This window comes from Ochotona princeps, chromosome 15 (assembly GCF_030435755.1).
Source record: "Ochotona princeps isolate mOchPri1 chromosome 15, mOchPri1.hap1, whole genome shotgun sequence".
NCBI lineage: Eukaryota > Metazoa > Chordata > Mammalia > Lagomorpha > Ochotonidae > Ochotona > Ochotona princeps.
In genome coordinates, this window is record NC_080846.1 from 49200505 (window position 1) to 49272593 (window position 72089).

The 72089-nt window shown below is 38.9% G+C and overlaps 3 protein-coding genes across 3 annotated transcripts; all 3 read right to left on the bottom strand.

Moving 5' to 3' along the window:
- Positions 1-3323: 3323 nt before the first annotated feature.
- Positions 3324-41249, bottom strand: LOC131481999 (olfactory receptor 9S13-like). Its single transcript, XM_058673139.1, has 3 exons — positions 41040-41249; positions 35152-36107; positions 3324-3447 (listed from the first exon to the last, which is right to left on the bottom strand). The coding sequence occupies exons 1-3, from the start codon at positions 41247-41249 to the stop codon at positions 3324-3326; spliced, it is 1290 nt and encodes a 429-aa protein (XP_058529122.1).
- A 5640-nt stretch (positions 41250-46889) lies between these two features.
- On the bottom strand, positions 46890-48637 carry LOC101517812 (olfactory receptor 9S13-like; the record flags this gene model as incomplete). Its single annotated transcript, XM_058673567.1, has 2 exons — positions 47717-48637; positions 46890-46898 (listed from the first exon to the last, which is right to left on the bottom strand). Coding segments are annotated over exons 1-2 (930 nt in total), but the record flags the coding sequence as incomplete, so codon positions are not given.
- A 13797-nt stretch (positions 48638-62434) lies between these two features.
- On the bottom strand, positions 62435-63415 carry LOC101518058 (olfactory receptor 10C1-like). Its single transcript, XM_012926299.2, has one exon. The coding sequence runs from the start codon at positions 63413-63415 to the stop codon at positions 62435-62437; it is 981 nt and encodes a 326-aa protein (XP_012781753.1).
- Positions 63416-72089: the final 8674 nt, after the last annotated feature.

The window sequence follows — 72089 nt, forward strand, 5'->3', positions numbered from 1 at the left end:
TAGTTAGGAGTAACTAATCTTTGTGTCCCGCCCAGTGAGTTATAAGTGCATCCCCACTGGCCGTTTCCTGTCTGTTTCTAAGCTTTCCTTGTTGTTCTCTGGATTTCAGACATACTTAATCTCAAAAGTATTGTAATGATGAATTCTCCCGCTGATCACCAGTGACACTTTACTTCACAGAATTCATTTGCCTGGCATACTGTTGAACAATATTTTGTAGTTTCATTGCACTTTTTAAACTACATTTTATAATGTTTATGATTCTGATTTCTCTCCCTTCTGCACACCATCATCATCATCATTCACCGACAAAAAGCCCATTTGGGTTTAATTATTTAATTAAAAAATATTATTTCATGGGCCCGGCGGCGTGGCCTAGCGGCTAAAGTCCTCACCTTGAAAGCCCCGGGATCCCATATGGGCGCCGGTTCTAATCCCGGCAGCTCCACTTCCCATCCAGCTCTCTGTTTGTGGCCTGAGAAAGCAGTCGAGGACGGCCCAAGGCATTGGGACCTGCACCCGCGTGGGAGACCTGGAGGAGGTTCCAGGTTCCCGGCATCGGATTGGCGTGCACCGGCCATTGCGGCTCACTTGGGGAGTGAAACATCAGATGGAAGATCTTCCTCTCTGTCTCTCCTCCTCTCTGTATAAAATCTTTAAAAAATATTATTTCATAAGCAGAGGCAGAGAGAGAGAAATCTTCTATTGTTTCGCTTCCCCTACTGTCTGGAATAGGCAGTGCTTGACTGATCTGCAGTCAGGAGGCCAACCAGGCGTTCAAACAAGGGATGCAGGATTTCAGTCATTTAACCAATGAGCCAAATGTTAGCCTCCAGTTTATATTTTAAGGAAATGTGTTTTATAACTTTATAACTGATCTCATTGGCATCTTAAATGGTTACTCTGTTTTGATCTTGGTAATTTTATATGTTATATACAGACTGTCTAATAGAAAAGAATTTTGTCACCTTCTGTATATACACTCACATGGAAAATTGTGTTTTGTCAACCCAAACATTGTGTTCCAGGCCCTGCTAGTTGCTGGATCTTAATTAAAAAACTAAAAGTATGGCCTGGCACAATAGCCTAACAGCTAAAAGTCCTCACCTTGAACACACGACCAGATCCCATATGGGCGCCGGTTCTAAACCCTGCAGCCCCGCTTCCCATCCAACTCCCTGCTTGTGGCCTGGGAAAGTAGTTAAAAACAACCCAAAGCCCTGGGACCCTGCACCTACATGGGAGTCCTGGAAGAAGCTCCTGGCTCTGGATTGGCTCAGCTCTGGTTGTTGCGGTTACTTGGGGAGTGAATCAGTGGATGGAAGATCTTCCTCTCTCTCTCTCCTCCTCTCTGAATATCTGAGTTTGCAATAAAAACAAATGAATCTTTAAAAAACTCTGAAAAGTACAAATATCTTGAACACATAATTCCTCAATTTAGACATTTATAATTTTGTTCTGTAACTGCTGAAGCACATTTCACAAAGCAAGTAAATAATAAAATAGAATGTGGTCTAGGTCCCAGCGCCATGGCCTAGTAGCTAAAGTCCTCGCCCTGAACACTCCAGGATCCCATATGGGCGCCGGTTCTAATCCCGTCAGCTCCACTTCCCATCCAGGTCCCTGCCTGTGGCCTGGGAAAGCAGTCAAGGACAGCCCAAAGCCTTGGGTTCCTGCATCTGTGTGGCCGACCCGGAGGAGGTTCCAGGCTCCTGGCTTCAGATCAGCACAGCACTGGCTGTTGCAGTTACTTTGGGTGTGAGTCATCGGACGGAAGCTCTTCCTGTCTGTCTCTCCTCCTCTATGTGTATCTGCCTTTCCAATAAAAATAAAAATAAATCTTAAAAAAATGTGTTGTAAGATTTACCCATCTGGGGCCAGGGCCATGGCACATCAGTCTAAGCCTCAGAGCTGGCATCCCACATGGGTACCGGTTCAAAACCCAGCTGCTCCACGTCCAATCTAGCTCCCTGCTTATTGGATGGGAAAGCAAGCAGTATAGGATGCTCAAGTTCTGGGGCCCCTGCATCCAAGTGGAAGACCTGGAAGAAGCTTTGTTCCTGTCTTTGGGTATGCAAGCTCCAGCTGCGGCCATTTGGAGAGTGAACTAGATTATAAAAGATCTTCCTCTCTCCTCTCTCTTTCTCTGTAACTCTAACTTTCAAATAAATAACAACATCAACAACAACAGTGTATCCATCTATCCCTCTGAATGCATTTATTTGATTAACTTGAGATACACATCTGTCCTGGTCTCATGATTGACTTAGATAAACAACTTTAGTCTTTAGGAAATGTTCTATTTATGATAAACAAATCCTTGGAAAAAATAATTAAAATTCAGAGGAGGTGTACCAAATGTATTCATAGACAGAATACTCTGAGTTTCCTGAAAGTAAGTGGCTGGTAAGATGGGTAATTCTTCTTCTTCTTCTTTTTTTAAGACTTCTTTATTTATTTATTTTTTTTAAGATTTATTCATTTTATTACAGCCAGATATACACAAAGGAGGAGAGACAGAGAGGAAGATCTTCCGTCCAATGATTCACTCCCCAAGTGAGCCGCAACGGGCCGATGCGTGCCGATCCGATGCCGGGAACCTGGAACCTCCTCCGGGTCTCCCACGTGGGTGCAGTGTCCCAATGCATTGGGCCGTCCTCAACTGCTTTCCCAGGCCACAGGCAGGGAGCTGGATGGGAAGTGGAGCTGCCGGGATTAGAACCGGCGCCCATATGGGATCCCGGGGCTTTCAAGGCGAGGACTTTAGCCGCTAGACCACGCCGCTGGGCCCAAGACTTCTTTATTTTATTGGAAAGGCGGGTGTACAGAGAGGAGGAGAGACAGAGAGGAAGATCTTCCATCCGATGATTCACTCCCCAAGTAACCACAAAGACCGGTGCTGTGCTGATTTGAAACCAGGAGCCAGGAACCTCCTCCAGGTCTCCCATGTAGGTGCAGGATCCCAAGGCTTTGGGCCGTCCTCAACTGCTTTCCCAGGCCACAAGCAGGGAGCTGAATGGGAAGTGATGCTGCTGGGATTAACCTACATAATATGTTGAGTGATTGCAACAATATACAATTCTGGAAAAGACAAAACTATGGGAATATAAACAAAGAAACAAACAAACAAATAAAAAAATGGATCCTAGAGATTAAGGAAGAGGTTGGGTGAATGTTTAGGGCAGGCAGACCACTCTGTATGACTCTACAGTGGTGGAAATGTGTAATTATACATTTGTAAAAACCCATAGAATGAATGTGATCAAGAGGTAACCATAAGATAAATGATGTGCTTTGGAAGATGACATCCATCAGTTGTAACATCAGCTGTAAACTGCTGATGGTGTGGGCAGCTCTGAAGGTGTAGGGGTAGGAGGTACATGGAAACCTATGCACTTCTGCCTGATACTGCTGCTAACCTGAAAGCAGGCATCTGAAAACACACAACTGGAGGATAAAAAAAGAAAGGGAATCAAAAGGAATGGAGAATGCTTATAGGAGCTTTGGGATTGCACAAAAAGAAAATGTCTGAGTTATTGGGCTTCAAGCTACTGGAGTTCCCTGAGTAAAAGAATGACTTGAGAACATTAAAAGAAAGAACAAATAGAGATAACAGCAAATAATTTCTCAAACCTTGAGAATTATACAATTCTTCAGATACAGGAAAGTCAAAGTTTACCTGTATATTTCAAGCCAATCCACCTCTAGTGAAGCTCTCCAAGTTAAAGAGAAGGTTCTCAAAGCTGCAGGAAACAAGAAATAAACAAAATGTAACTGAGTCACAATTTGCCTGGCCACAGATGTCTCAGCAGAAACTATATGTGCTAAGAGGGAGCAGGCAAGCATTTTTTTTTTTTAAGATTTTATTATTATTGGAAAGCCGGATATACAGAGAGGAGGAGAGAGACAGAGAGGAAGATCTTCCATCCGATGCCTCACTCCCCAAGTGAGCCGCAACGGGCCGGTACTGCGCCAATCCGATGCCGGGACCATGAACCTCTTCCGGGTCTCCCATGCGGGTGCAGGGTCCCAAAGCCTTGGGCCGTCCTCGACTGCCTTCCCAGGCCACAAGCAGGGAGCTGGATGGGAAGTGGAGCTGCTGAGATTAGAACCGGTGCCCATATGGGATCCCGGGGCCTCCAAGGCAAGGACTTCAGCTGCTAGGCCACGCCGCCGGGCCCAAGGCAAGCATTTTTATAACACTGGGGCCAGCACAGTGGGCTAATCCTTCGTCCTGCAGTACCAACAACTTATATGGGCACCAGTTCGTGTCCCAGTTGCCCCCACTTCCCATACAGCTTCCTGATTATGGTCTGGGAAAGCAGTAGAAGACAGCTCAAAGCCTTCGGATCTTGTACCTGTGTGAAAGACCCGGAAGAAGCTCCTGGCTTTGTATTGCTTCAGCCTTTGTGGCCATTTGGGGAGTGAACTAGCAAATGGAAAACCTCTCTCTAATTCTCATCTCTTCTCTCCTTCATTTGCCTTTCAAATGAAATAAATAAATACAAATATTAAAAGTGTTTTTAAAGATTTGCATTTTAAAAAAAGTACTGAAAGAAAAAAAAAATGCAGCTAGGAACACTACACCCAGAAAAGCCATCATTCAGTGATAAGGAAAAAAGTAAATCTATTTTTAAAAAGAAATGAGTGTAAGAAAGTCCAGAGGAAAATCAGATAATTAATTTATTATTTGATTAACATAATAAAGTTAATTAGAGAAAGTTTTGCATAATTCTATCTGCTTTAAAAATACTATTAGCTGGTTTTATAAACTTAGCAACATTTGTGCAATTCTCTACTCATCAGTTTTCTTCTTTCCTAAGTGAGAATTGCAGTTGCTCCTTGATATCCATAGGGAATTGGTTTTAGGACTCTCCTCAGATACCAACACCCATGAATGTTCAAGTTCCTTCCATAAAATAATGTAGTATTTGTATATAACCTATTGTATCATTTCATATACTTTAAATTATATGTGGAATTTGCATAAGACCTAATACAATTGAAACAATGTATAAATATCTGTTTTCTGGAATAATTGCATGAAAAAAAATCTGCTTATTCAAAACATTTTTTCCCAGTATTTTCACTCCATTGTTTGTTGAGTTCACAGATGTGGATAGAGGACAACAGTGCAGATTACCTTAAAAACTGTGTAAGAATGAACTCATGCCATCCATACAGAGTGGTAAGAATAGTAGGTGACAAACAACAAATGTTCAAAACCTATTTACAAGCAACAGAGAGCTGTCATCCCCACTCTCACCTTTATTGTCATCATCAATGTAATTACTTCCTGCCCTTCCTTTCTCTCTCTTGCTCACAAATTCTCTCCCTCGTACTCCCCTTCTTTCTTTATTTTTACAGATAACTTATTTTTTTTAAAGATTTATTCATTTTTATTGGAAAGCCGGATATACAGAGAGGAGAGACAGAGAGGAAGATCTTCCATCCGATGTTTCACTCCCCAAGTGAGCCGCAACGGGCCGGTGCTGCGCCGATCCGAAGCTGGGAACCTGGAACCTCTTCCAGGTCTCCCACGCAGGTGCAGGGTCCCAAATCTTTGGGCCGTCCTCTACTGCTTTCCCAGGCCACAAGCAGGGAGCTGGATGGGAAGTGGAGCTGCCGAGATTAGAACCAGCGCCTATATGGGATCCCGGGGCGTTCAAGGAGAGGACTTTAGCCGCTAGGCCACGCCGCTGGGCCCTAGAGATAATGTATTTTAAGCTTAGAGTAAAAAACATTTTACAGTAAAAATGTTTAATGCTTCACCAAATAAGGGTTACAAGAAAAAACCAAAAAGCCCTAGTTTAGAGGGAATATAAGCACCAGCTATAAACAGCAATTGAGTGGAAAAATGGCTTACATTGATATTTCTCCTAATATTAAAAGGAAGCATTTCAAATGGGTGCACATTATGAAATGATATGAGCAGATTTCCGTGAAATGCTCACTGGAAATGAGAGTGAATTCAGTGAACACTGTTTTTGTTGCCTGAATCCCATAATATGTGGCTTTGTGTTCAATCAAGTTTCCTATTAGTGTGTCTAGGAGGCAACAAGCAAAGTCCAAGTTGGTGGCGTCCTGCCAACCATGTGGGAAGACATCAATTGAGTTTTGGGCTCCTGGGTTGGCTTGACTCTCTCAAGCTGTAGCAGGCATTTCAGAAATGAACTGGTGAAAGGAAGATGTCTATCTCTTTTATATGAAGCAAATAAATCTTAAAACATGAGAAAATGGACTGTAAAATTGTAATCACGGGAATTGTATTTAGATTCATTAATGTTAGAAGAGGCAAGGGATGACTTCTGTCAAGGCCTCAAATGGGACTCTTTTTGCCTGAGGTTGATTCATAGCATATTTCAGTTTGAAAACTTTCTCTGGGGCTAGCAGTGTGGTGTGCTAGGCTAAGCCTCCACCTTTGGTTTTTTGTTTGTTTGTTTTTTTTTTTTTTTTTTGTAAGCCTCCACCTTTGGTGGTAGCATTCCATATGGCACTAGTTCCAGTCCCAGCTGCTCCACCTCCAATCCAGCTCCCTGCTAATAGCTTGCGAAAGCACCAAAGGGTGGTCCTTGGGCCCCTATACCCACCTGAGAGACTTGAAGGAAGTTCCTGACTCCTGGCTTTGGATCGTCTCAGCTCCAGTCATTGCAGCCATTTGGGAAATGAGTCAGTAGATAGAAAATCTCTCTCTCCCTCCCCCCTCTATTTTTCCTCCTTTCTGTAACTCTTTCAAATAAAAAATAAAAACCGTTTTTAAAATTCTCTGACTCATTTTATCTCATGGTTATTCCAATGATTTCAATGCTCATCAACAGTTTTCTTTGCAAATTTACATATTGAAGGTCTGTCTAATATTTCTATTAGTGTCTCTATTAAAAATGTGCTGATAAACCTCAGTCAATATCGAGCTAAGAAGTATTTGCTTTGATCATACTTACTTGAACAAAAGTATTGTTGAAATAGAAAAGAATGAACTAAAACTACATTAGCTAAAATAGGGAATACCAGAGGAATGCAATGTTGACTGATAAATTTCAATTTCTATTATTATCCTGTTTGTTTTGATCTTCCTGCAAGACAGAAACTGACCACAGTGTTGACATCATCATTTTGGTGTGCAGACATTATTTATCAGCCAGTAATATATTTTATATCAATTGGTGTACATGGTATCTAAAGTAGAAAGTATAATCTAAGAAGATAAGATAGTAAATTCAAAAATTAGAATAAATATGAACATAAAGATGAGTGAGAAATTGACAGAAATGAAAATAATAAGGTTAATAAATATGACATTTGTGTGAATAATTAAAATCACTCTTAATCTATGTGTCTGAAATGAGAATTCTTGGATATGTGATTAATTATTTCAGGAGAAGGATAATAACGGGTGGGGTACTTATGAGATACAGCAAAGGCAGGATTAAGAGGGACATTCATAGCAATTATTGCCTATAACATAAAATCACAAATTCATCAAATAATTAATCTATGAATATATCTCAAGGGCCTGGAAAAACAACAACAAACCAACCCAAAATTTAATAGGAAGAAAAAAATGGTTAAAATTAGATAGCAAATAAAATTAAAACAAAAAATGATACATAAGATCAGTGTTTGAAGAGTTGAGGTTTTTTTAAAAATAGGAAATTGGTACGCCATTAGCCCAACTAACAACAACAAAAAAGGGGCTTAGAAGGCTCAAATAAATAAATCAAAAATGAAAGTGGAAATATAACACATACCTCAGATATATAAAGAATCATCAGTAATTACTACAAATAGTTGTGTGACAAAAAATTGAAAAATCTAGAAGAAATGGATAGATTTGTGGGCACATAAAATATACCTAAAATGAGGCATGATGACATAAAAAAATTAAATAGACCAATAACTAGGATGAAGACTGACTCGATAATAAACAGCCTCCCAACAAAGAAGATCTTGAGACCACATGGTTTCACTGCTGAGTTCTACCAAACTTTTCAAGGACAAATTCCAATTTTTCTCAAATTATTTGAAATGGAGAAAATCCTTCAAATTCCTTCTGTGAAGTCAGCAACACTTTATATTCCAAAACCAGAAAAAGATACAACCAAGAAAGAGAACTACAGATCAATATCCATAGTGAATATAGATGCAAAATACTTAACCAAAGGCAAGCTCATTGAATCCAATAATAATATCAGAAATATCGCTGGATCAAATGTAATTTAACCATGGTAAGGAGGAATGTCTCAACATATGGCAATCAAAAAACATGATACATTATATGAACAAACTGAAGAATCTGATTACTCAAATAGATGCAGAAAAAGCATTTGATAAAATACAATATTCTTTTATGATTAAAAAAAACTTAAGCAAATTGGGAATAGAAGAATCATTTCTTCACACAATCAAGTTAACATATGTAAAATTGATTCCTGCTTTGGTGATGGTGACGGCTGGCTCATGTGAGCCTGGCGGGGTGGGGGGTGCTTGCAGGGGGCCAGGGGGATAGTGCTGCCAAGGGCCTGCAGGGCCCTGAGGCTTCACATTGAGGCAGACAGAGTGAGCAGACAGGATTTCTCCAGGTGCTTGGTCCTGGTCAGGGTGTGGGGAAGTGAATGGAGAGTCCCAGATTAGCATGCTGGCCTAGTGGGCTGGTGAACTGGACTTGGGGAACATTGAATGGGTCTGAATCTTAGGTGTGTGGAGGGATATGGTTCCAGGCCAGCACACATGCTATGAGATGGAAGGCTGGGCTGGGGAACCCATGCACTCCCAGGCACAGGGAGTGTGGATTGGCCAAGGAAAGGAGGAGGGGATATAGGAGAGGGAGAACCACTGAGGGAGTATGTGGCAGGTGAGGCATGACTTCTGAGAGACTCTGAACAGTAAGGCCAACTGTACTCACAGGTAAGCAAGGCGGCTGAGACTGGGCAGTTTGGAGGGAGAGGCCAGAGGACCTTTATGGATCTCATGGTGCTTTATGGCCATAGGTCCTCAGACTGATGCACTAGCTCACATAAAGACCTGAGCTGGGCTAGTTAGCATGGACCACAGCTGACCACCACTCACTGGTGCACACTAAAGCTAGGGCTGAGACCCTACCTGGCAGGGCTAGACCACAGTATCTGCCAACAAGTGTTGGAATAGAGGACAGGTCACATTATGATAGGCCATGACAGTAACCAGCATGTGAAAGAACCAGGTATGGGGACAGATTCTATGGGAGATATGTGAGCTCAACCCTGTTGAACTTCAATTTCTCCTGGTTAGTTTAAGAGCTTGGGTGGTGATGGGTTGAGCTAGGCATGAACATGGAACCCTCCGACACTCATGGATACTGAGGGTGGGTACAGGCCAGGCAGGTCCAGGCTGCAGCACCCACAGGTGTACCCAAGAATAGGGTGTAGGGTGGACCAGGACACAATATCCACTAGCTCATACAAAGGCTGGGATGGAGGGGTCAGAGTAATGACTTTCTTAGGCAAATGGACCAAGCCAGCCATGGTAGCTGAAGCTTAGACTGGCAGGTCTCTCTTCATTTCTTTCTCTTTGCCTCTTCTTCTCTATGATATTTTTGAAACCCATACATACATTTCCATGGTTTTAAAAGCAATTCTTTGCACTAAGACAAAATTATCTTTTAATACAATTTTCATGAACTTTTAAATGTAACTTAACATATTACTTTGTAAAAATGACCATTCTTGGGCTTGGAGTGATAGCCCGACTGGCTAATCCTCCACCTCCAAGCATTGGGACACCATGGGTTCTGGTTGGTATTCCGGCTGCTCTGTTTCTCCTTCAGCTCCCTGCTTGTGGCCTGGGAAAGCAGTCGAGGATCACCCAAAGCCTTTGGACCCTGCATTCACATGGGAGACCCGGAAGAGATTCCTGGCTCTTGGCTCCAGATTGGCTCAGTACTGGCGGTTGTGATCACTTGGGGAGTGAATGATTGGATGGAAGATCTTCTTCTCTGCCTCTCCTCCTCTCTGTATATCTGACATTCAAATAAAAATAAATAAATCTTTAAAAAAATGTTTGATTTATTTGAAAGTCAGGGATAAAGAGAGAGAGAGAGAGAGAGAGAGAGAGAGAGAGAGAGGGAGGAAAAAACTGAGAGAAAGAGGTCTTCCATGGTATGGCCTCAATGGCTGGGATTGGAGCAGATCAGAGCCAGCAGTCAGAAGTTTATTCTGGGTTTCTCATGTATTTTTAACTTGCCTGCTTCTCTGAGAGTTGCTCACTACTCAGCTTCCCAAAGGCATGACCTCTTGATATGAGCATTTCCAAAAACAAAACCAAGTTTAGGTCCCAGAAATCCCCAGTAGTCAGCATTTCTGGACATTGCCAAAACTATAAAAGCTTACACTTAAGTTTTATTTTTTATGTTAGAACACTAAAAAAATTTTTGCAGTGTGGGTGTTCATATGGATGCTTGTAACACCAGTTTCCTGCTGCCAGGGCCACAAGACAGGAAGGGAGTGTTGCAGGTCACATAATTTTGTTGGGGATATACACATATGTTTAAATCCGCCTGCTAGAAATAGTAAACTAGCTTTTTGGCTAGATTCTTACTGACATGCAGAACTTATGTCCTATTCTGGCATTCCAATCTCATCATAGCATCAAATGACTAAATGTTACAGGTAGCATAACCTTCATTTGGGTGGATCTGTGAAAAAAAAACCCAGGGTCATGGCACACCTACTTCTAAGGGCTAAATAAGCGGGGAGATATTTCATGTTGAATGAATGAATACTATGAATACTATGGAAGAATAGGAAGAATGAATACTATGGGATTTCAAAAACTTCACAGAAAGTGAAATTTAGAAATAGGCTTACTTTGGTGTTGAAAAATTGGAAATTCCTGCATTTTTTAAGTCATATATATTTCCCATGAATTTTTTTTAAAGATTTATTCATTTTATTACAGCCAGATATACACAGAGGAGGAGAGACAGAGAGGAAGATCTTCCATCCGATGTTTCACTCCCCAAGTGAGCCGCAACGGGCCGATGCACGCTGATCCAAAGCCGGGAACCTGGAACCTCTTCCGGGTCTCCCACGCGGGTGCAGTGTCCCAATGCATTGGGCCGTCCTCGACTGCTTTCCCAGGCCACAAGCAGGGAGCTGGATGGGAAGTGGAGCTGCCGGGATTAGAACCAGCGCCCATATGGGATCCCGGGGCGTGTTCAAGGCGAGGACTTTAGCCGCTAGGCCACGCCGCTGGGCACTTTCCCATGAATTTTTAAGACGTTTGTATTGTGAAAATGTCAGTGCTACCAAAATTAATCTCCAGGTTCAAAATGCTTTGAAAACCCATAGTTTTGAGGCTATCAATAAACTTACTCTAGGACTTCTCTGGGGCTCCACTGAATCATCCAGAAAATACTGGAGGACAGCGAACTTGGAACACTTATAACAACCCTGTTTCAAAACTTACTAGAAAGGTACGTTAGTCATGGTAGTGTTATACTGGAGAAAGAACAGACAGGTCGGTAAAACAGAATACAGTACAGAAATAGACCAGCGGAAACATGATTGGCCTACACTTGACAAAAAAACAAAGACAAAATAATGGTGCAAATATTGTGGTTACCATAAACGGTATTGAGGCATCTGGAAAGGGAAAGCTGTGGGAAAAAAAGGATAGATAGACAGATCTTACATTCTTACAAAAATTAACTAAAAATGAATCATGGACTGAAATCCATGCTCTGATTGTTGAGACATACTGTAAAGGCATGTGGTTTAGAGAATACGTTAATGGAAAATGATAGTCATTCATATAATTAATACACTGATGTGTTTGTTCATAAAGCAACACTAATAGAACCTGTTATCTTTGGGGTTATTCCTTTCAAAATATAAATGAAGATCCACTACATACTAAAACACGAAACCAAAGCTGTTTCAGAAGAGAACATTCACCATGAAAGCACGCCATGGGAAACAGCTACGCTAGAACAATCACCAATTCAAAGCAGTGGAGAAAGGAAAGAGGAAGCAAAGATGTTGGGTATATTTAAAATCATGAAAGTGTTTGTTGTTTTTTTATTAATAAGATTTTCCATTGAAGATTTTGAATGAAATTAGTATTTTTACACTCATTGACTTAAATAAAAAGTCAGATTCCACTGACGTGTTGAGTAAATGATTTATAAGGAGCGGGTCTTTGGTGCTGTAGTGGAGACATGGCCTGGAATGGCTAGGTTCTGTTCAGAGTGTCGGGGTGCCAGGCCTGGCCTCTTCTTCCAGTTCCCGTTTCCTGCTAATGCACATCCCGGCAAGCAGCAGAAACAGCTCAAGCATTTGTGCCACTGTCACTCCTGTGGAGACGTGCAGGCGAGGGGCCAGCCCTCACTGTTGTGGGTATTGGGACGTGATCCAAGATTCTCACTCTACCTCTCTCTCTGTCCCTCTCTCCCTCTTTCTTTGTCAAGGAAATAAGAAAAAACTTAAACATTCCATAACAATACAGAACAAAGACCAGTTTCTGAATTTTGACTGTGATATTGCATATTTATTTATTTTTTAAAGATTTATTTTATTTTTATTGGAAAATCAGATATACAGAGAGGAGGAGAGACAGAGAGGGAAGATCTTTCGTTCGATGATTCACTCCTCAAATGGCTGAAATAGCTAGAGCTGAGCCGATCTGAAGCCAGGAGTCAGGAGCTTCTTCTGGGTCTCCCATGTGCCTGCAGGATCCCAAGGCTTTGGTTCATCCTCGGCTGCTTTCCCAGGCAACAAGCAGGGAGCTGGATGGGGAGGTAGGACTGCTGGGACACGAACCGGCGCCCACATGGTATCCTGGCATGTGCAGCACGGGGACTTTCACCTAGGCTACTGCACCGGTCCTGCTATTATGTATTTATAATATTTTTCTATTTCATCTTGATTTCAACACCAAAGCCATTGATACCCCACAGTACCTAGTCAAAATGTTAAATCCAGTTTCAAATTTATACCTCATTTGAAAGTTAAAGATATCTCTACTTGGAGAAGTTGAAGTGCAGCCTATCAGTAAAATTCACCCAAAAATAAGCCAAAAATTTCCATTCCACATCTTAGCATGAATCACTCTACCATCTGTTCTTTGAAAGACAGAAATCTTGGAATCTTCCTTATCATATTCCTCCCTTTGTCACAAGATTTAACCTTTCATAGAGTGATGACAATTTCACCCCAGAAACCTTGAAAATCCACTTATTTCTATTTTTGGCTGACATCGTCCAAATTACGATCACTTTAGATTCTTTAATTAACCTTCCCATCACTACTAGGATGTATTTCACTGAATCCACTGTAGAGACAGGCTTTTAGTTAATTAATTAATTTGAGAAGCAGAGATGGGAGGAGAGAGTGACAGATGTATATGGCAATATAGAAAGACATTTATTATCTCTTGCTGGTTCGTTCCCCAAATGTTCCACAATGACTAATGCTGTGCCATGGTCAGAGCCAGCACTCAAGATAACAACTCAAGTTTCCTATTTGGGTAGCAGGAATCCAGTTAGACCATACCTCGTATGGTCTACATTGACAGAAAATTGGCACGAAGAAATAAAGCCAGGAATCAAATTCCATTATGGAATATGAACATTTTATCTGCCAGACATTATTATGCTGAGTGTTTTACAAAGTTGATTCCCTTTATATTTCACAATACTATAATGAGAACATTATTGCCTCTATTAGAAAAAATATTATAGTCCTATATTTATGGAGCTTAATTCATAATAGCTAAGATACTGAATCAACACAGATGCCCATCAACTGATGAATGGATTAAAGAAAATGTGGAATATTTTCAATGGATATATACATTGTGGAATACTACACAGCTGTATAAAAGAATGAACTGTTTGTTGCAGCAAGATGGGTGCAACTGGGAACCATTATGCTTAGTGATATAAGCCAAAAAGATAAACATTATGTTTTTCCTGATTTGTGGTAACTAACATACATACTACAAAAAGTAATATATATAAGCAAAATTGAAATTTTGATTTTGATTATTGCATATAGCTCTTGTCTGTACTCCCAAGGAACAGTGGTTCTTCTGTTAACTACTAATTGAATTCTTCATTTAGTGCAGATTTTGTAATTAAAAATAAACTGAAAGTTTGTTATTGTAGAAATTGAAAGAAAAAATCAAAAAGAAAGGAGGGAGGGTAAAGTGGGAAGTATCATTATGCTCTTAAATTTGTATATATGAGATTTGTTCACTTTTTATAAATTGATTAATAAATTTATATGTATCTAGAAAAGAAGGATAACAAAGTGGAAGTAGAGCGAAGTTAGCAAACTTATCAGTGATTATACTTTGTAAAAGACAGATCCATCCAGCTCTCAGCCTGTAGCCTGGGAAAGCAGTCGAGGATCACCCAAAGCCTTTGGACCCTGCACCTGCATGGGAGACCCAGAAGAAGCTCCTGGCTCCTGGCGGTGGATCGGCACAGTACCAGCTGTTGTGCTCACTTGGGGAGTGAATCATCGGACGGAAGATCTTCCTCTCTGTCTCTCCTCCTCTCTGTAAATCTGACTTTCCATGAAGAAAAATAAAAAGATAGATTCATATTCAAACTAAGCTCTTTTCTCAACTAGTCATTACCTTCATCACTTCGCGGTAGCTGAATGGGACAACCTTTTACTTTCTTCTTAGTGTATTCATGGATTAACATCATTTATAAAACAAGCTCATGTTTTATTTTTAGCTGATTGTTTATAGGAAATAATCTTCGTTGTATCAAGATAAATATAGCAATTAGGCCTCCAGGCACTCCAGGAGGGAATTTGCTCAGGCAAATATAGCAAAAACCAATCTCTTTATTCTTACACATGGGGAAGGCTTCGCAGATGAGTGACTTGAAGTTTGATTTAGTTAAGGTTCATTCAGATTAACCCTGAAGGGAGATGCTGTGGCACAGTAGGAAAGTTGCTGCCTACAGTATGGCAGTGGTTTCTGTCCCATCATTCCACTTCTGATCAAGTTCCCAGCTAATGTGCCTGAGAAAGCAAATGCTTGGGCCCTTGTACCCATACAGGAAACTTGGAAGAAGTTCCTGGCTCCTAGCATTAGCCTCTGGCTTAGCCACAGCTTCTGAGACCATTTGGGGAGTGAACCAACAGCTGGAAAATATCTCTCCCTCTCGCTCTTTCTGTAACTTTAGGTTTCAAATAAATAAAGTCTTTTTTTTAAAAAAAAAAAAACCTAACATGATTTTGCTGAAGTTCGCAGGAAGAAAGTGTCATCTTTGCCATTAGACTTAATTTGGTAAAATATAATTTATGAACTGGTAAGGAGGAAAGAGAGATTTTAGTTATTGCCAAGAGAAAAACACTGTCTAGTCAGTATTAGTAGTGACTTGTTATGATGTTATGACATAGCAACCTGTGATTTCAGCTTAGTAAATTACTGGAATTTTCTGTTGCATGAGACACCAAGTCTGTAGTCCTTTTTCTTTTTCTATCATTTATATACAGTATTTTGAAGTTTCTCATCAATAACTAAAAAGTGACTGTATAATAAATCAAGAACTCTACCGAGTTATTCTGAAATCCTAGAATGTAGAAGTTACTTTTTTCTACATCTTTCTATACTTTTAGAAAAGATTAGTTATTACAGATTTTTTCTTCTAGTTTCACATGTCTTTATATGATTATGCCATTCAGTTATTTTCCCCACAAATTTCATGAATTAATTCTGATAATTGCACTATCTTAGCAAATATTTCATATATAAAATTATCTTTTCAGACTAATCCAATAAAGATTCATTTCATAAAGAATATGTTTATATTATATGACAAATAATTGGCAGTCATACATTTGGTAGCATTCTTAAGTATTTAAACATTCTTGTATGAAATTTCCTGTTTTCCTCAGAGGAAACAACGCAACAAATCACATGATGCAAAAATAATCTTTGTGGGGCCAGTGGGATGACGTAGCACACTAATCCTCCATCTGTGGTGTTGGCATCTCAAGTGGCTACTGGTTTGAGCTTCAACTATTCCACAACTGATCCAGTTCCCTGCTTACAAACTGGGAAAGCAAAGGAAGACGACCCAAGGCTACAAGCCCTTGCACCCACTTGGGAGACCAGGGAGAAGCACTTGGCTCCTGGCTTCAGAAAGACCTCCGTTTTGGCTGTTGCAGCCATTTGGGAAGTGAACCAGCAGGTAGAAGACCTTTCTCTCTCGTTTTCTTCTTCTCCCTTGTAAAAATCTACCTTTCAAATAAAAATAAGCAAATCTTTGTGACAAAATTTCTTGAAGAAAAACTTCCAAAATTCAAGACCAAACTCAATGATTAGTGTCTGAGCATTCTTGCAGAAGGAGATATACAAAATTTCATCTTGTAATTTTTGAATTTAAATTATGCTTAAATAAAATTTACTAAATAGTAAAAAAATAAATAGTATAAAACTATAAATAGTATAGTTTTAGTTTCTACACATGGTTACTATTGCTGAAAAGCTGGTGGACAGTATGTTAGCAGTTATTGGCTAATTTAACAGTATTGATTATTCTGATAATTATGCTAATAATCCAGAATAGGATTTTGTACAGCTGTACATTTTCACCAAATTATACTTGTCTTCAATTTAAAAAATATAATTCATTTAAATTGTTAATTTCCAAATAAATGTTACATAAGACAGGAATAACTATATATATTATATTTGCAACTTACCAGTTAGAAATTTCAATGTGGTTTATTTTACTTCTGAGGGGGTAGAGCATTTACAGGGTCATTAAAAGTTTCCTTCCAGCGACATCTGGTGGACAAAAGTTCAAGTGGCTGGGATCTGTGCAGTGGTGTAACAAATTAATCCTCAGCCTGTAGTGCCAATATCCCATAAGGGCACAGTTCAAATCCCAGTTGCTCCACTTGTGATCCAGACCTCTGCTAATGGCACTGGAAAGAAGTGGAGGGTGGCTCAAGGCATTGGAACCTGCATCCAAATGGAAAACCTGGAAGAAGCTCCTGGCTCCAGCTTTGGACCATCCCAGCTCTAGCCATTGTGACCATTTTGGAAGTGAGCCCAGCGGGAAGACCTCTCTGTTGCTTCTGCTCTCCCTCTGTAGCTCTTTCAAGTAAAATAAGTGGATCTTGAAATTTTTTTTCATGTGACAACATTCGAATATATGTCATGCTTGAACCTTTTTACAATTAAAAAAAATGACAACTTGTGACATTTGTGTTTTCAAGATAATGAGACAAAAGTAATTTTATTAAAACAATTGTGTTGATTTAAATGATTGAGTTTTCAGAGGCATTGGATGATGTGCTGCTTTGCTCCTTGACTTTGTGTTATGCATCTACTGGATGAAGAACAGATCAGAAACAACTTGCCTTTGTATTCCAACTCTTTTCTGACAGTATTTATGAATTCATGGCATCTTCAGTGGGTTACAAGCTGCTGGGGAACTGGAGCAGCTTCTGTCGTGACCATTAAATGACTCCACAATATTTAATCTGCAGTATCTGGATTGTGTCCCCAATCCTCACAAGAGAACCCAGACAACACTACAGAGATACTTTTGACATAAATTAGTAAATTGGATAATTTTGCTTTCATTACATTTGAAACATCCCCCAAATATATTTAATACACAGAAGGGGCCTGTTTTGTTGAGGTTGGCACTGACAAAGGATACTGGGCTGAGGTTGAACACCATTAAAGAAAGTTAAAACCATTTCCATTATCTGTATAGGAAACTTCAGCCAAAGGTCTGGTTTACTCTCAAAGACACAAGGTAGAGTTTTAAAAAGTGAAAGGAAGTCATGGGAAAGGACTTTTTTTCTGCTCAGTATGAGAAAGGACAAGCTTTGTGAGCAGCACATTTTGAAAATGAATTAATTTGCTTCAAATAAAAAAAGGGTACGTCTCAGGTCATGAAGCAACTCAAGTACACACTAGTTGCTCATTCATTTAAAAAGCATGAAACAGAATTAAATTTTGGTTATTCGCTATCATAAATTGTTTTAAAATAGCAACATCTTCTGCATTTGGCTATATTAAAAAAGAGAATAAAATGTAAACCTGAGTTTTCTTTCTCTTCCCTGGTCCTCATCTTCTACTGTTATGTATAACATGGTTTCCAATCTGTGGCTGCATTATGTATTAACAAGAATGCTATACAAGAGAAGTAATTAAACATTTCTTTAGGATTAATTAAGTTCTGTCACACAATCACCTGATAAGCTGTCAGCAAAGCTGAAATTCTGCTATCTAATGAAAAATGAGAAGAATATCTGTCCGCCTTAGAAAATGTTCTTACAATTTAAATAATTTCTTATCATAATTGAAACATTCAAAACCTATGTAACAGTGGATTCTGGGAAAAGTAAATTGAAGTATTTTAATAATAGCTCAACTATTTAGTACCTGGAATTAACCATAATCTAAAAATCTATGAAGTTATATTTTTGGTCAGTAGTTAACATAGGGAAAACATTTTGTTTTTCTTTTCAGTTATTCTGAGGACAAAAGTAAAAAGATTACATTGCACTGTTAGGAGACCAGAGATTCATCATTCTTATTCCTTTGCTTTCCCTTTTCATATTTGCCATTTTGAGTCACAGCAGTCAAAGAATTCTCAGTGTTATCTTCTACACGACAGGAAGAAAGCTTTATTTATTTATTTATTTTGAAGATCAATCATTTCTATTTGAAAGGCAGAACGAGAGAGAGAGAGAGAGAGAGAGAGAATGAATCGTGTATCTGCTGTGCTGGTTCACTCCAAAACAGTAGCAACGGCCAGAGCTGAGCCAGGCTGAAGGCAGGAGCCAGAAGTTTCTTCTGGGTCTCCTACATGGTGCTGGGGCCTAGGGACTTGAGCCATCCTCTGCTGCTTTACCAGGCACATTAGCAAGTGGAAGTGGAGCAGCCAGGACTCAAACCAGCACCCATATGAGATGCTGGCTCTGCAGGCAGAGGCTTAGCCTTATACATCACCACACCCACCCCACAAGAATATTTTTTGTAGCCGCTTCCCAAATGCTATGTATACTTGACAGTACAGGTTGCTTGAAATATGATTTGGGTATTTAATTGATGTCAAGTCCAGAGAGTTCTAATAGCAACATTAATTCATATTGTTGTATTACTGCTGTTAATAAAACTACTAGCTGAGTATAGTGAATTGTACAACATGGTATTTAAGCAAATCAAAAGATAACTATTAAATCTAATCAGCCAAGCAATAGTAACAGATCACATACATGTATAATATCCATGCAACTAACAAGATCTGAATGGAGAACAAATAATAGCATTTTAACTGGATGAAAGAAAGATTGTAACAACTTTATCAAGATTCCAAGGTGGTTGGGTAGGGAAAGTACATGCTGATTTTTGACCAGGGCAAGATAAGAGACTAAAGGCAGAGGAGGTACATTCTAAGGGTATATTTGGAGAGACATTTGCAGGGGAAATTGTACAGGAGGCAGAAAGGCTTTGTGGAGCAGTATAGCAGCACAAACCTGAGAGAGTGAGCACTGCATCCATGACTCCTGCAGCAGGGAGCTGGAGGACACCGCCAATTCTCAGACCACCTTTTCCGTCTTGTCTGGAGCCCTGGCATTCTTTCTCCTCCCCCCGTGATGATGCACAGGGAGAAGGCACCACTGCGGTTGGTGTCTCTTGTGCATCCATTATCAGGGGATTTTATCAGTAGGATAAACACCCATTCCTGCACTGACTTTGGGCTTAAACTAGAGGAATGGCAAGAAGTTGGACACCCCCGTGGCATTGTAGGGCATTCTTATCCTCCAAACCGATCAGAGGCTCCAGGGCTCAAACTGGCAAGGGGGAGCACCCACAGGCAGCTGGCTTTGGGAAGATCTCTGCTCTCTTCATGGATGGAGTGTCCTGCAAGACTGAGTAGATCCTCTGCACTCTGAGGTTGTGGGAGCCTTGTGTGCTATGATTGTGGGAGTTTTGTGACTGCACAACATGGCATGTAGTATAGCTGGGCCCTTTGACAAACTCTGTATCTGTCTGGCTTCAGATGCACAGAGCTCTCTAACTGCTGTGGTGGGTCATTATAGAGGGTTCTGCGCTCACACTGAGGACCCCACAGATTCTGGGTGCTGTTCAGGTGCCTGCATGGGAGAGTACTCACTGTGGACTAACCCTGGGCACTAACCACCTTGGAAGAGAAGAGGTAAGGCTGGGATTATGTTGACAGATGTGATAAAATCTTCCCACATGCTAACAATAGAGCAAATTTACCATTCCCAACTTGGGTATCACCCAGAATTCCTATGACACACTTGAGTACTCATCAGAACTCCCTGGCACCATCCAGTACATGCCTTTGGATAACCACTAAAGGAGTAGATACACCACTAAGCCACAGAGACATAGTTCAGAGATCAGAGCCATCAGAGGAAAAAACCAAGTGTTTTAACAAATGACTAAAAATAAACGCAGAAATACAAGAAACAAGAACACGAAAGCCAGTATAACTCCTCCCACAGAACACACACTTCAATATTGGAATATGAAGAGTTTGATGAAATTCCTAAACAGAAATTCTAAAACATGATGATTATGCAAAAACATGCAGAAACAAACTAGTAAGATGAAGCAATCTATACATGGTAGAAGTAAAATGTTTTGCCAGGAAACCAAGACATTGGAGAGTAATCAAATAGAAACACTAGAAATGTAGACTTCAATATGTCAAACAGAAATTACAGTGGAAAGCCTTAACAAGAGTCTTGATGAGGTAGATCAAAGATTATCCTAGCAAGAATGCAAATTCATGGAAATATCCACCAGACAAAAAAAAATTTAAAAAACCTGAAAATAGTATTGGAGATTTAAAGGATACTATTAAATGTCAAATATACCTGCCTTAGACATTCCTGACAGTTTGGACAGAAAGAAGCAGACGTTCAAGTACAGAAAAGATATAGAACTCTTAACAGACGTGATCAGAAGTGATCTTCACCACAACACATTTTAGTAAACTTTTCAACAGGAAAGCAAAAAGATGCTAAAGTGTGCACAAGAGAAATGCTAGATTAATTTCAGAGGCTATGTAATCTGACTAATAGTTGATTTCTCATCAGGAACCTTACAGATAAGAAGAGAATGGAGAAACAATCCAAGCACTAAAACAAAACAAAACAAAAACAAACCTAAAAAAACTATCAACCAAGAATACTGTACCCAACAAAGCTATCATTGACAAATAAACGTAAAATAGAAATCTTCCAAAAACAGACAGAAATCGAAAAATTTTGTGCCACTGGTCCAGTCTTACATATGGTTCTTAAGAATGTGCTATACACTGAAACAGAATGATACTCATATTTATGAAAGATTGCGAGGGCAGGAAATCTCCTAGCAAGTTATAAAGGAAATCCCAAGCAAACAACAGGAATACTTAAGAAAAATGGGTGGGACTGAGTCATTACTCAGCAATGATACCTTTGGATGTAAATGGCCTACGTTTTCCAATTAAAATAGGCTGGATGAGTAGATTAAAAAACAAGCTCCATCTATTTGCTGCTTGCAGGGAATATACCTCACCAACAAAGATACACAGAGACTGAAAGTGAAGATGGAAAAACACGCTCTTGACTAACAGAAACAAAAGTTGCATAGGTATAGCCATCCTGAGACCAGAAAAAAAATAGACTTTAATGCAAAAAGAAGATGATATAAGGGATCAATTCAATGAAAAGAAATGATTTCAGTTAATATATATACCCATTTCTAAGGCACTTAGCCATTTAAAACAAATGTTAATGGATTTAAAGGTAGACATAGATTGCAATATAATAATAAAGAGGGATTTCAACATCTCATTTTCATCAATGGATTGATCAGCTAGACAGAATATCAACAAAGAAAACAACAAAGCTAATCTATACTATGGACCAAATGCACTTAATTAAAAACTACAGTGTATTCCATCACACAGTGGTGGAATACACATTCTTTTCATCAACGTATAGAACCCACTCTAGGCGAGACTATATGCTGGGCCATCAAGCCAGCTTTCCACTATGATCTGAAACAAGTCAAGGATACCCACTCTCCGTATTGCTATTCAGTTTAGTTCTAGTGGTTTTCCCAGATCCTTTATGTAAGAAAAAAAATGAATCAAAAGAATACCGATTGGAAATGAGGAAGTTAAACTATTACTGTCTTCAGATGACTACATTCTATATACAGGGAACCAATAGACTCAAGAAAATCTGAATTTTGATTTTTAATTTGATAGTTCTGAAAAACATTTTAAGAGTCAAGGAATTGGGTAAAAAGTTATTTTATAAGGTTGTACTAAAAACAAGAGAAACTAACTTTCTAATTTTTTGATAGCAAAGGGAAAAGCTCCAGGAATGAGATTTTCCTCCCCTCACCTATGAATAGTATAAAAACATTTCGTTGAAGGAATAATAAATGTTGATTTATTCTAAGTCAACTTCCAGGGAATGAAAATTGCAAAATGTTGTGAGGTTGGCGTTGAAACTTTCTCTTGAAAATCGGTTTTTCGAAAGCAGCGATGTTGTTAAGGCAAGATGCAATTCTCTGTCGAAGGAATCAAACTGTATTGTAAGATAAAGTTATTTTTAACAGATAGGCCATTTGGAAATTAATCAAAGACTATTGACATCAACCCAGGAGACCTTTTATCAGTGATGTAGATCGCATGTGAGACATGTATGAAAAGTGAAAAGAAGTGTTTGTTTCTGTCTCTTTTTTTTAAGAGTTTACGTGCCACTTAGAACTATTTCAAGCTTGAGCTGCATCATAATCATGTATCCAGGGATTTCTTAGGGATTCTTTCTGATTTTGTTCATTACTACACTCTCTTTATAATAGGGCCCAACGGGACTGATCAAAATTACAAGTTATTTTACACAGGTTTGTTTTCAAGATAACTCACTGCTGGTTACAGAAGTTTCACTCCACCAGTGGGAACCACCTGGCTGCTCTGGTGCAACCAAGCTAATCGTGGAAAAGACAGATCAGTTTGTAAGACTGAAATTGATTCCCATTTTCTTCATTGTATCCTGAGACTGGCAGAGTCCCATCTCACACACACCTCAAAGATGAAAATCTCTCAGTACTCTTTCTAACTGATACAGTTAGCTGTGACCAAGTGGTGTTAATTTAAGCCTCTATTGGGAATCACAACTTTTTGGAAACCATCAGGGCATAGTTGGCTTCAAACAGGCTACCTGGAGAATGACTTTTAATTTAAAATACTTGTGTTAATATTCTCCAAGGGCAAAGACGATTAGTAGCAATAATAGAGGCGTGTATACAACTTCCTGAGTGACACCCAAGCCAAGACTTGTTGCATTTAAAAATGTAAATGTCTATTGACTGTAGACCCCAGAAGGCACCCTAGACAACTCAGAGGCAAGAAATATCTTGGATTTTCTCCTCTCACAACTAAATGAGATTTCCTTTAGAAAAAAAAAATAGCTAGAAAATTCCACCATCGGTTTCAAAAATTCTAGTGGCAGCATAGTTATTAAAAATGTTTTTCTCTTATTTAATATAAAAATAAACAAAGTGTGGTCAATGAAAGCATGGCATTTGTAACCAGGACTGTTGGATAGTTGTGGGGGAACTTACACCGGGAAGAACTGTGCATGTGAGCTGATCACTTTATATTTTGCAAAGTTCTCACTAAAGTAATAAAGGCAGTTAAAACAGGATATATTTGGATTTATTTAGATTTCTTCTTGTCACTCAATAATCCTTTGTGTTAAAGCTATTTATTACTGTTACATGAAGCTTCGAAATAACTTTTGAATACTTTTTTTCCTTCCCATTGCTTTAGTTCAATTCACAACAATGAAGTAGTAGTAAATTTATTATTTTAAATAGCATGGTAATTTTTTTAATATAAGGAGGTGTCAATATTCTGATACAGTAGGTTAAGGTGCCACCTGCAATACCAGCAACCCACACAGGTGCCGTTCCCTGTCCCAGCTGCTCCACTTCTAATCCAGCTCCCTGCTAATGTGCCTGAGAAAGCAATAAAGAATGGACCAAGTACTTGGGCGTCTGTGCACGTGTGGGAGCCATGGATGGAGTTCTTGGTTCCCGGCTTTAGTCTGGCCCAGCCCCAGTTGCTGAGATTGTTTGGAAAGTGAATCAGCAGACAGAAGAATCTCTCTCTCCCTTTTTCTGTAACTGCCTTTCAAGTAAAATGCTTTTATAATACAACTTTTAAGTAAATAAGAAATATAAATATATTACAAATAAAATTAAAACAAGAAGAAACTGATACTTTCTCACAACAGAAAAGATGGAAGATTAATAGAAAAATAAGAAACAAGAAAATTTGACAAAATAACTTTTAAAAAAACTAAATTGTTACTTAAACAATTTAGTACATAACCATAACACAATTTTCCAGAGTAACACATAAATTTATTAATGTAATCACACATTAATTTGGAAAACAACATTTATGAAATAAATGTGCTAAGATTGTATTTTATGAAAATATTATAAAACACAAAATATGTATAACCACAAAGGGAGAAAAATGAAATGTCAGCTAAAAATTGAAATATAATAGCAAATCGGGCCCTGCGGCGTGGCCTAGCGGCTAGGGTCCTCGTCTTGAATGTCCCGGGATCCCATATGGGCGCCGGTTCTAATTCCGGCAGCTCCACTTCCCATCCAGCTCCCTGCTTGTGGCCTGGGAAAGCAGTTGAGGACGGCCCAATGCTTTGGGACCCTGCACCCGTGTGGGAGACCTGGAAGAGGTTCCTGGTTCCTGGCTTCGGATCGGTGCAGTACCGGCCCATTGCGGCTCACTTGGGGAGTGAATCATTGGATGGAAGATCTTCCTCTCTGTCTCTCCTCCTCTCTGTATATCTGACTTTGTAATAAATAAATAAAATCTTTCAAAAAAAAAATAATATAATAGCAAATAGACTCTGCAAGTTTAGTTAATTATGAGTTATTTTTATTTAGTAGCATGCATAAAACCAAAGAGAATATAATAAAAATCATAGATGGGGAGTATAACAATTATTTCTAAAATATTTTAAAATTGAAAAAACAATAGTGCCATAGCATATTTAAATGACCATGCCAACTACCTTAGTCTAACTGATATATAAACTATCACAACTGAAGTGAGGAGGGGAGAGAATTTCAGGAAGGGGAAGGGAGACTCCAGTACCTATTAAATGGTGTCATAAAACAATAAAGAAAAGATTTTAATTCTGAAAAGAGAAAAAAAATCGCAATCAACACCTGAATTCATTTAGTAATATTATCTTAAATAACACATAGAATGTTGCCAAAATAAACAACATCTTGAGCCATTTAAAATGTTCAAAAGTATTTATTTTTTCAATTTATAATTTATTATTATTGTTGTCATTATTATTTTACAATGTGGTTCCATATGCTCTGGGGCTTCCCCTCCCGCTCCCCAAATTCCCTCCCCTCACTTATATCCTCTGTATTATCACAGTAGTATAGTCCTTCATAAACAGTCACATATCCATCATTCTGATATTTAAGTGTATCCTTACATTGTGTGTATGAACAATGGCAGAGCACCCAGTGTTCTGTTGTCAAGACATATTTAACAGTGTCTTTGGGAGTGCATTGTTTATTTGGAAGTAGAGATATAAACTGCATTGCATTTTCACAACTGGTTATGATAGTTTTTTATTACACAGGTACTACACATCTCCTTAAATGATAATCCATAAAACAAAATCAACAACAAGAAAGATAGTAGAACATTTAGAACATGAAGTTAAATAACATGTTACTGAATGACCAATATGTCGCTGAAGAAATGAAATAGGAAATCAAAAGCCTTCTTGAAGATAGTGATGCTATGTGTCACTAAAGAAATTAGTAAGAAAAAAAACTTTTTTTAAGAAATGAAATTAAAAACAAAGCTATCAGATCCCATGAGATATGGCAAAAACAGTATTAAAAATGACATTTATAATTTTTCCCGTCCATTGTTCTCTGTGTTTTGTAGTAGAATAGTCTATCAGGTGCAGTCTTGACTCCGACTTTCTGCTAGGTACAAGGGACATGACACAGTTGGCAGAGGCAAGGGTAGAAAGCTAATATTCTATTGTCTAGGTGCATTTAGAAATTCCATTGGGGGGTTTACTTTTATACAGTTGTAGAGATGGTTTCTTTGATTCCTGGTACTCCGTTCTCCATCACATCCTTCATTTGTGAGATTGCAAGTGTATCTTTCTTTACTTTTGTTTATGTTTTCCATTCTCAGTGGAGGTTGTCTCTTATTAGAGAAAACATATGGTATTTGTCCTTTTGAGATTGGCTCATTTCCCTTAGCGTAATGGTCTCCGATTGGAACCATTTTGTTGCAAAAGCTAATATTTCATTATTTTTAATAGCTGAATAGCATTCCATAGAGTAGATGTACCACAGTTTCTTTATCCAGTCTTCCCTCAGTGGGCATCTAGGTTGTTTCCGTGTTTTTGTTGATTGTGCTGCAATAAATATAGGGGTTCAGGTTGTTGTTTTCATGTGTATGTCTCAATTCTTTTGGATATAGTATCAGGAGTGGGAATATTGGGACCTGTGGTAGGTGAATTTCCAATTGCCTGAGTATTTTCCATACTGACTTCCAAAGTTTCTGAACCAGTCTACAGTCCCACCAGCAGCGCAATAGGGTACATTTTCCCCACACATCCTTGCCTGCAAGTGTTGTTGGTAGTTTTCTGTATGTGGAACAATCTCGTGGGAGTTAAAAAAAAAGCTTAGTGTGGTTTTTATTTGAATTTCCCTTATTAGGGAGCTTGAGCATTTTTCATATGCCTGTTAGCCATTTGGATTTGTTCTTTTGAAAAAAGTATGCTCATTTCCTTCTCCCATTTCTTAACTCGCTTGTTTGTTTTGTTGTTATTATGCTTCTGGAGTTCTTCATATATCCTGGATATGAGCCCCTTATCTGCTGTGTAGTGTGTAAGGATTTTGTCCCACTCAGTTGGTTGCTTCTTTAGTTTGTTATTTCCTTTGCGTGCTGAAGATTCTTAGTTTAATGTAGTCCCATTTGTTATTTTGGTCTTAACTGCTTGTGCTTTTGATGATTTTTCTAGGAAGTCTTTGTCTGCACTTATATCTTGTAGAGCATTTCTACATTTTCTTCTATAAGTTTGATTGTTTCTGGGTATAGGTTTAGATCCTTTATCTATTAAGATTTGATTTTTGGCTATGATGAAAGGTGAGGGTTTTGTCTCTTACTTCCACAGGCTGCTATCCAGTTGAGCCAATATCATTTGTTGCACAGAACTTTCCCTGAATTGTTTTCTATGCTCTTGTCAAAGTTAGTTGGCTGTAAAAAAAAAAAAAAAATTAGTTGGCTGTACAAGTGCGGGCTCTCTTCCGGTGTTTCTACTTTGCTCCATTGAATTTCATCTCTGTTTCTGTTCCAGTACCAGACTGTTTTGATTACTACTGCCCTATAACATGTTCTAAGGCCTGGAATTGTGATTCTTTCAGCTAGGCTCTTATTCTTCGATGTAGTTTTGGCTATTCAAAATTGTTTTTTAAAAACTAATTTTTCAGAGTTTGATTTCTTAATTCAGCATTTAAACATAAATCAACAACAAAGGGATGTAGAGAATTCACAAAAAGTGAAAGTAAATTGTTTCTCAAAAATCTTGAGTCAAAACAAGAATAAAAACAAATTAAAACAAACAAAAAAAAGGTAGTCAAAAAGAGCTGTATCAAAATTACCTAAAAGGGCCCAGTGCTAATTTTATATGTCAGAGAAATCACATATGTCCAGGACTTGTAGGCATGCATACACCCACCCCCCTACACACACAGCTGTTCCCCTTCACATCCAGCTCCCTGCTTGTGGCCTGGGACGGCAGTGGAGGACGGCTTAAAAACTCTAACATTATGGTTAAAAGTAGCTTAAAAGGAAATTTATTTTTACTGCTTCCGTAACTTATTTGTACATTTAAAATGAACTCAAAATAATTTTTCCCTAAAAGGTTGTTATAATACAGACATATACAGACTCAAAAGCACACTTGGGCACAAATTAAGCCGAATATCATAAATTAACTTAAATATCATTGGGTTGAATAGATCTTTAGGGCCAGAAGAATAAATGCTTTTAAATTAGAATGAGTTCATTGAAAAAATGGAAAGCTGTGATATAAACAATACACAGGTAATTAAACCACAAGGACAAAAATTTATTCTCCAAAAATACATTTGTCTAGAGAAACAAACTTAAGTAGTAGGATAGAGTGCATGTTTGGAAAACAATTTCATTGTTAAAAGGTTCAATTGAAGATACTATAGCAACTAAAATATAATAAAATTATACTGTAAATAATCACAGCTTGACATTTTCGGAGTTGAGATACAACACAGCCAATTCTGTGGTGTAGCAAGCTAAGCTGCCTCCTATGACACCAGCATCCGGTATCAGAGTGCCTATTTGGGTCCCAGCTTCTCTGCTTCCTTCCAATTTCCATCTATTGTGCCTAGGAAGACAGCAATGGAAAATGTTCCAAGTATTTGGGCCGTTGCCACGAGATGGAGCTCCTCTGTCCTGGCTTTGACCTGGCTTAGCACTGAATGACTATTTGGAGAGTGAATCAGGAAATGAAAGAACTCTCTTCTCTAAAGCGCTGCCTCTCAAATAAGTAAAAAAAAAATAGTATTCTATCATGTGTATATACGACAATTTCTTTATCCAGTTATGAGTTTGAGGACATCTTGGTTGGTTTCATACCTTAGCTGTTGTGAGTTGAGCATCTATAAATATGGGAGTACAGATAATGCTCTCATATGATGATTCCATTTGATTTGTGTAAATCGCCTGGAGTGGCATGTCTGGGTCATATGGTAGGTCTATTTTCAGATTTCTGAGAAATCTCCATACTGTCTTCCATAATGGTTGTGCTAGTTTACATTCCCCTCATCACTGGATTAGGATATCTATTTCCCCAGGTCCTTGACAGAATTGAATTTTTTTAAAAAATTTTTGAGTGGCAGCCATTCTAACCAGGGTGAGATGAAACCTTGTTGTGTTTTTCCTTTGCATTATCTTGATGGCTAGTGATCCTGAGCATCTTTTCAAATATCTGTTGGCCATTTGTATTTCATCCTTTAAAAACAGTGCCTGTCCATATCCTCAACTCATTTCTTAACTGGCTTGCCAATTTTGTTTTTGAATATCTTGAGTACCTTTTATATTTTGAATATTAATCCCATCTTGTTTGCAAATGATTTTTCTCCTCTCTATCACTTGCTCTTGGTTGAATGTTTGTTGGGTAGAAATGTCTCAGTTTTGTGTAGTTTCATTTGTCTGTTTTTGCCTGTGCTGCTGGGGTCTTAGCCAAGAAGTCTTTGCATATGCCAATGTCTTGCAGTGTTTCCTAATGTTTTGCTCTAGTAACCTGATAGTTTCAGGTTTTAGATCTCTGTGCTGTTGTGAGTTGATTTTCTGTGGAGTGTGAGGTGTGATCCTTTTCCATACTTCTACATGCAGAGATCCAATTTTCCCAACATTGTTTATTTAAGAGGCTATCCTTTCTCCAGGGGGTGATTTTAGCTCATTTGCTAAAGATCACTTGGTTGTAGATGCATGGATTAACTTCTGGGATATATAATCTGCTTCATTGTTGATGTGTCTATTTTTGTGCCTACATCAAGCTAGTTCATTTATAATTGCCTGTAATATGTCTTAAAATCAGGTACATGTCTTAAAGATGTCTGCTATATGTTAGTATAGTTTTATATCATACATATGAATCCAAATAGTATTGATTTTGTGGCTTCTATCTTCACATACTTGATTCCATATAGTCCCCCTTCAAGAAGTGGAGCCGTACTTAGTAATGTAAGTAGTGTAAGCTGTACTTAGTAATTTGCTTGTAAAGAGTATACTATTAATGGGAACAGAAGTAATTCTACAGAAGGGAAATCTAATAAACATGATGTTAGCCAGGTGGTAAAGGTTAACATCCTTAGAGATAAGTTATAGTGAGACCATGTATCCTAAATATGAAGAATTGTGAATGACATTTCTAAGAGTCTTCCTTCCAAAAACCCATAACCCTGCTTGACTGTGAGAGAAACACCAGGCAGGGCCCGGCACCATGGCCTAGTGGCTAAAGTCCTTGCCATGAATGCATCAGGATCCCATATGGGCACCAGTACTAATCTCAGCAGTCCAGCTTCCCATCCAGCTCCCTGCTTGTGGCCTGAGAAAGCAGTCGAGGACGGCCCAAAGCCTTGGGACCCTGCACCCACATGGGAGACCCAGAAGAGGCTCCTGGCTCCTGGCTTAGGATTGGCTCAGCTCCAGCTGTTGGGGCAGCTTGGGGAGTGAATCATTGGATGGAAGATCTTCCTCTCTGTCTCTCCTCCTCTCTGTATATCTGACTTTCCAATAAAAATAAATAAGTCTTGAAGAACAAGAAGGAGGAGATGATGATACACTGGGCAAACCGCAATAGAAGAGAAGAAGAGATTTCTTCAGACCTTGAACAATACTCTTCAAAAATGTCAAGGTCCAGGGCTGGAAACAGAACTGACCCAGCAATTGCAACGACCAGCATGTACATAAGCTGATTGGGGCGACGGACGGTGCCAGACCCTGTACTGGCAAGCGCACACAAGAATCAAGTGTAGGTTCACCTCAGATGAAGTTTCTTTGGAGATCCCTCCAACTGAACTGCTGATCTCAGAACCCCAACCATGAAGAGACTGTGTCAGCCAGTAGATTCTGAACAAATTTCATTGTGCTTGGAACAGCGAGACTGGCAGCAATTCAGACCTGTTGAACTATCAAAACTGCTTGAACAGGACCCTCGGAGCATGCCCCACATCGGGGAACTGGGATGGGTGGGAGGCTGGGTGGGACTTTCCCCTTTGTTTCTCCCCTGACCCCAGATACAGGGGGAAAAATGATATTAGAGTGGAAAAAATAAAAATAAAAATTAGGAAAAAAATGTCAAGGTCACTAAAAACACACAAAAACTGTCCCTGTTCAAAAGAGGTTAAGGAAGCATGACAATTAAAAAAAAAAAAAAACAAAAAACGGGATTCTAGAAGTGCTTCTGGAATAGAAAAGGAATATTAACGATAAACCTGTTGAAATCAAAATAAAAATGGACTGGTTTTTTGAAGAGTATTCTGAATGCAGTCTTTTAAGATTTAATTCTTCACCTGCTTAAATTCATGCTCATTGTGAATGCATGTGTATAACACTCTACTGGGTAAATACACAATTTTTAATTGATCGTCAATCCAGCTGGGAAGATTTGCTCTACTTTCAAAAATTTTATTTTTTAACCTGGGATTTTTATTAACATTTTCCAGTATATGTAATATCTTCTCCTAATATCTATTCAAGAGATAAATTATCGGGTTCTAGAATATAAAAGCACACTGTTATAGGAGATGATGACAGTCTTCCTCAGTTTCGCTTACTTACAAGCTCAGTGCAAAACAGAGCCTGTAGTTTACCTGTAGATTCAATCTGAATCTTCCAGGATCATCCCCAAAAGTCTTTTTTGTCCATTTTCTATCTGCCACAACCGAATTTTGATATAGAAAGTTCTATCGCATGTAGATAGAGAAAAGCAGAATTTTAATTTTAATCTGTAAATTCAAAAGGTATAGTATCAAAAATTATGTGCGCATAACACATCTACAAAATGAAAGAACATAAGCTATCTCTGCCTTGTATAAGAAACATCCTCTTAGAGATGTAACTCCCCTGCTGAGACGGCATGCAATAGACAATGTGCTCTCTAGTACAGTGGGATGGTAAGACTTTGTTTTCATTTCTTTCCAAGTAAAAGAGCATAGTCTGTTGCAATTTTGATTTCCATTTTTCCGGTTACTATCAGCATAAAACGTATCAGGTTATTTTATTGCTTATTCTTCTATGGAATGCCAGTTAAGATATTTTGCTCATTTCATACCTGCATGTTGTAGCTTTATGAGATTTGTAGGCACTCAGTGCATAATCTTGCAGGTTGTGTGTTCTCTGCACATTCTTTCAGCTTGCATTTTGTATTTACTTTCTATAAAGATGTCCTTCACTGTGCAAGATTTTTTTTTAAGATTTATTTATTTTTATTGCAAAGTCAGATACACAGAGAGGAGGAGAGACAGAGAGAAAGATCTCCCGACCGATGATTCACTCCCCATGTGACCACAACAGCGGTGCTGTGCCAATTCGAAGCCAGGAGACAGGAATCTCTTCCAGGTCTCCCACATGGGTGCAGGGCCCCAAAGCTTTGGGCCGTCCTCGACTGCTTTCCCAAGCCACAAGCAGGGAGCTGGATGGGAAGTGGAGCAGCCGGGATTAGAACCGGCACCCATATGGGATCCCGGCACGTTCAGGTCGAGGACTTTAGCCGCAAGGCCATGCTGCCAGGCCCGGAAAGGCAGATTTACAGAGAGAAGGTGAGACAGAAAGATTTTCCATCCTTTGGTTCAATCCCCAAGTGGCCACAAAAGCCAGAACTGAGCTGATCCGAAGCCAAGCCCCCATCTACAAATTCTTTCATACTAATTTCTTATTCTTTTAATCAATTAATATGATGAGTGCAATATTAAATCATGAAGGCCTACCTGATCTAAAAATTTGTTCATATTGATCAACTTTCATTATATTTAATTCAGTATAAAGCCATTTCTCAATATTTAAGAAGTAGGCTTTCTGTTCTTTAAGTTATGGAATACTTACAAAGTAAAATCTTCTTTTGAAGGCTTATTTATTTTTATTTGAAAGACAGAGTTATAGAGAGGGAAGGAGAAACACAGAGACAGACACATAGAGATAATCTTCCATCTACCACTCCACTTCCCCCAAATGGCTTCAATGGCTACAGCTGGGCCAATCTGAATCTAAAAGCTCTTCTGGTTCAATCATGCATGTGTAGAGGCCCATGTACTTGGGCCGTCTTCTGCTGCTTTCCTAGGGACATAAGCAGAGAGCTACTAGAACAGAAGTGGAACAGCTGGGACTCGAATGACCACCCACTTGGCCAGAAGCTTGGCTTGTTACACCAGGGTGCCAGCCCACAAAATAATTCTTGTGCAATAAACACTATACATAAATCACACCAAAAAGATTTTCTGAGCATACATTCTCTAAATGTAAGATAATAAAACTAAAAATCAACAACAAACATATCACTTAAATAAATCAACCATATTGAAAGAAGAATCATAATCTAAATAACTTGAAAGTGAAAGAGCAAAGTTAACAGACAGCATATATATATAACAATGAAAATAAAAGCAAATTGCATCAATGCTGTGCAGTTTTAAAAATAATTCATTAAAACAGAAAATGGAGGTGACACAACCAATCAACATTCATGTTCATAAAAATAAGGCTAATAAAGCAATCAGAAAAAAATTGAACTAATTATATGGGTATACAGATATATGTATAGATTATATTGATAAATTTAATGTGCAGTTTTTGTAATGTTGTATGTGTTAGAATTTTGAATGCAAAACTTTGCTTAGGCAAAACAAAAAAACCCACAAATCTATGTGATGACTAGACACTATGACACAAATATTTAAGAAAAATAATAATATGAAACAAAATCCTAATTGTATGAAATTAAAACTTTGGCATGCTTAATCAAAAATTAGGATAAAAGTTCTAGGATGAAAAACAGAAATTATAACCACAGATATTTAAAAGATTACTTATTAAAATAAAAATGTTGGTGTTCCAATGCAGCAAGTTAAACTGCTGCTTGGGACATAATCCTCCCATCCTAGAGTGCTGGATCAAGTCCAGCTGCTCCACAACAAAAATTCCTGCTAACGCACCTGTGAAAGGGGCAGAAGCTGGTCCAAGTCCTCCCCAGGCAGGAAAGCAGCCTTGGCCAGTGTAGCTCCTACTACCTTGTAGGGACGGCTGGAACACCGAAGATCTCTGCTCTCTCTCACTGTACTTCAGGTAAATAAATCCTTAAATTATCATAAGATCTATTTTGCAGTATTATTTGATAACATGACACTAATTTACTGCAATGTTTGCTATATTTTATTATACTAATATTTATTGCAATTTAAAAATATTTTTATGAATTATTAAACTTTAGAGATAACAAGAACTTTCAAATAATATATGAATTTTGCTAATGATATAAGAACATGAGCAGAACTTCAGTTTTAAAGCAATAAGCACAATTCTGATTATTTGTTAAACATTTAAGACTTCTATGACAAGAGAGTTTTGAAATCATTATATCCAAGTTATTTTTATTTTGCTTCTTGGTGGAATCATTAATATTTAGATGATTTATCAATATTGTGGCATAGTACTCGGTACCACTCCTCTGTATGATTTATATGAACAATAATTTGCATTGACACAACATTAATAATTTCTTTGTAAAGGTTGAGCAAATTTCATTATGATCTACATAAGATAAAAAATATAGAATATTCAGTTAGTGTCCATCTGTCTTTCCAATAGGTAGATGAATATGTGGCTATTTACCTGTATACACAAATTATATTAATAAATTTACTTTATGTGTTTATATATTAATTTGGTATTTTAAAAAGTTAATTGTAATTTTACATACAACTAAGACAAATGAAGTAAGAATCACAAGTTTATGTAATATCTTGATATCACATTATCAAGAACTTAAAAATCTCCAGTTTTAGAGGTTGGGATTTTAGTTTTCTCACCAACGGTTTGAATTTAATTATTTTCAAAGGGATCTGTTGATGATTTTTCTAATGAAAACAAATCGTAATGGCAAACACTTAGCATTGAAATTCTTCCACAGAAAGTTACGGATTATATTGTTCTTGGTTGAGCGTTAGTTTTGTAGATTGGCGGAGGTCAATCAAAAGATTTTTTAAAAAGATTTATTTATTTTTATTGCAAAGTCAGATATACAGAGAGGAGACAAAGAGAGGAAGATCTTCCGTCCGATGATTCACTCCCCAAGCGGCCGCAATGGCCAGTGCTGCGCCCATCCAAAGCCGGGAACCTGCAGGGTCCCATGCTTTCCCAGGCCACAAGCAGGGAGCTGGATGGGAAGCGGGTCCACCGGGATTAGAACCGGCGCCCATATGGGATCCCGGGGCGTTCAAGGCGAGGACTTCAGCCATTAGGTCACGCCGCCGGGCCAGAAAAGATGTTTTTTTTTCACCAAGATCCTTTTCAAGGCACTTTTCACCTCGTTATTCCTTAAACTGTAGATCAGAGGGTTAACCATGGGTATGATCAGCGTGTAGAACACAGCCACCACCTTGCTTTGCTCTGGTGAGGAGATGGCCCCCGGCTGGGTGTACATGAAGAACACAGTTCCATAGAATAAGCTCACCACGGTGATGTGGGAGCCACAGGTGGAGAAGGTCTTCCTCCTGCCGCGGGCTGAGGGGATCTTGAGGACAGTGGCGAGGATGTAGGCGTAGGAAACCAGAATGACAGTTGTGGTGCTGATGATGATGAGCGCAGAGAGGAGAAACAGTACAAGCTCATTCACGAAGGGGTCAACACAAGAGATCTTGATGAGGGCTGGGACGTCACAGAAAAAGTGGTCCAGTCTGTTTTCTCCACAGAAACGCAGGCTGAAGGTGAAGCCTGTTTGTGTCATGGAGTTGATGCCCCCGCAGATGTACGAACCGACCACCAAACGGACGCAAGCCGGCTGAGACATGCGCACGGTATACAAGAAAGGAAAACAAATGGCCGAGAAGCGATCATACGCCATCACGGCCAGAAGAAATCCTTCAGTCCCCACAAAGAGAGCGAAGAAGAAGAACTGTGTAGCACAGCCATTGTAAGAGATTTTCTTGTCTTGGGACAAGAACAGAGCCAGAGTTTTGGGGGCAATGACCGTGGAGTAGCAGAGATCTAAACAGGATAGATTTCTGAGGAAGAAGTACATGGGCGTGTGAAGTCTGGAGTCTGTCCAAATGATCAGTAACATGCTCATATTCCCCAACACAATGACTGTGTAGATGAGCAAGAACAGCGAGAATAAGAGGATCTGTACTTCGGGCGATGTCCGGAATCCCAGCAGAATAAATTCGGTCACCTTGGAATAAGTCCCGTTCAGGCCACTCTTCATGGCTGACACCTAGCTGGGAAAATGAGATTGTTATCACCATACATCAAGAAATCTTAAGTCAACATTTTAAGTCAATTTCCCAATTGGGAATTAAAAGAAAAATGCCCATACAAATTCAGATTTTTGTGCCAAGCTGCTCACCAGAACAGGTTTAAGTGCAGAAGCACGCAACACACAACCAACATGAAGTGGCCTAGGTTTTCCTATTAGGTTTACCCTCAAAAAATATAGGACAGATGTGGATGGGCAAAGGATGTTGGAAGCAGCGATGTTATCTATCACTTTAAACTATTGCCTGAGAGCTTTCTGTTAGATTAGCTGACTCCTAATTTTACCTCAGTCTGAAAGAATCTAAACAACCAGTTAAAACAATGTCTCAGAAAATCTCCTCTACCTAATGCTACTTCGAAGGATTGTTGAAAGTGTACATGAAATTGACTCTGAAAAGCAATGTTTACAAATAAATAAATACTCATTGAGAAAAAAGAATAACGTTGCCAACATCAAGTTTTTCATGCATGTACTTTTAGTAAAACGACATTATTATAAATCAATAGGACCAAAACAAACTGCATTACAGAGATTCTGCTTTTTGCTTTAATTATCACTACTTAATATTTTATAAATATTTTATAAATTTTGATAGATAAAAACTAATAATTGTTAAGGCATCTGAAAAGCCAAATCCCAATGAAATAAATGAATTTCATGCTGTAAATTTGAGGTTCGTTATTAAACTTCATTTCTGGACTAAGATAAATTCTTCCCTTCAGGGAATTTGATATTATAGTTTAAGTTACATACTTTTATTTAGAAACTCTGACAATAGTATCAGAAAAGGAATTGGTTAACTTCTGTTCCTACTTTTTTTTGTGAAGTCGAAACATCTCACTGGTTAAAAGCAGGTGTTTTAATTCATATGAATCTGGGTTTTAATCCATACTCTGCTCCTCACTGAGTAATTGGGAAAATTGGGAATAATCTTGGGAAATGCCATGAGCCTCTCTTTTTCTATCAGCAAAATATGGCTTAGAAAATCTCCTCAATGTGATTCTTTCAAGGAATAATCTAATGATACACATCACTCAAATGAAATGTGTAGTGCATATGAAAGAGGTAATTGACATACAGTAGAATGAGCAAAGATTTTTTTTCTACATTAAGAAAAGTTTCTCAACTAAAAATATGAGTTTTAAAAACTTCACTTGATTGGGGTCAACATGGCACACTTCTGCCTGTGATATAGACATCCCCTTTGGGTACCAGTTCTAATCCTGGTTGTTCCACTTCCAATTTAGCTCTCTGATAATGGCCTGGGAGAGCAGTCAAGGAATTCTGAAGTCCTCAGGCCCCTGCACCCGTGTGGGAGATCTGGCAGAATCTCCTGGCTTCCAGCTTTTGTGGATCCAACTCTGGCTTATGACAGCCATTTAGGAAGTGAACCAATGTGTGGAAAATCTGTCTCTTCTAGCCTCTCTTTCTGTAGTTCTTTCAAGTAAACATAAGTCTTAAGAAAAAACTCACCTAACTGAGACCCTGAATATCCAAAAGAAACTTCAATAAAGATTTTTAAAAGTTTTTGACACTTTCAAAGGAAGCCTTGAGCAAAGTGTAATTGATTATGAAAATGCTTTATAGTACATTTAGGTACTTTTAAATTATATTCTCGATTTTGAAATGCACTCACCAAGCAGCTCTTCTTTTAAGTCCCATATGGCTCTTCCTTATTAGAACTGAATAAGAATCAGACTGTAAATTTAGTATGAACTTTAAGACAATTCTGTTCTTTGTGTCCTGCAAAGGCAAAATTGAGATGTCTTCCTACACATTATCTGCCTTACATTCTTTGTCTCTTAGCGTCATAGCTAGTCTTAAACCAGGAAAGTGAGTCTGAAAACCATATATAGACAGATGTGAAAAATAAAAAGGACTCTGGGGTTCAATTAGGTCAAGATTTTTCAAACTTCCCTATACCTTAGAACCACCTAGGGAGATTTTGTTTTGTTTTCAACAAATACTGATTCTGGGTCATACTTTCTTCCTGACCTGAATATTGAATAATGCTTATTAGTGAGATAAACATGGGAAAGTAGTTTTGCTCTTAAGATTCTCAACTGATAAACAAAGCCAAGCCCTACATCAGAGTTTGAAGATCAATAAATTAGATCCTACTGCTTCCAAGCAGAGTAACAATTTTCTCCTACTTTACTCAAAGTTATTCATTATCATCTTTTGAAAGAGTATTCCTCACTCTTCATTGAATTACTTTACAAATACCACTTTCAAATTTGTCTTTATTCAACCCAGATCTATACTATACTTAAGTCTTTTGTTTCTTTAATGTCAACGGATATGACAAGTTGGTTGTGCTTCAATAATGATAATTTCTGGATGCTGTTGATATAAACAAGCCTCATGGCATCCCGTTCCCAGGCCTCCTTTTGTGCATTTATAATCCACTCCACATACCGAGTTCATCTTAGTTTCTCAAAAAAACTATTAAGAAATAAATTGCTTAGGAGTGTAGGGTATATTTTACAGAGAACAAGTCTAGAAAAAAATGGAAATTCTGAGATTTTTATGAGGCCCATATAATTGTAAATATAATGTTGTGCATTGATTCAATAGATAAGTTTAATGATCATATCAAATCTTTAGTACAATTCATGATCCAAAATTATCTTAATAAATCCTTAATTTAAAAATGACAGATGATATACCTGCCAAGTCAACAATATTTGGACAATGAGCAAAAGGCATACATTATCTTTTTACTTCAAATTGGCAAAATATTTTCTAATATGTATCACTCAGCTAACCAATATTATCATACATGACAAATCATTAGTATTATATTTATCAGTTACCTTTAAAATTACAAATGTACTAAATGTATATGTATATATGCATTCTATATGTTATATGTTATATATATAAGGCAGAATCACATAAAGAGGGAGAAAAAGAGAAGGAGCATCTTCATTCACTTGTTCACTCCCCAAGGGTCTCAATGATTGGAGCTGGGCCAGATCAAAGCCAGAAATTTCTTCCAGGTTCAGAGGCTCTAGTACTTGGACCATCTGCTGTCTTCCCAGGTTATCAGCAGGGAGCTGAACTGGAAGTGAAGCAGTCATTTCTTGAACTGGAGCCTATGTGGAATTAGTAGAACTGCAGGCAGAATCTTAACGTACTATGCCACAATGCTGGCCCCTGAAAAATACAAAATATATTGTATAAAATGTTTTTAAAGATGTATTTTATTTCTTTGAAAGGCAAGTAAAGTTATAGAGATATATATAGAGAGACAGAGAGATCGTCCATCTTCCTGTTTAATCCCCAAATGGCCATAGCAGCCAGAGCTGGGTTAAGGCTAAAATAGTAACTGTGTCCCATCAAGATCTTATGTGTGTAATAGGGCCCCAACTCCTTGGGTTATCCTCCACTGTCTTCTCAATGTGCATTCACAGAGATTTAGATTGAAAGTGGAGCAGTTGGGATTGTAGTTGGTGCTGTCCTGGGGTACTGGGCTTGCAGCTGCTAGTTTAACCCACAAAGCCACAACACCAGAAGCCAAACATTTTATAATACCTACTAACAACTTTAAAATTCTGTAACATTTCTACTATCTTGTTTTACAATTATTTGAGCATTCATATGTCTCTGTTTTCTCCAATTATTCTCATTTTGAATTTTCATAGACACTTATTTTTAAAATTATTTTTCATGATGCAGTTCCACAGGCACAGGAATTCCCTCATCCCTCCACACCCTGGTTTCCCTCATATTATTACAATAGTAGAGTCCTTCAGCAACAGTCCAACATTTTGCTAGTTAAGTGTATCATGGCATTGTAGGTATAGACAGCGGTAGAAAATCTAATAACCTGTTTTAAAGGTGTATTTAACATTTTCATTGGAAGTCCTTTTATTCTGGAGTACAGATGCATACAGCAACATATTTTCACTTTCTGGTATGCTAGTCTTCATTATATCATTTACTTAGGAGAATATTTATTTATACATTCTTACCTTTAGATTTATTTGCTTTGTAGTCTGCATGAATGTTGCCTTATATTAGAGAGAACATATGATATTTGTCCTTTGGGAATTAAAAATTTGGCTTAATATACTTTGCAAAATGGTCTCTAGTTGTGACCATTTTGTTGCAAATAGTAGAAGTCCATTTCTTTTAATTGCTTAGTAGTGTTATACCACTGTGTCTTTATCCATTCCTCTTTCAATGGATATCTAGGTTGGTTCCATGTATTTGCTATTGTGGATTGTACTACTATAAATATTAAGTCACTTTCTCATATGCATATTTCACTCTCTTTGGGAATGTTCCAGGAAGTGGGATAGCTGGGTCACATGACAAGTCAATTTTCAGTTTTCTTAGCACTCTCCATACTGACTTCCATAGTGGTTATACTAGTCTACATTCCTACCAACCACAGTGAAGTAGTGTACCTTTCTTCCCACATCCACACCAGCAAGAGTTGTTAGTAGATTTCTGAATGTAGGTTAATCTCACTGGAGTTATGCAGAACCTCAATGTGGTTTTTATTTATATTACCCTAATTAGATCTGGGGTTGACCCAAACTCGTTTTGAATGGAACCAATTCGGTTCCATCCAAGTCAAGTTGGTATCATTTTCCTGATGGGAACAGTGCAATACATTGCGGTGGAAGTGAGCTCTCTCCTGGCTTAGCACATACAGGTCACTGTTGTTCCTCCCCAAAGCCTTTGCCACCAAATTCAAAATGGCATCAGAAGTGGCACTTGTGGAGATCTGGACCATAAAAATCCTCCCTGTGCCCACACCTGTCCACCAGATCTCTGCCACTCTGCTTTTGCTCTTGTTGGATTAAAAACAATCAACAGGACCCACAGTTATGTTTGGGTTCTCTTTCTGAGTTCCTGGTGAGCTCCCCTTTAACCTACCATGAGTGGTGCTCTGCTGATAGCTGAGGCATCTGGTGCCTCAGCACCACTCTGCTGTCTCTGCTGCTTCCCTGTGTTCACGGGTCTCCAGGTGTCCTTCTGCCACTGGCCTGTCCTCTCTGAATGGTGGCCTTTCTGCTCATCAGCTAATCCTTCTCCATCCATTTTAACTGTCTTCACCCTATTCCACCATCTTGTATTCTCGATCATCTATACTTATTAATCTTTTTGATTTTATATAATCAACTCTACTAGCACGTACTTCTGATAGCCAATCAAATTTAATTGAATTTATTCTTTTCACATTCCAGTATATGTTTCACAATTTTCACTATTTTTTGAAAATGTTTCAATCTCATACATGCAAAGATAACAGTAATACCTTATCCCAGAGAAGTTTTGTGTGAATTAAATAAATTACTGTATGCAAAACACTTCATTGTATATACATTGTTGTATCTCACAGGCACTATGAAAAAATGAGCAACAATTCAAATGACAAAAGCAGCAAAGATATTAGCAATAGCATTATTAAGAATAACAAGGGAGTGAGGAGAAAGAAAATAAACTAGATATGAAAACAGAAAGTTGTAATCACTTGCAGCAAAATATTATTTTATAGCTTAATTATTAATTTGAATGGCACAGTTACATAAAGAAGAGAGAGACAGAGCATGAGAGATCTTCCACCTACTGTTTCACTTCCCAAATGGATGCAACAGCCACAACTGGGTCAGTTCAAAGCCGGAGTCTTGGACCATTGCTTGCTGTTTTCCGAGGTGCATCAGCAGGGAGCTGGGTGGGAAGTAGTGCAGCTGGGACTCCACCTGCAGCCTACAGGGGATGCTGGCATCACAGGTGGTGACAGCCTGCTGTGTCACAACGCTGACCTCAAGAAAATGAATTGTGAAGGACATGTTAGCGAGTAATCTTTTAAAACTTCAGCAGACATTGACTACTTGTACTTTTTTATGATTTAGTGCAGTATTTTGCCACATATACACAGTGCAAATAGAGCAAACCAGTCTATTTCCTTGTCCTTGTGCTTGGAACCTACCCAGCTCCCCTCTTCAAGTTCTTTATAAAGCATGTAGTGAGTTACTGTGATCCAAAGTCACTCGCGGTGCCCAGGCACGATAGACATCAGCTTCTCAACCCTTCCTCCATTATTCCCAGTTGTGTCTTCACTAGGCTTAAGCTCACTGCTTTCTGCTTTCTACGAGAGAGAACATATGCTTTTTGTCTTTCCACGTCTGACTTGCTTTACCAGCCTAATGCAAGCCAGTACAGTCATCATGGAGAATACTATGCAGGTTCCTTGAAAAACTAAAGATAGATCTATGCTATCCAACTTTTGGGTATAAATCTAAAGGGAATGAAATCAGCAAATGAAAGAGATATCCACACCCTCATGTGCATTGAGACACTATTTGCAATAGTCAAGAGCTAAAATCAATCTAGGTGTTCATGAATGGATTAAAAAAAAAAAGGCAACAGAAGTAATTCTAGGAACCAAGGACCTTCAGAGAGTGGGGCCTTCTACAAAAACAGCACAGCAAGTTATCCTTTCTTAAACTCCTTCCAGTCTTGGGAAACAACTGTATCAATGGTAGATCAGTTTTATTCATAGGAAATGGAGGTCTAAGGCCCATGAACAACCCTTCAGTGTTCAAAAGGAAGCGAAGGAGTCATGATATTGCACATACCTGTGGAATCCCCTCAGATGATCATTTTTTTTAAAATCTAAGATGGTCACAAAAGAATTTATCTGTTTTCTTGCATTATTCAGAGATATTAGAGATAATATTTAATTTGATTTAGAAAATAAAAGATGTGTGGATGGATCCCTGGCCAATATAACAGAAACTAGCTGTAATTTTCTGCCCTTCTTTTTCTCTCTCTCTCCTCAGCTTATCTTTTCCTTCCTACCTCTTCCCTCTTACACACAAATTCTACGTGGACAAATAAGTGTAATTATTAACTCTATCACACAGAAGCACACCAATATACACACATGTGTACGTATGTGTGAGGATATTTCAAGAACTTCGTGGAAAAGTTAATTAAAAGATACATGATTTTGTGTAAAAGCTTTTGAAATCCATGGATATCCTTTTATCCTCCCTTGGTAAATCCTTTTAATTACATGGTTGTAATTATGCAGCTTACACTATTCAACATTTTATATAAAACCAGTTACAGGGCCTGACCACTGTAGCTTAGCAGCTAAAAACCTCATCATGCACACACCAGGATCCCGCTTCCCATCCAGCTCCCTGCTTGTGGCCTGGGAAAGCAGTTGAGGATGGCCTAAGCCTTTGGGACCCTGTACCCGCATGGGAGGCCCAGAAGAAGCTTCTGGCTTCTGGCTTTGGATCGACTCAACTCTGGTGGTTGCTGCCACTTGGGGACAGAATCATCAGTTGGAAGATCCTCCTCTCTGTATATCTGACTCTCCAATAAAAAATAAATCTTAAAAAAACCAGTTGTTTCAACACACAAGATTTCCAAATGCAACAATATGTATCAAACTCCATATATCTGTGAAGCTTATAGCCTTTGCAAAACTTAGTATTTAAAATATCTCCAGGAAAATGAACATTCACCCAACAAGTTCTTTCTGAACTTTCAAAAAACAGGTTTAGAACTATACATTTTAGAGCCCGGCGCCATAGCATAGTGGTTAAAGTCCTCGCCTTCATGCCCGGGATCCCACATGGCTTCTGGTTCCAATCCCGGTGGCCCCGCTTCCCATCCGGCTCCCTGTTTGTGACCTGGGAAGGCGGTGGAGGACAGACCAGGGCTTTGGGACCCTGCACCCGCGTGGGGGACCCAGAAGAGGCTCCTGGATTCTGGCTTTAGATGGCTCAGCTCCGGCTGTTGCGGCCACTTGGAGTGAATCATCGGACAGAGGATCCTCCTCTCTGTATGTTTGACTTTCTAATAAAAATAAATACATCTTAAAAAAAAGAAATATACAATTTGATACAAAAAACAAGGCGATCAAATATCCATCACTCAGTCACATTTTGAAACTTTCAGTAATTTGTACAAGAGTGCACGTTAGTTAAAAGTATGCAGATTAAAAAAAAAGTATGCAGATTATTGGTATAAAACTTTAATATCCTCTTCAGAGGGCAGTGTCCATCGACAGTGAAAACTCAATGGGGTAATTCAGCAAGTAATTTCCTGCACAGTGTGAGCTGATTGTCCAGTCACAGGAAGTTCTGCTGTGCTTTGCCCGGCAGGCAGGAGAAGGCTCAGGAACAAGGGGCAAGCAGCAAGGGACGACGGAAAGCGATGGTTTAACAGGGTTGTGCCCTGCTTCTCAAAACCCTGTCAAAGATTCTAGAAAAAAAACATGCAAGTCTACGGAACTGTATCGTTAAAAAAAAAAAGGTATTTAGACTTCATAAAATACCTTCATTGATATTTGCGGATTTCCATTTAAGTGCGATTACTATTTTGAAATCAGGCCTTATGTAATATATTTATCTAAATGTTAAAAAACAACAAACAAACAAACCCAGGCAAACAAGAGGTGGTGCTGTTTCTAGAACAGCAGCAGAACGGATCGCGCTTCTGCCAGGACTGGCGACCAAGTTTATCCGTTGTTACATAAGCAGCTTGCCAGTATTTCCTTCTGCTTGGTTGGATGTCTCTTCACTCTACTGATGACTTCTTTTGCTGTTTAGAAGCGTCTGAGTTTCACGCAATCCCATTTACCCAAAATTCCATAGTTTTGCTTTGTTGCCTATGTTTTTCAGGTCTTACCTAAGAAGTCATTAACTTAGGCTGAAGTCTTAAAGGGTGTCATTTACCTTTTCTTCTAGCAATTTCGTAATTTCTTTGCTTACATTGAGATATTTGAGTTAAATTTTTTCATATGGTGAGAAGTAGGGTTTCATTTCATTCTACATATATTTGCTCTGTTCTGCCAACACCATTTATTTAAAAGAATTTCTTTTCTACAATGTTTGCTTGGCAACATTGTGGAAAATCAGTTGAGTGTATGTGTTTGGATTAGTTTCTGTATTCCAAGAACCAGTGTGCTGGTTTGTATGCCACTATCATACTTTCTTTTTTAGAACATTATTTTAATTTCAGTGTTGCACAATTTCCCCTCCAGAACAATAAAAAAAAGCCAGACAAATTTTTGCATCATGAAATGATGTAAAACTTGATCACTATGAGGAAAACAAAGTTCCTTCTTCATTTCAATGGTGCACAATTCTTAATGAAACCCAGTGAAACCATGAAAATTCACTTCAGGATAAGACAAACTCAGGGATAATGTAACTGCTTAGTATTTTCAATCTTCTGTTCATTCATTTTCTGGGGCTAAGGGTAGGATCTCCCACGAGTTTTCTATGCCGTCACAAAAGAGCAATGAAGATCAGGGTGATAAACAGGTAAAGGGGCGTACACAATCCCAATTACTTGCAACCAATTTTTGTTATTCAAAATAAAGAAGATTCAAAAACCAGTCTTTGTCATTTGTGGGACAAGAAAACCGTTACTTCGTAGAACTCTTATATTGTCCTCAAAATTCCATTTTTACATCACCTTAACCTTAATTACAGAGAAGCAGCCACCAGATGGCAGCAAACTGCACTGAGCTGGGAGTTTTCCAGCCATGAAACTAGGCTCTTTCTCTGTCTCCTAGATGGGAGAAACAGCCCAAGAACTTTTGTGTCATTGGTGACTGCTTTCCCAGACGCATTTGCAGGGAGTTGGGTCCCTGAGGAGAACCAGAGTGGCTTTACATATTAAGCCACAACACTGGCCCCTCATCATTCTGTTTTTAATGCAAAGTGTCATAGTGCATAATAAAGTATATAAAGTACATTACTATATACGATGTGCTTATAGTATCTTTCTTACTCATTTAAAAGTTCCCTTTCTCTCTGAAAACCTAAACACTGGTATGAAAAGATACCACGAATATGATCCTATTTTTTTATAAGTAGAATTTCTAGAAATTAAAGAGACATGAACATTTAAAATTCAGTATTAAAACATCAACTTAGGGATCAGCATTACAGCACAGCTGATTAGACCAGACTCCCATACAATGCCTGTGGGAGCCCCAGCTGCTCCATTTCCAATCCAGCTCCCTGCTAATGGCCTGGGAAAGCGGCAGAAGATGGTCCAAGTGCTTGGGCTCCCGTCACATGGGAGGGCTGGATGGAGCTCTGCGTTCCTGGTCTCAGACCTGGCCCATGCAGACGGGCAGTGAGCCAGGGCGAGAAAGTCGTCTTCTCTTTCTCTAACTTTCTCTCTCCCTCTCTAAAGTTGCCTTTCAAATAAAGAAATAAATCTTTAGAAAAACCTTAAAACAACTCAAATTTTGGTGGAGAACTGACTTGAGAATTGGGATATTTTCAATCACAATAAATAACCAGCAAGTGAGATAAAGAGATAGATGCTATGAGATCAAAGTCTCAAACACGGATCATTGTGTGTGGGAATCCACAACGTGCACATTTGAAATGATGTCATGATGCTTGCCAACAGAATACACGACAAGCAGGTGTGTAGGCAATGCACAACGGTGAGAATGCTGTCTCCAAAGACACAAATCACTGGAGGAAATTTGACAAAATTTGAACTGGTAGCTGAATTCTCAGATTCAATATGAGAAGCAGAAAACAAAGAGGGATACGATCATATTAATGTCCTGAGGTAAAAATTGCTACACATCTGATACTGGGTGTTCAAGGAAGAAAAAAAGTTTGAATATTGATGCGAATTGTGGGGTATCTGCATGGGTTGCTATGCACCCCAATCCCTCTCAGGGTCTCAGTGCTGCCTCAGCTGAGAATGAGTCAGTGGATGGAATAGTCTCTCCCTCTTTCTCTGTAACTCTGACTTTCACGTAAACTAAATCTTAAAACAAGAGGAAGAATGGATAAATAAACATCATTGCCACTTTGAGTGTTGTTTTCAGGACAGACTATGAATCTCCTTTTAAGGTTTGTAAATTACAAGGATAGTGTACTCCAGAAGTAAATTCAGACACAAAGGTAACAATAGCATTTTATTCAAGTGCCCTATGTAAAATTTGTCATTGGTGATTTTACACAAGTGTAGTATTATCTTAATGACCATATAATAATTCTCAATATCTAATCAAAGCACAATTAAAATGAAAATATTGCCACATCATAAGTTGAAGATGTGTTTGCTTTTATATATTTTAACTAAGTTAAATAATGATTTGCATACCTACATTATTAGACATTTTTAATGTAAATTTTTTTTTGCCTAATATGAACAATTTTACAAAAACACGAGTAACTAGAATTCTTAGAAAACAAATTTTGTCCAGTAGATAGCAATTTTAGAAATATCAATGAGAGGACCAACTCCCATATGCTATTTCCCTATTTTTCTTTTTAATTTAAAGAATTTCAGTTTACTTGAGATACAGAAAGGGAGAGAATCCCTGTGCTGGCTCGCTCCCCAAATGCTTGCATCAGACAGACTTGTTGAGGCTGAATCCAGCGACCAGGAACTCAACGGCAGGCCTCCCATACGAGTTTCAGGGAGCCCGCTATTTGAAACATTCCCTGCCGCCCCTGACATTCTGCAGGAGCAGGAAGCTAGACTCAGGAGCATTCCATGTGGGGTCAGGCTTATCAGTTGCTAAGCTAAACACCTGCTCTTCTATATACCATTCGTTTCACAGTGTCTTTCACATCTTTGTTTCTCAAACTGTAGATCAGAGGGTTAACCATGGGTATGATCAGCGTGTAGAACACAGCCACCACCTTGCTTTGCTCTGGTGAGGAGATGGCCCCCGGCTGGGCGTACATGAAGAACACAGTTCCATAGAATAAACTCACCACGGTGATGTGGGAGCCACAGGTGGAGAAGGTCTTCCTCCTGCCGCGGGCTGAGGGGATCTTGAGGACAGTGGCGAGGATGTAGGCGTAGGAAACCAGAATGACAGTTGTGGTGCTGATGATGATGAGCGCAGAGAGGAGAAACAGTACAAGCTCATTCACGAAGGGGTCAACACAAGAGATCTTGATGAGGGCTGGGACGTCACAGAAAAAGTGGTCCAGTCTGTTTTCTCCACAGAAACGCAGGCTGAAGGTGAAGCCTGTTTGTATCATGGAGTTGATGCCCCCGCAGATGTAGGATCCAGTGACCAATTGAACACAGACTGTCTGAGTCATGCGTACTGGATAAAGCAGAGGGGAACAAATGGCCGAGAAGCGATCAAAGGCCATTACAGCCAAGAGGACACCTTCAGTTGTAACAAACAGGGCAAAGAAGAAGAACTGAATGGCACAGCCATTGTAAGAAATTTTCTTTTCCTTGGTCAAGAAGTTGGCTAATGTTTTGGGGGCGATGACTGTGGAGTAGCAGAGATCTAAATAAGACAAGTTTCTAAGGAAGAAGTACATGGGCGTGTGGAGCTTGGAGTCTATCCTGATGACAATTATCATGCTGATGTTTGCCAACACAGTGACCACATAGACCACCAAAAACACCAGAAATAAGAGAATCTGTAGCTTTGGAGTGGCTCTAAATCCCAAGAGAATAAAGTCAGTCACCTCTGAATAATTCCATTTTTGCTCACTCTTCATGGCTGAGATGCAGGTAAAATTGGAGGAGTGGTGACAATGAGAACTGAATGATCGGCACTCTTGCATTGCCACAAATAACACTGGAGAACCAACAGGAAGAAGAACGTTTCATATGGATCCCAATAGTGTATAAAAAGCACTTGTGTATACATAGATTGCCAGCTTTAAAATGTCTTCCTAGTGGACAGTCAAGTCAATGAAAGCCTCTTCACATATATTTGTTTGCAAACAGTGTAAATTGATCCTCTAAGTGTGCTTTAGGGGATGGGTAATCAGGAATTGCCTGGAAATAAGAGGGATTTATTATTATTGCTGTTGTTATCAGTTTACTGCCTTTGCAACTTGCCTCCCGATGTTTCTTTTGGATACTATAATCTGTTTTATATTTTAATTTAGGATGCAACTTGGGTTCAATTGGTAGCCTCAGATTATTTTTATCATCTTAGGTTATTTAGCAGTTTAATTACCTCAGGAAAGTGATATATGCCACTTCATTATGTGTCTTTCTTATATCAGAAGAAACATGCTTTTACAGGTTAACTTCGTATCATTATTTCTTTCCTTATTTTTGTCCTATGGTAACATAAATCCTTATGGAATAGTTCATCTGCAAAAGGGAATAGATTGAGGTTGAGGTTATGACAGAATGGATTAAGCTACCTCTTGCAATGCCAATATACCATATTGGAGCTACCCAGCTCCTGGCTAACGATTCTGGGGAAAAAGCAGAGAATGGTCCCAGTGCCTGAGCCTTGCCACCCACATGAGACCCAGCTGGAGTTTCAGGCTCCAGGCCTCAGTCTGGACCAACCATAACTTTTGCCACCATGTTCACTGGGAAGTGAACCAGCGGATAGTAAATCTCTCTCTTTCTGTCTCCCCCTCCCTCTCTATTACTCTTCCTATCAAATCAAGTAAAAATTTTAAAGGTTTTGTTAAAATTTATGTTTCCTAAACATGATGAACTCAGAGTTTAATTTCATGATGAACTCAAAATTTAGTTTGTTTTCTTTCTTCTTCCCAGCTTTCCTTATTTCCCCCTTACTTTTCCTACCTCCATTCTTTGTTACACTCCTGTGTGCTTTGGATTTTAACTTTAGAAATTCAAGTGGAGAATTCTAAGATCTTCAGCGGTTCTTTCTTTTTTTCTTTTTAGAAAGAAGCATGACTAAACATTCAGAGGTTTTTTTAGATGGAGTATAGAAAACACAAATGACAGTTTAAAGATAGTTACAAATTAAGAAATAAAAGGAAGATATTTACATTTAAATACTCAATTATATTTATTGATGCTCATGTTATGACTATAAAACATTCTTTGATAAAATTCTGTGGTGAGGTAGACAAAGATACATTTTCATTCTAGTTTATAAATGAAGAGACCAATATTAAAAACATATTTAGCATGATTGGTTATGATACTGAGTGGCAAGCTGATTTAATATTCAACAATCTATCTTAGAATAAAAAAGAACATTGACAAAAAGTAAACCAATAATTTGCATACTTATATAACTATATATCACATGGTTACATGCTTATATACATTTACAGTAACATAAAAATCATGTAGCTACATGTAATAAGTCATGTGATAATTTTATAACTTTCAAAAGTCTCATATGCCTATTGTTGAGCTTACCCTAACTTGAATTTATTTTTATGAATGTTGAATTTTTAGAAGTAAGTATAACAAAATGATTTGGTTTAGCCATAAAATACTTTCTTTTTTGTAAGATTTATTTACTTTTTATTGGAAAGCCAGAGTTGCAGCTATAGAGAGAAAGATTTTCCACCAACTAGTTCACTCCCCACTGCTTTCCCAGGGCATAAACAGGGAATTGGATCCAAAAAGGGGCAGCTAGGACTCTAACTGGTGCCCTTATGGGATACTGGCACTGCAGATGGAGGCTTAATGTGATAAGCCACTGTACAACTCCCAAAATCCACTTTCTTAAAAGAAACATAAAGTTTACAGAAATGTTGAATGATTGTACGCATGTACTCCTTAAATTCATATTGAATATGAACAAAATATTGATTTCAATAAAGATTTTTTCTTAAAAAAAGAAGAAATGTAACCAAAACTATCTAAAAAAGTATTAAGAGTGTTGCGGCATTGTGAGTTAAGCCACTGACCACAATGCCAGCCTCCAATATGGGAATCCAATTCAAGTCACAGCTGCTCTGCTTCCAATTCAGCTCACTGTTGATGCACTTGGGAAAAAAGTAGGATATAGCTCAAGTGTTTAAGCTACTCACCATGTGAAAGACCCAGAAAAAGTTCCTGGCTTTAGTTCATTGGGTCTCAGTTGTTTGATCTTCCTCTGAATTCTCAATTTTTATGTATCTGTTCAGGTCTAGTCTTGCCTCGCCCTGACCGTTGTGCCATTTGGGCAATGAGTCAATGGATGGAAAACCTCCCTTTTTCTGCCTCTCTTTCTCTCCATGTAACTCTGACTTCCAAATATATAATTCTTTAACAAAAAATGTACTGGAAAATAAATAAATTAAATGAAGCCTCCTCAAGAATGTAAACTATTTCTTACCTTAGTTAACACAGAAGAAGGTAAAACATGAACAGATGCAAGTCTTTGTTTGAAAGAAAGCCTTACTGTAACACAGATTGCATTTCCTCAGGTCTGAAAAATTGCTGATGTGAGCAAATTGTAGCTTATCCCTTTTTATTATATTTTTGCTTACTATACTTTTTAAATGATTAAACTAACAGGCCTGAGTTGGGTCCTGAGAGAAATTCCCTCCAGAGGGCGTGATAACAGAGTGATGTGCAATCCCTCTGCAAGGGACTCACTGGAGAGTAAAGGTCTCTGTCACCAGAAAGATATTTTGTGGTGCAATGCGAAGAGGGAAAAAAAAAATGAGAGAAGAAATTACTAATTAGTAAACTTACCAGGCCTTTGGAAAGTTTTCAAAAAAAAAATCTGCCCATTGATTTTCCTTTTTATTTTCATGTTTTACCCAGAGAACTGTTCAGTAGATTATATTGAGTCAACAGATTCAATCATGAATAGATTACTTTTAGGAGCTTAGTTCTTTGTTGTAAATGCATCCTATTGGTATTGGAGGAAAATGAATAAGAGAATCAGCTAACAGTCAATAGGAACATAGAAATGAAAGGTAGAGGACACTGGAGTAACAGAGAAGCTTACACTACTATTTTCTAGGATTCTAAGCCACAAGAAAAAGTGGTGTTTAAAGGTTTCCAGAAATTTTTCAGCAGTGAGCATCAAACAGATATTTTCCTACCAAGTTTTAGGACCAAAAAGTGAAAATACTCGAATGATCACATAGAAACACTGTCGATTCACACCTCTATTATCATGGGCAAAAGTAGTCATAGGCAATAAAAAGTGAATGCAAGCAATTGAATTTGACCCATAAAGTATAGTTGTTGACCACTGCTCTAGAATACACAAAGATTCTACAAATGGTCATTGGATTGAGGATAAAGACGGAGAAGCTGCAGCTCCCACTGGTTTGCATGAGGGCCCAGTGTGTGGTGGACAGGATCAGGCTGAACTGCAACACACATTGGTTCATGTGGAAGACAGGGCTGGAAACAGAACTGAGCCAGCAATTGCAGCCACTAGCATGTGCATAAGCTAATTGGGGCGACGGACTGTGCCGGACCCTGTCATGGAGTGCATGTGTCAAAGCTGAGCCTCCTCAGAGCCTCAGACAGAGAGGTGGACAGCATATCCAGGTGCACATGGAGGATATGGCAGTCCATTGGAACCTGCAGATGACACCTAGTGCCACAACAGAGGGTTGAGGACAGAAAGAATCAATCATCTACCCCAACCGTGTGTTGGCAGTGAAAATCTCGGCAAATGGAGACTCTAAGCTGGACTATGTCAGCCAGTGAATTCTGGAGAGATTTCATCGTGCTTGGAATGTCAAGATTGGCAGCAATTTAGAACTGTTGAACTCTCAAAATCACTTGAGCAGTGCCCTCAGAGCATGCCTCACGCTGGGGACCATGGGATTGGTGGGAGACTGGTTGGGGCGTCTCCCTTTATCTGCCCCTTACCCCAGATACAGAAAAAATAATAATACTGTGGAAACAACAGTCTTACCCATTTTCCTGTAGCCTTTGACCCTTTGTGCTCTAATCAACTATGTAATGATTATCAAAATAAAATATGAATTTTTTTAAAAATTGAGAAACTTACCGTGTTCCTGGATTGACAGGACCAACATCATAAAAATGTCCATATTACCAAAAGTAATAAAATTCGACTTGATCCCTATTAAAATCCCATCAGCATTCTCCTCAGAAATAGCAAAGTTGATACAAAAGTTTGTCTGGAAACACAAGAGACTGCAAATAGCCAAAGCTATCCTGAAGATAAAAAAATCAAGCTGAAGAAATCACAATCCCAGACCTCAAGACATACTGCAGAGCAGTGGTCATCAAAGCAATCTGGTACTGGTACAGAAACAGAGAAGAAGATCAATGAAACTGAATAGAAACCCTAGAAGGGAGCCCACATATGTACAGGCAACTAATTTTCAACAAGAGAACTGAAAATAATCCAGGGAAAAATCCTGGTCTCTTCAGCAAATGCTGTTGGGACTATTGGATGACAGCCTGTAGAGGTAAGAAGCACGATCTCCACTTGTCACATTATGCAAAGATCAGCTCTAATTTAATCAAGGACATAAATCTGCACCCAGAAACCATCAAACTATTAGAGGAAAGTATAGGAAGCACTGTCCAAGATATAAGAATTTTTAAAAATCTGTTAATAAAAGTCACCAAATGCACAGCCAGTCAAAGCCAAAATAAACAAATGGCACTACATCAAACCAAAAAGCTTCTATACAGCAAAGGAGATGATCAACAACATGAAGATGCAACCAACAGACTTGGAGATCTTCTCACACTACAGAAACAATAGGGGTCTGATATCCAGGATTTATAAAGATTCTTCAGACACTCAATGAGAGCAAAATAAACAACCCTGTTGAGAAATGGGCCAATGAAATATACAGACATTTTTCAAAAGAACAAATTTAAATGGTTAATAGACATATTAAAAAATGCTCCGGCTCTCTAACCATCAAGGAAATAGAAATGAAAACCCCATTGTGGTTCTACCCGATTCCAATAAAGTTGGCCTACATTCAGAACTCTACTAATAACACCTGCAGGCATGAATGTGGGGAAAGTTCTTTCCTCCACTGTTGGTGAAAGTGTAGTCTAGTAAACCACTATGTCAGTCACTACAAAGAGTGCCAAGAGAATTGAAAATTGACCTGTTGTATTGACACAGCTATCCTAGTTCTGGGACTATATCCAAAGGAATTGAAATCTGCATATGAGAAAGGGATCAGTAATCTTATATTTACAGCAGCACAATCTATAATAGCAAAGACATAGAAACAATCCAGATGCCCATCCAAAGAGAAGTGGATAAAGAAATGCTGGTACATTTACTCCACGTAACACCACTCAGTCATTGAAAACAATGAAATTCTACCATTTGCAACAAAATGGTCCCAACTAGAGATCATTATATTCAGTGAAATAAGTCAATCCCCAAAGGACAAATATATTCTCTCTGATACAAGGCAATCTTCATGCAAAATACAAGATCAATTGTCCTTTCAGTACTGTTTGTGCTACATTTCATAGGTTTTGATATTTTTATTTCTTCAAAAAGTTTTTTCTTGTTAATTTCCTCACTGACACGAAAATCAAACAGTAGCATGACTTGCTTCAAGAAAGTCTTTGATTTTGCTTTCCATTTCTTCAGCGACACATTGATCTTTCAGCAGCCTGTTATTTAACATCAAAGTGTCATAAATTTCCTATTTTTCTCTCTTTTGTTGATTTTGTTTTATGGCTTTTCATTTAAGGGAATGTACACTGACTGTTTAACAGAGACTATCATATCCAGATGTGAAGATACAGTGCTGTATGCATTTCTACTTTCACATCAGACTCCCAGTGAAACTTAAATGTATCTTGACAATAGGATGTTGGACTCTCTGCCATTCTTTATACCTACAATGTCAGGATACATTTAAATAACAGAATGGTGGACTTAAGACAGTTTCTGAAGGACTATCCTGTTATAATAATATAGCAGAGGTCACTGGGGGGAGGAAATTTGGGAAGGGAGTAGGGAAAATACCAGAGTCTATTGAACTGTATCGTTAGATAATAAAATAATAAATCTTAAAAAACCCTATATGCCAATAAATTGAAAAGCCTACAAAAAATTGATGTGTTTTTAGATATACATAACATGCAAAATGAATCATGAAGACACAGGAAACCTTACCAGGCCAATAGTAAGTAATGAGATTAACTAAATAGAGAGAACTTTCTAGGGACAATCTTCTGGCTTCACTCTGACTCCTGATTCCAGTGCAGATCCTGAGTAAAACTAGTATTAGCTCAAGTAATTGGGTTCCTGTCATGCCCATGCAGGAGACCTGGATAGCCTTCTTGGCTCCTCGTTTTGACTCTGGTCATGTGGCTATTTGGGGAGTTAATGAATAGACTGGAGTGTCTTTCCCTGTCTTCCTCCCTCAAATAAATAATATATTCTTTCAAAGTATCCAAACAAAGAAAATCTTATGAACACAATTCTACCAATTTTTCAAAAGAGCCAATACCAATTCTTTCAAAATATCCCAAAAATAGTGAAAGAAAGGGAATTCTTCTGAAGTTATTCCACAAGATCAGCATTATCTTGATTCCAAAACCAAACAAGGACTTAAGGGGTTTTGGAGCAAGAGTTGGAACAGGTTCCTTAGGCTTACTTGATCCAAGTTTCATAGATATGGCTGATGCTTTCTTTGACGTCTGACTACCCATGGCAAATCTAAACTTGGAAATCTTCGTGGGTTTTGTTGGGAGGTCTGCAGCTTCTTTACCTGGTCGCTTCTCAGCGCTGTGACTGGAACTTTCCCCTCCATTACTGGAAGAAACAGTCTTAGTTTTCACAGGTTTTTCTGCTGCTTTTTCAGGTCCTCCGGCGGCTCCAGCTCACTGCTGCTTTTCAGGCCTAGTCAGAGCGACCCACAATAATCCCCACCAGGTCAGCCCCCATCCCCGTTCCAGTGCTTCCCAGTATGTACAGACTAGCCCAGTCTGTCACACATCACATTCAGCTTTCCTACATGTCAATGGGCATTGAAGCCTAATTCAACCTAATCAACCCCACTATCCAGCCCATAAACATGCTGGCGGGTGCCGTTTTGTCTAGCCATCACTGCCCCAGTCCTGGCTTTCATACTCTGAAGTGGGAGTGATAACCCAAGAGGGTGATGCCCACTATTTCCCTACTGGACCACTCCTGGATCATGCACTTTCCGGGTGGTTCTGTAGTTTAACTTGGTAGATTTAGTCCCCAATGCCAGCATCTGCCAGCTGATGTTGCGGCAAAGCACAACCCTCACCCACTCTGATTTATGCTTGCACCAGTCGAAACAATCAACCAAGCCTGGATCTTCCCTGGCTCACATGAGGCCCACAGGTGCTATAGCCCTGCCTCATCTGGTCTACCCACATCCCAACTCACGTTTTCCAGTGGGAGAGGTGTTGCAGCAGGGGAGCCTTTCACATTCCCCCTACCAGCTTTGCCCCCTCCCTGGTTCCTATGTGTGCTAGTTAAGCACTATGGCCCAGTCTGGCATGGCCCACCTCGCCTCTGCATTAACCAGTGAATGCTGTAGCCTGACCCTACCCAGTCCTTTTCCAATTCCAGCTGGCATTGGTGAGGGTTACAGCCTAGTCCAGTCCACCAGGCACCCAATCTCAGCCATAATGTATACTGGTATGTGTTGTAACTGAATCTGGCCCGAACTGTACTCTGTTCTGGTGCTCAGATTCGCCAGCATGTGATGTGCACTGGTTCAGCCTGGTCTGCCCCCAACCTATGCCAAATGTATGCCGGTGGAAACATTTCCCTGGCCTGGTCTGGGCTGCTCATTATCATGGTTCTTGCGCTCACCTGCAGGGACTCTGTCCTGACAAAGGAGTTTACAAACTCCTCCATCAGAACCTCTCCCAATGCCAGATCTCATGCATACTGGTGGGTCCATGAGCCAGCCCTGCTTAGTCCACCTCCTGTCCTGGAAGGAACAGTGGACTCTCCTGACTGGCCTTCAACCCATTCTGGTTCTTACTAATTAAAGCAACAAAAATGATCATACTTTTGATGAAGTTCAAAAAAATAAAGAGAAGTAGATGGATTTCAATATTTGTGGGTAAATTGTCATCTTCTTATGAAAGATTGAATATGTGTGACAACCGGAGATATACAACAGGGAAAATTACAAGATTTCTGTCTTCCAAGCAGATTCATGCTAAGATGTGGAATGGAAAATTTGGACTTATTTTTCACTCATTGTCTTGACTTGAGCATATTGGCTTAAGTCCTCTTTTAACTTCCAAATGAGACATCAATTTGAAACTGGATTTGAAATTATAGATAGGTACTGTGGGACATTAATGGCTTTGGCGCTAGAACCATGATGAAATAGGAGAAAATGATACAGTCATTGGATCACATGCAGTATTACAGCCAAATTCAGAATGTGTTTTATAAACTTACACATCAGTGGATTAATTATAATTGTAATTTTAAAAAAAGATTTGTTTATTCTTAATTGGAAAGGCAGATATACAAAGAGGAAGAGAGACAGAGAGGAAGATCTTCCGTCTGACAGTTCACTCCGCAAATGGCCACAGTGGCTGGAACTGTAGCCAATCTGAAGCCAGCAGCCAGGAGCTTCTCTGGGTCTCCCACATGGACACAGGATCCCAAGACCTTGGGCCATCTTCGACTGCTTTCCCAGGCCACAGGCATGGAGCTGGAAGGGAAGCGGGGCTGCCAGGATCAGAACCAGCAACCATACGGGATCTGGGTGCGTGCAAGGCAAGGACTTTAGCCGCTAGGCTCTTAGAATTGTAGTTTTTTAATAAACATAAGAGTCTACATTTCAATCCCATGATCCATTTTGAGTTAATTTTTGTAAGAATATAAGGCATATATAAATATATAGAGAAAGAGTTTCTATGTTAATAGATCTTTGCAGATGTTCCAGCATCATTTATGACAAAAGCTATATTTATGACACTGTTGTTAGCTTCCTTCTAAATGTGAGTTAATCATGTTTCTCTTTATCTATTTCCTACTCCATTCTGTCCCACTGATCTTTCACCAGGACTACACTATTCCGAATAATATACCTTCACATTAAGTCCTGAAACAGGGTAATGTGAGTGCTCCACATTTGCTATCCTCCATTACTTTGTGGGTTATTCTTGACTCTAAAGAAGCCTTAAGATAAATTCATGGACATTCTCAAAACTATGTAATTTTCAAATCATCTTGAATTTGCAGATTAACTTTGGAAGCACAGACATTTTCACAATACAACGGCCTTTAAAATTCATAGAAAATATGTGTTATAAAAATATATGTAAAAAAAATTTTAAGTATATGTAGGGCCCAGCATGATGCCTCAGTGGCTAAATCCTCACCTTGAAAGCATTGGGATCCCATGTGGACACCAGTTTGGGTCCCAGTTGCTCCTCTTCCCATCCAGTTCTCTGCTCCTGTCCTGGGAAAGCAGTAGAGAATGGAGCAAAGCCGTGAGAACCTGCAGCCACGAGGGAGATGTGGAGGAAGCTCCTGGCTCCCAAATTCAGATCTGCTAGGCTCTGGCAGTTTCTGCCAGTTGGAGAATGAAGCAGGGACATGAGATGTTTCTCTCTGTATCTCCTTCTCTCTGCAAATCTGCCTTTCCAATAAAAATAAATGAATGTTTAAAAAGTGTATGTAATCAAAATTATAAAACTTAATGAGATTGTCAAAGCTACGAAAAATGGGCAGCTATTCCATGTGCATGGGTTGAGCTAATTTGTCATGGTATAATGAGCAAAACTTTAAAATATGATTATATATTTCATTATTCCCTAATTGTACTATATGGATATAGATTGGACAAAAATAGCAAGATTGGCTAGTTGTGTTGAAATTAAATAATGGATTATGAAGAATGCTTACCTTGTGATTTTAAAAAATAATCACACTTAAGAACATTGTATGTGAATATAATTTTGGGACTTGCATGCTTTTTCCTGTTATTTAACTTAAAATAGCCAAATCTGCGTATACGAAGACTAGTGCAGAAAAGAATAACTTTAGGCACCTAAAATAATCAATGTTTCAAATGAATATACAGTTGTGATAAAACGATATTTTTTAACATTTTTAAAAATTTTTATTGCAAAGTTAGATATACAGAGAGGAGGAGAGACAGGAAGATCTTCCGTCCGATGATTCACTCCCCAAGTGACCACAACGGCTGGTGCTGTGCTGTTCCGAAGCCAGGAGCCAGGAACTTCCTCTTCCAGGTCTCCCACGCGGGTACAGGGTCCCAAGGCTTTGAGCCGTCCTCGACTGCTTTCCCAGGCCACAGGCAGGGAGCTGGATGGGAAGTGGAGCTGTCGGGATTAGAACCGGTGCGCATATAGAATCCCAGCGTGTTCAAGGTGAGGACTTTGGCCACTAGGCCATGCCGCCAGGCCCCGATAAAATGGTGTTTTTTAACTGTAAAATGTCTGTGACACAACACTCTCGATCCTTCAGAATTAAATTTCCTTCTTGAATTAGAGTCATACAATGAAAGAGAAATATAATTATAAAATATAAATCCTTATCCCATATTAAACCAATTCTCTCTATCTTTTTTAGCTTCACTTTACTCTCTTTTAGTAACAGAACTACAAGCAAATTTCAAAAGGTAAACAGAACATGGAAATAGAATATAGGCTCATTTTGGTGTAACTTCTAAAAATCAGTATACATGAGAGACTTTTGAAGTTGTGTGTTATTAAAAACTTACACATGGTTTTCGACTCCTTTGCAGCAAAATGAATTTATCTTTTAATTCTGTTTCCTATGAATTTTTGAAGAACCCTCATGGAAAATACACTTCTACAAACTTGTAAATTTTATAGACAATGGTGCTTCTTAAATCTTTCCCACCTCACTCATCATTTGATGGTTAAATGTCCAACCAAAGGGTGTTTTCAGAGGTCTACTATGGTCAATAAAAACACAAAGGATGAGACTTTGAGGAATGCATTAAGAGAACTGGTGTATATATGTTTCAATTATCTAGACCTAGTGAACAGTAAGTTGGAAGACTATATTTTATACTATTCCCCTTAGAAGATTCAATTATAATGCCCATTCATGGTACCCAATATCTTAATGGCCCACACACTGATGGTCTTCCCTTGGCTTTAAAGTTTTCCTTCGGGCCCGGCGGCGTGGCCTAGCAGCTAAAGTCCTCGCCTTGAAAGCCCCGGATCCCATATGGGCCCCGGTTCTAACCCCGGCAGCTCCACTTCCCATCCAGCTCCCTGCTTGTGGCCTGGGAAAGCAGTCGAGGACAGCCCAATGCATTGGGACACTGCACCCATGTGGGAGACCTGGAGGAGGTTCCTGGTTCCCAGCTTCAGATTGGCGCGCATCGGCCTGCTGCGGCTCACTTGGGGAGTGAATCATCGGATGGAAGATCTTCCTCTCTGTCTCTCCTCCTCTCTGTATATCTGGCTGTAATAAAATGAATAAATCTTTTAAAAAAAAAGTAAAGATTGCCTTCTTCAAAATTCCTTCAAAGTAATTCATTCAACTTGCATGTAGGTTTTATTCTAAGTTCTCAAAATCAAGGGTTAAAATTAATTTTAGGTTAACTTTCATGTTCACAAAATACTTATAAAAAAAAGATGCCACAAGAAACCAACATTTGTTTAAAAGATATCTTCAGAATATACAAAGAGCTACAAAACAACCAAAATGTCAAAACAAACAAGCCACTCAAGAAATGGGCACGGGAAATGGGCAAACACTTCACAAAGGATCAAACCCAAATGGCAAATAAACATATGAAAAAATGCTCAAGTTCCCTGGCAATAAGGGAAATCCAAATTAAAACATCAATGAGGTACCACCTAACGCCAGTAAGACTGGCCCACATGAATAAAAGCACCAACAACACTTGCTGGCGAGGTTGCGGGGAAAAGGGAACCCTACTCCACTGCTGGTGGGGCTGCAGGCTGGTACAGCCTCTATGGCAATCAGTATGGAGAATATTCAAACAACTCAAAATCAACATACCGTATGATCCAGCAATAGCACTCCTAGGAATATATCCAGAACAATTGTTTTATGAGAAACCAACATGCACTCCTATGTTCATAGCAGCACAATCAGTAATTGCAAAAACATGGAAGCAACCAAAATGCCCATCAACAGAGGATTGGATAAGAAAGCTATGGTTCATCTACTCCATGGAATACTACTCAGCTATTAAAAAAAACAAAATGCAGTTCTTTGTGGCCAAATGGGCCAAACTGGAAACCATAATGCTAAGGGAAATGAGCCAATCCCAAAAGGTTAAATACCACATGTTTGCCTAAATTTAAGATGATATGATGTTATGTATAACATGTTATGTTATGAATGTTATATGTTGTGTATAAACTAAAATTGAAATGTAAGTGAGGTGGTCACAGAAGGTGGCTAGAAACTCGCATTTACTTTTAACATATTGGTTACTCATTACTATGTCAATTAATTCCATAATGATGTAAATTTTTGCTGATGGCATGTTGGAGCTTTCAATTGACTGGGATGATACTCTGCTGGCTCTGTCTTCAGACCAGAAAGGGTATACCTAAGAAGCCGTTGAACTTGACTGGACAATAAGATGCTGGACTCTGGTATACGCTTGCAATGGGGGAATCTCAACTGAACTTGAGCTGTGGTTATGCAACAAGGTGGAGGAATCCACCATGGTGGGAGGGTTTGGGGAGGGGTGGGGAGAACCCAAGTACCTATGAAACTGTGTCACATAATACAATGTAATTAATGAATTAAAAATAATAAATAAAATAATAAATAATAATAATAATAAAAGATATTTGAGTCTCTTACAGAAGACCTGCCTCTTACAGGAGACAAAACTGATGCAGTTCATTAGCTTTACTGTAAAGACTGTGCTAAAGGAAAACTGCATTCCAGTAGTTACAATAAACGCAACTAGAGCGAAAGTTCCATAGAGAGAAGCTTCCTGAAACTATTCATTCGAAAAGCCACAATATCACCTAGATAAGAGCAAGGGGGAAATCTACTTTTGGCCAAAAAGTCAAAGTGTCTCACTGTATGTGAAAGTTAGTATGTGAAACGGTGTCGGAGTATGCATCATATATCAGTATTTCTTACCAACTGAATATTTAGATGTGTGATTATTAAGGTGTAGGAAGAAAAATAAAGGTTCACGCTCTAAGTAATTCAAATTCTAGAATCCTAGCTGCCGAAAAGAGGTACATCCTCTTTGCGCTTTGTCAAGAATACTTTGTCATTCTTCAGTAAAAGGGAGAAACACACTAACCATCAAACTACGACACTAGAGAAGTAGAAAAGTGATGGTTACCACACCGAAGATTCTTAGTAAAAAAAGCTTACTTCAGATATTTGTGAAAAATGATATTAATAGATGGTATTTTGAGGCACATTTTTAAAATTCTTCCCATTTGACATTATATGATTCCTCCATGAACTTTTTGATGTTTTTTTTATGTTGTTGAACAATCAATAAAAATTCATTGAATGTTTTAGCTGATTCTTTGGCTTATACTCGTTGAAAAGTGTAGAATTCATTGTTGGTGGTTGCTCAGTCACACAAGTTTAAATAATAATGTGTTATATTGGTGGGTGACTTCGCTAGACAGTAGTCTAAGCTTCAGCTACCATGACTAGCTTGGTCCATTTGCCTAAGAGGGTTCTTCTGTGTTAACCTTTGGAAGGCTTCCTTCACTTCTTTGTTCCTCAAGGTATAGATAACAGGATTCAGAGCAGGTGTGACCACTGTGTACATGAGTGCAGTGGCTTTGTCTGTTTCTGGGGTGTGTGCAGTCTTAGGCTGGAGGTAGGTGAACAGAGCTGTGCCATAGAACAGAGAAACCACCAGGATATGAGAGGAACAGGTGGAGAAAGCTTTGCGTCTGCCAGCTGCTGAAGGGATTCCCAAGATGGTCACAAGAATGCGTGTGTAGGAGCAGAGAATAAGGAGGCAGGGGCTCATAATGAAGAGCACAGACACACAAAATAACACCACCTCATTGTGGGAGGTATCCACGCAGGCCAGTTTCACCACAGGCATGATATCGCAGAAAAAGTGCTGAATCATCCCGGTTCCACAGAAGGGCAAAGTGAAGATCCACGTGGTCTGGGCTGACTCCACCACCACCCCAGTGATCCAAGATGCTGCAGCCAATTGCAGGCACATGCGAGGGCCCATCAGGAGGGTGTAATGCAGTGGGTAGCAAATTGCTACAAAGCGGTCATAAGCCATGGCAGCGAGCAAGCAGCATTCTGTCAGGCCCAGTATGGTAAATATGTACATCTGGGCTGCACAGCCTGCCACACTGATGGTCTTGGACTCCACCAGCAGGTGCACCAGCATCTGAGGCACCACACTGGTAATATAGCACATCTCTAAAAAGGAGAGGTTCACCAGGAAGAAGTACATGGGAGTGTGCAGGGAAGGGGTGACCCCGATCAGGAAGATGATGATGAAGTTTCCTCCCACAGTAAATAAATAGATGATTAGAAACACAACGAACAGCACCAACTGCAACTCTGCTAGGGAGGAAAAAGCCACAAACGTGAATTTGGTGCAGATGGACTGGTTTCCAATAGTTGGGAGCTCAGAGCCAGACATCTGCAAAGACAAAAAGAAAGCAGATAATGCCTAGGAATCCACGGGTTAACCTAAGTCTCCACCCAGCCACAGCAGGTAACAGCACCTACAGTCAGTGATCTGAGATGCAAGGTCAGACACCTGAATTCTGCTATGTCTTTCTAATGCTACTCAGAATGGTTGCATTTGTTCTGGTTTTGAGTTCTGGATCTTACACTCTTTTATAAGCACACAAAGAAGTACTTAGTTAAGTTAAATATTCTGAAATTTAAGTTTTACACGATCAGTGATCTAATTGTATACGAAATGTTTTGTAGGTGATATATAGAACACAATCATTGTAAAAGCATCACATAGGGGCGAGCATTGGGAGAACAATTCAGACGCCACTTGGGCTGTCTGCATCCCATAGGGGAGAGCCAGGAATTTAATCCCAGCAACAAGTTGGGTTCCAGCTTCCGGCATTGCACACCTTAAAATCAATGAGTGATGGTTCAAGTTTGAGTTTTCCACTTGCATGGGAGACTCAGAGTTCTGAGCTCCTAGCTTGCAGGGTATTTTGGGGACAATACATCAAATACAAGATTCCTTTCTTTCTGTCTGCCTTTCAAATAATATGTTTTCAGTAAATTTAAAAATAGTCATATAAAACTTAGTTGTATGGTAAGAATAACATAATCTCATTTTCAAATTTCTACAACTTTTCTTAAAATTACACTTACAGTTATATGTTTAGGTCAGAAATGAAACTAACAGAATCCTCTTTCCATAGTATGATGTAATTTTCAAGAAAATCATGGGTAGAGCATAGCCAGACACAAAATATGAATATTCCTTTTGTTCTGTAGGCTTTTGTACAATTTCAAATTATAGCATGGTCTAATGGGATTGGCAGCATTTTTATTCTTAATAGACACCGTAGGGATTGCACCCACTGTATAACATAATTATATGGACTCAAGAGGATTGTGTTCAAGAACAACAGCAATGGATGTTTAATGTGCGATTTGGTTTACGTCATTTTTATATATTTCAAAAAGTATTTATTTTTTGTCAGTCATATCACTAAGCTTAAATGAATTAAACTGAAAGTTTTGAATTTGTACCCACCATGCAAGTAAACTAATTATGGAAATTCATTGATGTCTGTCATAGCAATTTTCTATAAACTCCTCAAGTGACCATTCAGGTATTTGCAATATGGGCGAGAACAGAGAAGGACACATAGTTAGCCCCCTAAATGCTGCATTGGTATTCATTTTGTTTCTTATTGGTGATTCAATTGATAGCAGCATAAAAATAGACACAATCAGAAATATTTCTAATGGAAACACACTTTAATGGAACTAATGCAAATAATTCTCTAAACTTTACAGAAAGCTCTGAAATCTCAAGAAAAGTAAAGACTTTCCTTTCAATAATGTTCATTTCTTCAACCAGAACATTTTCTTATTTCTATCAGGTTAAAGTGGTAGTTTGATTGTGTTAAGTGGTGGAGTGGCAAATATGGCCATTGAGAAGTCACTTCTGAAACTAGGTAGAAATGCATTTCCTCTATTTCATAATTCATATATCAAACCATAATAGGGGGTTTGTGTTAAGGTCTCTGAGAGACAGAACCAATAGGATATGATAGGATAGGGTAGGTTGAGATGATAAATAGATAGAAGATGGGTTTACCTAGAAAATTGGTCGTTTGAGCATGAAAGCTATTTCCGGACAGATAATCTGCCAGCAGGAGTCCCTGAGAAAGCGTAGTATGGTTCGTATCTACATTCTAAGGCCTCAGAAGGGGGAGTGAACAGGAACAGTGATCTCTGGAGACACACTCGCAGACACATCCCAAAATACCATTTTACCAGGCGTGTAGATATTCCTGTGAAATTGACACTTCTTTGTTATTATCATTAATTCTTTATTTTTCATGATACTGTATCTTAGGCTCAGGATTTCCCCTTTCATCCTCCCTCACTCCTGTCCCACACTGTTTGCCCCTATATTGTAACAATAGTTCAGTTCCTCATTAGGGATCGTTTCTATAGTTTGTGAAATTGACATTTCAAACTAACGACTAAAGTCAATGTTTCAGATGATACATAACCCTGAGAAAGTGTACATGGGTTTGGTACTTCACAGATAGCCTCAGGCAAGAAGTACATCCTTGTGTTGGGGCAGCAGCACTCTGTGTGAGCACTGCTCTACTGATGGAGCACAGGCAGAGAAAAACGTTCTCTGCTTGACAGCATGACACCCTTGAGACTCCACAGCAATGACCAGTTAAGCATTCCCTGCTGTCACAGCTCCTCCATAGACAGTGGGACTCGGAGTAACTTTATTTCTTTAAAACATGCTTTTATTTATTTGAAAGAGAGAGAGAGAGAGAGGAGAGGGAGAAGAAACTGATTGAGGTCTTCTGTGCACTTGTTCATTGCCCAAATGCCTGCCACAGATAGGGTTGGGCTAGACTGAAGTCCACTGCCTACAGAATTCAGTCCTGGTCTCCCTGACAGAGATCTAGGAGCTTGAACCATCACCTGCTGCTCGCCTGGGTGCACATTATAAGGATTCTGATATCAGAAGAGGAGTTGGGATTCAAGCCCAATCACTGCACTATATGGTACTCTAATACCTACATGTCTTCCCTGTGTTTCTACACCAAATCATGGTAAAAGAGGAAAGTGTTAGACTTCCCTTCTTTAATCACCACCTGGACCTTGTGTTTCTCAACATGATTCTGAAATTAGTGGGCGATTTGAGCAAAAACTGACATGACACTCTAATAGCACATGAGACATTTAAGAGAGAAAACTCAACATTCCCCTCATGGTGCCAAACATGTGTTTTGGGTCTGAGTGGATAAAAAGCAGCAACATTTGCGAGGATGGCCTGAAGACAAGGAGCACCAGCAACAACCGCAACAAGGTAGGAATTCCAGAGGCCACGGTGATGGCTCACATCTTCCCTAACTCAGCGTCCTAAAAAAGAAGAAAGAAGAGTTGGGATAAAAATGTGGATAAAATGTGGAGTGTCCCAACATGATGCATTTATAAAGATTTATTTTTTATTTATTAATTTTTAAAATTAATTTTTTTGTATTCTCTCTTCTTATTTTCTTTTTTTTATCCATAACACATTTTTGTAGATACCAGGGTTCATCTCCCCTCCATCTCTTCCTCCCTCCTCACTTTCTCCTCTTCCCTCCCTCTGCCCCATATTACCACACTAGTCCCTTAGTACCTGTTGCAGGTTTAACTTTCTGGCATTTAAATGTATCATGACATGATAAGTACCAGTAACTGTAGAAAATTTAGTATTGTAATACAGAGGTATATTTACAAGTTTCAATGGGAGTCCTTGTTTTATTCAAGAGTAGAGCTGCATCATACTGCCTGGTACATTACTTCCAGATATTCTATTCTTCCTTTAAGAATTTTTGTATATTAATATATATCTCATTTATAAATATATAGGTATATAGTACTTTGCATACGAGCTGTCTTATATTAGGACAAACCTATACTATATATCCATTTGAACTGGTTTACCTTACTCAACATGGTGGTTTCTAGCTGAGACCATTTTTCTGAAAGCAGCAAGATTTCATTCTTGCTTATGGCTGAGTAGTATTCCATCGAGTAGATGCATCCTGGTTCATTTATCCATCCCCCTATTTGAAAGCTTCTGGGTTGATTCCAAGTATTGGCTATTGCAAATTGTGTTGCTATAAATATAGGGCTGCAGGTTGCTCTCTTGAATGCAGATTTCAATTCCTTTGGATATATTTCCAAGAGTGGGAAGTCTGGGTCATATGATAAGTCAGTTCTCAATTGTCTGAGCACTCTCCATACTGACTTCCAAAGTGGTTCTGCTAGATGACATTCCCACCAACAATGGGTTGAGTTACCTTTTTCCACATGTCCTCACCAGCAAGTGCAGTTTGCTGATTTTTATATGTAGACCATTCTTACTGGAGTTAGGTGGAACCTCATTGTGGTTTTTATTTCCATTTTCCTAATAGCGAAGGAACCTGAGCATTTTTTTCATGTGGCTATAACGTCTTGTATATTTATTGTCAGTAGTGTTCAGTATCTGGAAAACGGCTATTAATCACTACATATTTGTTATGGTAGAATCAGAAAAAAAGTTTGATAAACCTGTGTCAGAAATGCTATAAAAGTCATAACATCATAAATGTTAATAGAGTTTTGGCTGAATATGTTTGTACCTGGAAGACACAGTTCTTCCCAGAATCGTCCACAAGTAAGTCATTTACATTTATTTTTCATCCAAATCTCATATACCTTCTACTGTTTGATAATTTATCTTAAAATGAAACAGCAAATTCCAGGGATCTCTTGTTATTATTCTTTTAACTCTAGAGAGGGTAAACAAAAAGTTAAACCTGACTATGTCATGACCACAAATATTGAAAAATTACTATTTTGTAGTAAAATAATCCTCTTTCCCAATACACATTCATTACCCCAGTTTAAGAGTCTTCCCTTAGAGGAATACGATCTATGTCTCCAATGCTCTACTTTAAAATTTCCTTTTCCTTTAGCAATAAATTTCTTGAAACATTCAAAATGTGTTGTCAGAGGAGAATTGCAATAAACTTTCTTAACAGATATTCTGCCAATGTTAAAACAACCCCAGGAATTACACTCCTAGTTATGTAACTGGAACCTGAGCCATCAATCCACAGGACATTTACTACCCTGCATTCTCAGATGTCTGTGCGCTTTAAGGAGGGAGCGAAGATGGCCATGCATGAGAAAGTGGAAGCCCTGAACCATCTGGAATTGCTAACAATTTGCCAAAATATCGATAGCAGTTACCCAACGGGCTTCGGTTTAGGTATAACCATGTAACTTTTCCAAGTAATTGAAGCGTTGAGATTTCTCTCACCTTCTGGGACAGTGTCCTCCAGAGAGCAGAAAAAATATAAGTCAATTATTGAGGCTTCCAGGTTCCAAAGTCAAGGTCTATGGAGGACCATGAAGGCTCTGGATGTAAAAAATAAAAACCTGCTTTTTAAAAATTTAAGCTTCATAAGACCTAAAATTACGTTAATTTTTCCTGTATGGTAATTCTTTGAAACGAACGACAAAGAATTTTTTCAATTTCAATTTTCTGTTAAAAAGGTGATTTCAACTTGCCATTACAGAAAAAGCTTTTTTTTGTAAGAAAAGAAATATCAATATGACTTGAAGTGGTTTAGTTCATAACAAAATTTATAGGAAAATTTTTGGTCTTAGTCATCATAAATGACCACAACTGCCAGAACTGAGCCAGTCAAATGCCAGGAGCCTGGAGTTTCTTTGGGGTCTCCCAAAGATTTGGGGTATCTTTTGATGCTTTCTCAAGCAGATTAACAGAGAACCTAGTAGAGAACCTAGAACACAAACCAACACTCATGTACTCTGAGTACTGGCACCACAGGTAGAGGCTTAATGTACTAAGCCACAGCACAAGTCCCTTGAACTATATTTCAATCAAGAGAACAGTAAGATAGGCAACTTCAGTTTATGCCCATTAGAAGAATTTTTTCTACTTCAGTGTTCTTCAGGAAGCACCTTTGAGTCATATTTGTATGACAATAGTCTCGTCCATTTCTTGCTGCTGCCAGTATTACATGCAGCACCTCTGTAAGCTTGACCCAATATCTTTTATCTCAGAAGCTGTGAGGAGGGAATGTCCCATGTGATCATTGCTATGTGCTATGGCCATCTGTTAGGAGCAGGTGTACTGGAAATGTGAGCCATTTGGTCATAAAATCTATTTCTGACTTTGAACATACTTGATGCAGATATGACAAACACAACAATAACTTCATGATAAAATACCTGCCTACAAACACAGACTAATGCTTCCTTGACGGGACAGATGCCACCTGTTCAAGACACTGCAGTCACACAATTATTACAATCAAGAGCACACTCTCCATCAGGGTTCACATAGGACCTATTTTCAAAACAGAACACGTGCAATAAGCTCACTCTCCTCTAAACCCTTCAGGAGCCTGCATTTTGAGTTTCTAACCACAGTTTGCTGGTGCCACTACTCCATGTCAGCTTATAGCATCACAAGATAGTTTTGTTCATAAGTTCTGCCATCAGCAATTTATAAAAAGGTAACAGCATGACTTGATACAGAAGAGCTGGACAAACTGTGTCTGGCATCTTGAGTTCACAGACGAGGCCAAGCTCTGTGGGCAACAGTTTGTGAGTGGGCAAAAGTTGAAGACCAAAGTCAACATCTGTGTGCAAGGGTCTGCTGTTGGACAATTTTCCAGGGCCACAGGCCTGTGTGCTTTAGGACATCCTTGAGAAGGTTGCATACTGACTTCTGGACATGTGTCACACGGTTGCTTCCTGGTTGGCAAGCATTGGCTCATTCACATCAATATGGGACGTAGCTATAACATTTATGCCACATCAGTTCCTGTAATTTGACTCCTCAAGCATTTCAATGAAAGACTGCAGCAGTGAACCTTCTCTGAAGGGGGCCACGCGCTTTCATACTCTTTATCTTGTGCCTCTCTCTTATGCTTTCAATTGCACGTTGCCCGCTCTCCAACCCTGTTCATGCTGTGCTGCTAAGCATTATGTTCCAAGTGACAATGCTTCTTACTTGGAATCATTAGCTGTCTGAAAAAAAGCTGGCAACATTTTATGGATTAGGTCATTTTGGATGTGTTGTGGCTACCCATACAATTATAAGCAATATACAAGTACATTGCTTCCAGAAGTCAAAACGAGAAACATGTGAGGTAGATAGACATAAACAAATGGGGAGGGGCCACAAGCCCCTACTTGATGAACACAGGACTGCTAATTTTTAGTTTAACTTAAAGTTACGCTTCCTGATAACATGAGAACTCAGTCAAACTAGAAAAGTCTGGTTTGAGGCTCATGTGCAGAGAGTCCAATCATGTGTAACACTGCCATACCAGTGGGCAGTGCCTTTCTAGTTTAGGGATAAAAGTGCCACACCAAGACTTGGGCTGCAATGTGCCCTGTGTCCTGAGTCATGGCTTCCTTGAAATATGCTCTAGTGAACGTTTGCTTAGCTGTCGCCACTTCTGTCTGAGCGATAATTCATTTCTCTGTCAGCAAAATGGAAACAAGACATGCCAGTCATCACTGGTGATGATAACAAGGGTATCAATAACCAAGCAGTTTTTCTTTACCTTTGCAGGAAGTAAATCAATGGCCCTCAGGCCAGCAGGTCTATAAATTTAGCACAGTAGGTACATTTTTGAATTGCTAAGCCATTTTGATTTTTTTCAAGTATTTCATCGATGTAATTTATTAAGCTTGATTTTTCTCAATGTTGACGATATAGGGTCCACCTACTTTAGGAGATAGTAAGGAAGGCAAGCCAGAACAGTGAACCATATGACCGTAGGATCCATTTCCATGTATAATTGCATAGCACATGTAAAAATGCCTCAGTATTTGATAACATACCTTAATAGCATTAATGAAAACAAAAATCTGAACTTCAACCATCATAAAGCAAATTACTATGGTTTGTTTTTAAACATCTTAAACAGTTTTAAGTTCTACAATATTTAAAGCAAGATCAAGCCCTTTATTAAACCTCAGGAGATTTTTCTGTAACAATTGAAAATACAATGATTTGCAAACAACAAGTCTATTCTGTGTAGTCACTAGTTGGGCTGTAACCTGTACCCAAAGCTCACATTTAATACAATAAAGTGCATCACTGCAACTGACATCATACAGATACAAATGGAGAGTTCCATTGACACAGAAAGGAGAGCTCTCTCAATAATAAAGCTTCTAGATAGTTTATGCATTGAATTAATATAAGCACATACATTCTGAGAGATTTAGAAATCAAGTTAGTGAAAAATAATTTGTCTGATGGGAACTAGTGACAAGAAAATCACAACAATGTAACAGATTATAACCAAGGTCATTTTCACATCCAGATGACCTGAAAGGAAAATTTACAGCTGCAGATAATGCAAAACAAACTATGTTTAACATATTTCATTGCATATTGCAACTTACATATCAAATGAAGTAAAGAGAATTGGAAATTTTTTTAAGTGAGGAGAAACAGGTAAAACAAAATCTGGAGACAAAGAACGTAAGCACAGCACAGCACAGCAAAGCTTATGGAACGCAACAAAATCAATGCTGAGGAAGGTTCATAAATGCCAAAGTTAAGAATAAAAGGAAATATTCCAACTTCAAATTCTAAGGAGCTAGAAAAAGAGGAACAAACACAAAATAAAGTTAGCAAAAGGAAGCAAATAATGCACATTAGCACAGAGGTAAACTGAGACTAGAAAAACAAATTGAGCTTTGATTCTTTTTTTTTTTTAAAGATTTTATTATTGTTGGAAAGCCGGATATACAGAGAGGAGGAGAGACAGAAAGGAAGATCTTCCGTCCGATGTTTCACTCCCCGAGTGAGCTGCAACGGGCCGGTACGCGCCAATCCAATGCCAGGAGCCAGGAACCTCTTCCGGGTCTCCCACGCGGGTGCAGGGTCCCAAAGCTTTGGGCCGTCCTTGACTGCTTCCCCAGGCCACAAGCAGGGAGCTGGATGGGAAGTGGAGCTGCCGGGATTAGAACCGGTGCCCATATGGGATCCTGGTGCGTTCAAGGCGAGGACTTTAGCCGCTAGGCCACGCCGCCGGGCCCCTGAGCATTGATTC

Coding starts and splice junctions, on each gene's coding strand:
- LOC131481999 (XM_058673139.1), bottom strand. CDS start 41,249: ATGATCGAGAATACAAGATGGTGGAATAGGGTGAAGACAGTTAAAATG. Junction 36,108..41,039: donor TCAGCAGAGCACCACTCATG/GTAGGTTAAAGG, acceptor TTTCCCAGCTAG/GTGTCAGCCATGAAGAGTGG. Junction 3,448..35,151: donor AAAAAAAAACATCTTTTCTG/GCCCGGCGGCGT, acceptor TTTATCCTCCAG/TTGTGTGTTTTCAGATGCCT.
- LOC101518058 (XM_012926299.2), bottom strand. CDS start 63,415: ATGTCTGGCTCTGAGCTCCCAACTATTGGAAACCAGTCCATCTGCACC.